This window comes from Panthera tigris, chromosome F2 (assembly GCF_018350195.1).
Source record: "Panthera tigris isolate Pti1 chromosome F2, P.tigris_Pti1_mat1.1, whole genome shotgun sequence".
Lineage (NCBI taxonomy): Eukaryota > Metazoa > Chordata > Mammalia > Carnivora > Felidae > Panthera > Panthera tigris.
Window position 1 is genome coordinate 81,514,904 of NC_056676.1, and position 67,113 is coordinate 81,582,016.

Consider the following 67,113-nt stretch of genomic DNA (forward strand, 5'->3'; position numbering starts at 1 on the left):
TGCAGGAGAAAGCCTCCAGGTAACCAGCGGAAGGGCCAGGGGGCAGCGCCTCACGTGGGAAGGGAAAGAACGTCCGTGTGTCACAGCACCCAGATAGTTAGTCAGACGGTGTCCTGGTGGTTTCTGTGAGGATGTCTGTAGGTGAGGTTAACACGTACGTCAGCAGGGGCGCCTGGGTGGCTCAGTCAGTTGAGCGTCTGACTCAGCTCAGGTCATGATCTCGCTGTTCATGACGCATCAGGCTCACTGCCGTCAGCACAGAGCCCACTTGGGACCCTCTGTCTCCCTCTCTCTGCCCCTCCCCCACTCATGCTCTCTCTGTCTCTCTCTCTCTCTCAAAAATAAATCAACATTAAAAAAAAAAAAACATTTACATCAGAAGACTTTGAATGAAGCACATTGCTCTCCATGGTGTGGGTGGGCCTCATCCAATCAGTTGAAGGCCTGAATAGAACAAAAACTGACTCCCTCTGAGCAAAAGGAACTCGTGCCAGCAGACAGCCTTTGAACCTGAACTGGAACATTGGCTCTTACTGACTCTTCTGCCCGTTGGCGTGCCCTGTGGGTTCTGGGCTTGCCAGACTCCGAAATCGCACGAGCCAATTCCTTACAACGACTCTATGTAACTCTACACGTCCCATTGGTTCTGCTTCTCTGGAGAACCCGGCCCGTTACAGGGACTGACTTACACCTGGTCAGTGAGGGCTGCTGGAGCTCGAAGCCCGCTGCCGTCTCTGTCCCTGTCCCCCACTCTCCCAGACTTCCCGCCAACATCATAGGGAAATGCAGGGGGAAGGGGCCGAGGCGGGCACACACATCGTTAGTCGACGTTTCCGAAGATCCCCGTGGCTGCTGAGTGGAGAATGGCCTGGAAGTTTCCAGAATGGAATGGGGCCGGGGCGGGGGAGGGGGAGGGGGAGTGAGGAGGACAGCGGCTCAGACCAGGGGTGGCAGTAGAAATGGGGCAGGCGGATGGGTTCGCGAGAGTTGGCCACGTGTGCCCAGGATGCCCACCTCCGGGGCTCTGGCTCGGGAAGCGGGTGGACCCAGGGCAGGACGGTGAGCACGTTGGCCATGAGAGGCATTAAAGCCTTTTCGTTGGTTGGGGACGCCTGGACGGCACCAACGGCGGGTCGCAAGTGCCTGCGGGGCTCAGCACAGGGTCTGGGCTGGAGACGCACGTGTGGTCTGGGTCGGCACAGAGGGAACAGGCGGGGTCTCCAGGCGAGAAAGTGCAGAGACAGCAAGGCCAGCTGAGGGTCCAGCCCAAGCAGCGAAGGTGCAAACAGGTCCTGTCGCTGGGAGACGAGTGCCTCGCAGGATGTCACCGTTGCCTGAGTCCAGGAGCTGTCCATCTGTCTGTCCATCTGTCCGTGTGTCATCCACTTGACACCTAGGCCCACTTTGGCTCAAGTCCCAGCAAGGGTTCACACAGAGGCCCTTCCCTTCTCTGGTCCCTCTGAGCCACCCGTCCCCAGGCTACACCCATCCCCAGGCTACACCGCCTCCAATTCCCCGGAACCTCCCGGGCCCCAGCCGTGCCCACGGGACTCCCCGGCAAAGCCCCAGTGCTCTCCCAGCTTGGGGAGACTCCTCTCCCCCACCCCTGCCTAGGTCTGAGCACATGTCCCGGGCAGGGGCAGCTGTCAGCTGTCACCTGGGGCGGCCCACTCCTTCCAGGCCAGCGTCCTGGGGGCGTTTCTGCCACCAGCATTGAGCACCTGTGCTGTTCCCGCCTGCCACCTTCCTCTCCACCTTCCCTGTGCCAATGTCCAGGCATCAAAGGAACATTCCTGCAGAGGAGGTTGCACCAGGTCAAGCCACAGCCTCAGAGGAGCCCGTGCTCCCCGACGCTTTGCTTCTCCAGCCTCTGCTCACGGGCTCCCTCCGCCTGTAACACCCATCCCGACACCTCCCTCCCTCCCAGCCTGCACTTCCTTTTTGCAGTCAGCAGTCTGGACCCTTCCCCCAAGCCGGCCTTCTGGTGGCCCTGGACCCAGAACGAAGGTCAGATCTTAGTTCCTCCCACCTCCTCCCCTGAATGCACTGCGTCTCTGGGAGCCCGCCGTCGCCCCCCACCCAGCACGGGCAGCTACGCGACCCCGGCCACCGCTCCAGGGCTCCGTGGCCATCATGCCTGCATCATCTGCCTTTGCCCGAGACCACCTCTCAGCATGCAGGGTCCCCTTCGAGACACCTGAGCCTTCTCGAAGCTCAAGTCGGCTCCGAAGAACCCCTTCCCAGCGGTGTTAGAAGCCCGGAGAGCAGCTGCAAGGAGCCTGAGCACAGCGCCCGGCCCGGGGTCCAGGCTGGGGGGGCTCCCGCTGCAGGGAGCACTCAGGGCTCCTCACCCCCCAGCCGCCGGCGCTCGTGCACACGCTCCACACACTCACCCCGCGTGCACACTAACGTGCACACACACGTTCACACATAGGCACACTCACACCGTCACAGATCCACGCTCACACTAAATCCACACCCACACGAATGCACTTCCTCTGCCACACCCGCACCTCGCACACACTTACACGCTCACTCACACACTCACTGAGACCTCAGTCCCAGCAGGTCAGCAGCTCCTGAAGCGCACAGGGCTCTGCTCTGTGCTCTCGACGGCATGTCGTGTGTGACCGTAGCCGGCTCGTCCAGGGCCTCTTTCCAGGAAGCAGAAAGAACAGCACAGTGGTGACATCCAGCCTCTGGGGGAAGACAGGAGACGCCATGCTGGGGGGCGGGGGATGGTCTGGGCCTGCTGCGTGACCTCCTGAGCCTCGGTCCCTCGCCTGCAGAATAGGGGGTGCTAGCCACCTGTGAAAGCATTGTGGGGAGCACACACAATGCCACCACTAAAGTGCTCACTGGGCGTCTGGCCCAGCGTCTGGCAGGGCACCACCGCGGCACAGTCATCCATTCCTGCCACCAGCCAAAGAGACAGCCGAGCCCTACCCCGGGGAGGGAGGCAGCAGGGGAGAGCCGGCAAACAGAAAGGCGGCTGTGGGGTGATGTGAGCTGTCACGAGAGGAGCCGGGGGGCGTGGACGGGGCCTTGGAAGGAGACAGCGAGCCAAGGCCTGGAAGACGAGGCTGGCGCAAGCCCCAGGTCCCAGAGACGGGACGGAGCAGGGGTGATTGGGAGAGGAGCCAAGTGATGTAAGAGGGGAGGAGGGAGGAAGAGGGAGGATAGAGAAGAGGAAAGGGGTGGAGGAGGAGGGAGGAAGGGAAGGGGAGGAGGAAGAGGGAGGAGCGGGGGTGGGCAGAGGAGGGGGGAGGAGGAGGAGACGGGAGGGGGAAGGGTCTCTGCCAGGCCTGGGGCAAGGCGGCCAGCCCCCAACATCTGGAACCTGCGGTGTGGTGGGTGGGCTCTCAGAACCCCTGGGACACCCCTGCTACCCTCCCCTGAGCCTGGGCTGGACTTAGCCGTTTGCCTGTGGTGAAGAGAGAGGGCGGAGGGACGGTGTCCCTGAGACAAGGTTATAAAAAGAACGGCTTCTGAGGCAGGCTCAGGCTCTCTCCCGCTCACCCTCGGGGAATCCGGCTTCCCCGCCTGTGGAGGGGGTGAGTCCTGCCTGCCGACAGCCACTCGAGGGGGCTTGAAGTGGGTCCCCCACCCAGGCCTCCCTCAGATGAGACCACAGCCCCGGACGACAGCTTGACCCCAGCTTCCTCAGGGACCCCAACGTAGGGGTGACGCCTGCATTGCGAGCCCACGGGACACCGGGAGAGCACAAACCGTGTTGCCTTAAGCCCCTAAGTTTTGGAGTAATTTATGCAACAAAAGATCACGCAAGTGGGCGGGGCCTGACTTGGGCCTGGTGAGGGGGTGGGGGAACAGATGTCAGATGTCTTGAAGACTAAAGTCCTAGGCGTCCGGCCCCAGCCCCTGGGGAGTGCGGTTCTGGGCCTGCTCCTCAGAGAGCGGAGACTGCGCTCTCCCCATGTTGGGTGGGCTTGGTTGCCAGGGAGATGGTGATTCCTAACCCAGTTTCCAAGCTACTCGGCTTCCTTCCTATGCATGTAGGTCAGTTTCACCCTATCAGGATTTTGCAAACAAAGAGTAACAATCAGTCACGATTAGCAGGAGAAAGGACTTTCTTTCCGGCAGCCAGAGCAGAGCAAGTCCCTGTGTGTCCCTGGCCCTGCGGTCTGCACAGGTCCTGCAAGGAGCCTCATCTCCCTCCTCCGGACCCGCCCTGGCGCAGACACCCAGACCCCGGTGAGGGAGCACGGAGACCTCGCTCTGCCCAGGGGCACAGTGACAAGTCCCTGAGCGCTAAACCGGCAGGAACCCTCATCCCACGCTGTGCTCAGGCCCCGGATGACTGGCCGGTGGGCCAGTCCCAGAGCAGAGCCAGCTCTCAGGTGGTCAGAACCAGGGACAGCGTCAAAAGCCACCGCACTCAGCCCTAACCCCGGCCGGCGGAAGCAGCAGAGAGGACAGGACCCCGGATCAGGCCCTGGCAGCAGGGGGCCGAGGACGGGGTCCCGCCCGAGATGTGCTCCCAGAGCTCCCGGCCTTGTCTTTCGGCCGACACTGTCAGAACCCTCCGAGCCGTCCAAGACTACGGATGCGGCCGTGGGCCAGAGCTACAGAGGAGTTTTCCCAAAGACTGCCCTGCGTGCTCACAGGGCCAGCCTCTCAGCCAAGGGTTGACGGGGACGCTGTGTCAAACCTTTCCTGAAAAGCCGCCGAACTCAGAGAGGGAGAAAGCTCTTGACCCCCAAGAAGCCCCCAGAATAGTGGGAGGCAGGGTGTACGTGGGCTGAATGGTGGCCACAAAGAGACGCTCAAGTTCTAACCACCAGAACCCGTGAATGCGACCTTGTTTGGAAAAAAGGTCTTTGTGGATGAGATGGAGTTAAGGATGTCGAGATGAGGTCATCCTGGATTTGGGGTGGGCCCTAGACCCAACATCTGGAGATCTTAGATGAGAAAAGAAAGACGCGAGGCACAAAGGCACGGGGAAAGGTCACGCGGCAACGGAGGCCGACCCTGGGTGTGGCCACAGGCCACCGACCTCCTGGAGCCACCAGATGCCGGAAGGGGCCGGAAGGACCCTCCCCTAGAGACTTTTTATTGTTTTAAGCCACCAAGTTTGTGATTTGCTGCAGGAAACAAACACAGGGTGTCATAGGCGCTGTGAGAGGGAAGTGCCCCCAGCCCTGGCCAGCTGCCTGCGTGCAAGAAGCCGGAGGGCCTCCTGTGCTCTGAGGACCCAGGGACGCGTCCTGGGCCCGGCAGACTCAGTCACACCCAGACCCACCTGCAGAGCCCAGGGGCCTGGGAAGGAGGGGCAGGCAGCGGGGCCTCCAAGCTACATTTATTTATTTTTTGAGAGACATAGAGAGACAGAGCACAAGTTGGGGAGGGGCAGAGAGACTGGGAGACACAGAATCCGAAGCAGGATCCAAGCTCCGAGCTGTCAGCACAGAGCCCGACGCGGGGCTCGAACTCATGGACCGCGAGATCATGACCTGAGTCGAAGTAGGACGCTCAACCGACTGAGCCACCCAGGCGCCCCTATGGGGCCTCCAAGTTAGACAGGAGCAGGGGTCCACCTTAGGGGCAGAGCAGGAAGGGGACAGTCCGTCATTGGGAAGGGGCTCCCCCCAGGCCCAGCAGGACGTGGACAGGATAGAGGCCCCATGTGTGGCTACAGCCCCCCCCCCCACAGGACACCCCCCCAGGGGCAAGATGCCACCAGATCAGGGGCTAATACCACCCCCTCCACGGAACCAGCACCCACCTTACACGGAAGGGAGAGGGTCCTCTTCCCCCACCTCCGCCCCACTGGGGGGCTCAGGCTACCCTACCCTGTCCCGGCTTTACCTCCCCGACTTCCCCACAGGGCCCACGGGGCCTGGCCTCCTCCTGCCTTTTCCCCTCAAGGGGGGGGGCTGAGAGTCCCCTCCTCCATTCGTGAGTCCCCTCCCCCCACCCCCCACCCCGCACCACAGGGATGCGACCCCTTCCTGCCTGGATTGGGAACCAAGGAGACTCCACTGCCCTGCCCTCCACGCATGAACCCAGCACAGGCTGTAAGGCCGAGGCCCCCCTGAAGCTCCTGGTGGGTGTCCCTGTCGGCGGAGGGGCAACTGATGTTGGGGATTCCTGTTTCCTGAAGGAGGTGGCCCGGGGGGTGTCTCATCGCTGTGAGGGCCCGAGATGCCCTCAGTAGACACCAGACAAACACACGCTCACGCACACACGAATACAAACACACATACACGTAAACACACGTAAAAATGCACACACACAACCACACACATGCAAACACACACATATGCACACACATGCACACACGCAGACACAAACACCTGTATATGCACACACGTCCACACGCGCACATGTGCAGACACAAACACACGCGTGTGCACACACGTACACACACAGCGAAGACCAGAAAAAACAGCATCTGTGGGGAAGAGCCCCAGGTGGGGGAAGGCCCAAGGGGCCCCAGCGGAAAGAGAGACGCAAGAGGGCAGGGGTCAGGCCCTGGAGAGGACACCAAGCCAGTCCATCTGCCAGCAGGGCCAGCAATATTCTGGGAGCTCTCTGACCATCCATTGTCCTCCCCAGGCCCCACCTGGCCCCGGCCGAACCGTCTCTCACCCGGACCCCCGCCAGGGTGTCACCCGGGCTCCTTGCGCCCACTCCCACCCACCCCAACCCATTCTCCAGAGGAGGTCAGAGCGGCTATCACAAACTCAGTGTCCAAATGCTTTAGGGGCTTCTGATTGTTCTCAAGATAAAGTCCAAAGCCCTCCGTGACCCCTGGCCCCTCCCACCTCTTCTGTCACCGCCTCAGCTCCAACCGCCGTCCTTTTTGTCCTTTCAGCTCCCGTACTTGCCAGATTCCTGCCTCAGGACCTTCGCATACGCCGCTCACCGAGGCTGGAGCCATTTAACCCCTTCTCCTGCAACTGGCCAAGTCCTATTCAGCTCTGAGGTCCTGTCTTCAATGTCACCTCCCCAGGGAAGCCCCCCACACCGCTCCTCAAGCTGTGTGCTCTCACAGCATCTCCAGTGACTGTTTTCTGTAGAACCAACCACAAGCCACCATATTCAACAAGTGTCTGGGGCCCTGCTTGGTTGGCAGCAGTCTCCATTGGACCTCCCCGCCCTGAGGATGTCTCCCTTGTTCACACTGTTCTCCCCACACCCAGGTGTCAGTGCTCAGACCCGCTCATCGCTGAGTGGAGGCGTGTGTGCTAACGGCAGTGGCCGGGACACGGCAGCCAGTGTACATGAAGCATGAGTGGGAGGCATCCTGGGGCTCATAACTGTGGGGGGTTGAAACGTGTGACCAGTAGCCCTTAGTTATTTACACGGACTCCTCTCCAGCCTTGGATGGTTCTCCCACACCCGGCCCACCCCTCTCCACCTTTCCCGCACTCCACCTGAGGGTCTCTTCTTGACCAAGCTCAAAAGCCACCTCCACCAGGAAGCTCTCCCTGGTGGATCCCACCAACTACTGCCTCCTCATGAGGGGTCCTTGACGCAGCCTTCCCTCCTTTCTTGTTTCCACGTGCCTGCCATCTCTCTGTCCCCAGCTCCCAGCTCAAGGTCCCACACAGCGGGTTCCACAGAACACATATATGTGTATCTGCCCCCATGCCCCCAACCACACCTAAGCTTCTGGCAGCAAGGCCCCTGGCTCTTCGTCCAGCCCTCTCCCCGGGTAGCCCGTGGTCCAGTGCTCCCTCAGTGCCGTCTTTGCTGGGGCCAGATCTCGGGGTCCAAGGGCATCTATGAGACACCTATGCTTCCTGGACTCGGGTCCCAGGCCCCAGAAAGGGAACGTGTGGATGGTTGCATTGACTCTCAGATCAGGCTCCAGCACAACAGCTTGGCCTGGACCAGGGCCCAGCCCACCCCCCCCCCCCGGGGTCCCCACCCCAGCCCCACCCCGGGATCCAGCTGGTGCCAGGGAAGGTGAGCCCCTCAGCCCATCCTGTGGGCGAACACCCCAAGTCACATGTGTGCACCCCACGCAGACACTCCGGGGAGTCCCGTGCACCCGTCTCGCCGTTAGGCGGTGTCCTCTTACGTGCGCCTTCAGGAGGTGCTGTCTACGGCCGCCCGGGGGACAGTAGCTAATGTGACCGAGCATCAGACTTCACAAACCACGTTGAATCCTGGGATAAAGCACAAATAAAGAGAGCACCCCAAATAGAGGAAGGAAACCCGGCCCACACCCTAACCACAACTCATGCCCTCACAAAAAAATAAGCAAATGAAAACAACCCAAAGTGCTTTGCTTGTGGCTGCTGTGGTCCTGATGTCTTCCGGAAGCGAAGCCCCTTGGCCGTAGGAGGGTCGGCCGAGGAGGCTGTTATTTCCGCACCGGTGACAGAGGCGAGCAGACCACGTGCTGGGAGAGCAGGGTCCTCAGCACACTGAGTCCTGTGCCCTCTGTGCCCAGGGTTCCGGCGGCCTCCCTCGCAAACAACCGCAGGTAAGAATAGAGGCGCCTACGGTACCTCGGGCTGGGCTCCAGACCACACGGCGAAGCAAACGTCACCGTGAAGCGAATCAAGTGAAATTTTGGCTTCCCCGTGGCTATAACAGTCATGTTCACACTACACTGTTGTCTATTAAGCGTGCAACAGCTTTGTGTCTAAAAAGCAATGTACGTACCTTCATTAAAAATACTCCCTTGCTACACTTCAGCTCAGGTCATGATCTCGCGGTTCATGGGATCCAGCCCCGTGTCGGGCTCTGTGCTGACAGCTCGGGGCCTGGAGCCTGTTTCAGATTCTGTGTCTCCCTCTCTCTCTGCCCCTCCCCTGCTCACGCTCTGTCTCTGTCTCTCTCAAAAATAAATAAACATTAAAAAAAATTTTTTTAGGGGCGCCTGGGTGGCTCAGTCGGTTGAGTGTCCGACTTCAGCTCAGGTCACAATCTCGCGATCTCGCAGTCCGTGAGTTCGAGCCCCGCGTCGGGCTCTGGGCTGATGGCTCAGAGCCTGGAGCCTGCTTCCGATTCTGTGTCTCCCTCTCTCTCTGCTCCTCCCCCGTTCATGCTCTGTCTCTCTCTCTATCTCAAAAATAAATAAACGGTAAAAAAAAAAAATTTTTTTTTTAATTTTTTTTAAATACCCTCTTGCTAGGGGCGCCTGGGTGGCTCAGCCAGTTAAGGGTCCAATTCTGGATTTCGGCTCAGATCATGACCTCATGGTTCGTGAGATCCAGCCCTGCATCGGATCCAAGAGCCTGCTTGGGTTTCTCTCTCTCTCCCTCTCTCTCTCTCTCTGTCTCTCTCCCCCTCTCTCTGCCCCTCCCCCACTCAAGCCCCCCCCACAGATAAATAAATTAACATTAAAAAAAAATACTCTCTTGCTAAAAATCGCTAGCCGTCATCTGAGCTTTCAGCCAGTGCATCTCTCTGCTGGCCGAGGGTCTGCCCGAGGCCGACGGCTGCTGGCTGGTCCGCGTGGCGGCCACTGAAGCCAGGGCGGCGGCGGCCAGTTTCAAAACAAGATGACAGCGTGAAGTTTGCTATGGCCGCGGATACTTCGTTTCACGAACGATTTCTCTGGAGCAGATGACGCTGTCTGACAGCATTTTACCCACAGAACTTCCTTCCCAAGTGGGGACCGTCCTCCAAGCCCTGCCACCGCCTTACCAACTAGGGTTCTGGAATATTCTAAATCCTCTGTTGTCCTTCCAACAATCTCCACGGCATCCTCGCCAGGAGGAGCTTCCGTCCCCAGAAAGCACGTTCTGTGCTCCTCCCCGAGCAGCACCTCCTCGCCCGTCAGCTTTATCCTGAGATGACAGCAGTTCGGTCCCGTCTTCAGACTCCGCTCCTGATCCCGGCCCTCTGGTCCCCACCGCCTCCGCGGGGCCGTCCTCCGCGGCCGTCCTGAGCCCCTCAAAGTCCTCCACGAGGGTCGGAGCCACTTCTTCCAAACTGCTGTCGGTGTTAACGTTTCAACCTCTTCCCACGATATCACAGGGGTCCTTCGTGGCATCTAGAACAGTGACTGCTTTCCAGAAGGTTGTCAACTTTGCGCGGATCCGTCCGAGGACTCCCTGTCTATGGGAGCTATATCCTTTTTCTTTTTTAATTAAATGTTTTTTTAAAAAAAAACATACGTATTTATTTTTTGGGACAGCGCAAGCGGGGGAGGGTCAGAGCGAGGGGGACAGAGGATCTGCGGCAGGCTCTGTGCTGGCAGATGTGGGGAGCCGACGTGGGGCTTGAAATCACCAACCGCGAGGTCACGACCCGAGCCAAAGTCGGACACGCAACTGACTGAGGCCCCCAGGTGCCCCGAAGCTGTATCCTTACAAAATGTATTTCCTAAGTAAGAAGACTCGCAAGTCAAAAGTTAACTCCTGATTCGTGGGCCGCAGAACGGATGCTGTGCTAGCAGCACGAACACCACACAAATCCCCGCGTCCATCCCTCGCGGGGCTCTGGGGTGACCAGGCGCCTTGTCAGGAGCAGCAGGACTTTGAAAGAATCTTTGTTTTCTGAGAAGGCCTCGAGGGTGGGCTTCAAATACCCAGTCAAGCGTGTCGTGGACAGACGCCCGCCAGCCGGGCTCTGTGGTCCCACCGCCGGGCACAGGAGGAGGACACCTAGCACCACTCCTCGGGCCCTCATTCCAGCACGGTCACTGGGCACCGGCTCCCTCTTGAAGTCACCAGCCGCGTCGGCCCCTCCCAAGAGAGCCAGCCCGTGCTCCAGGGCTGTCAAGGCAGGCGCTGACTTCTCTTGGCTGCGGAGGTCCGGGCCGGCGTCTCCCTCCAGGACCGGGCCGTCTCATCCACACCGAAAACCTGCTGCTTAGTGCAGCCGCCTTCGCTGACTATCTGAGCTCGATCTTCTGGAAAACTGGCTGCTTCGTCCCGCACTTGTAGGTTGTGGAGACGGCTTCTTTCCCGAACCCTCCGGAACCAGCCTCTGCTGGCTTACAGCTCTCCTCCCGCGGCTCCCTCGCCTCCCCCAGCCGTCGTGGAACGGACGAGAGGGAGGGCCCTGCTCCGGGCCAGGCCTTGGCTTAAGACAACGTCGTGTCTGATCTGATCTCCCATCTGACCACCCGGCTTTCTCCGCATCGGCAACGAGGCTGTTTTCCTTCCTTATCATCCGCGCGTTCACGGGAGAAGCACCTGTACTTTCCCTCAAGAGTGGCTCCTTTGCGCTCACAACTGGGCGAACGCTTTGGTGCAAGAGGCCTCGCTTTCAGCCTGTCTCGGGCTTTGATGCCTTCTCACTGAGCTTAATCACTTCCAGCTTTTGATTTGAAAGTGAGAGAGATGTTGATGAGGTCCCCAATAACTCATTTTTGCTTTTAATTCCCTTGCCTTTGGAGACGTGTCAAGCAAGACATTATTGCTGCCGAGGTCAAAGAGGTTGTTGCCTATTTTCTCCTCTAGGGTTTTGATGGCTTCCTGTCTCACATTTAGGCGTTTCATCCATTTTGAGTTTATTTTTGTGTCCGGTGTAAGGAAGTGGTCCAGGTTCTTTCTTCTGCGCGTCGCTGCCCAGTTTTCAAGCACCACTTGCTGAAGAGACTGTCTTTATTCCCCTGGATATCCTCCCCTGCTTTGTCGAAGATTAGTTGGCCATGCATTTGTGGGTCCATTTCTTGGTTCTCCATCTATTCCATTGGTCTGTGTGTCTCTTTTTGTGCCAGTACCATACTGTCTTGATGCTTACAGCTTTGTAGTAGAGGCCAAAGTGTAGGATTGTGATGCCTCCCACTTTGGTTTTCTTTTTCAACATTACTTTAGCTATTCAGGGACTTTTGTGGTCCCATACAAATTTTAGGATTGTTTGTTCCAGCTTTGAGAAGAATGCCGGTGCATTTTTTATTGGGATTGCATTGAATGTGTAGATTGCTTTGGACAGTGTTGACATTTTAACAATATCCATTCTTCCAAAACATGAGCATGGAATGTTTTTTACACTTCTTTGTGTCTTCTTCAGTTTCCTTCAGAAACAATCAACAAAACTAAAAAGCAACCGATGGAATAGGAAAAGATATTTGCAAGTGACATATCAGATAAGGAGTTCGTATCCAAAATCTATAAAGAACTTACCAAACTCATCGCCCAAAAAACAAATAATCCAGTGAAGAAATGGGCAGAAGACATGAATAGACACTTCTCCGAAGAAGACATCCAGATGGCAAACAGACACATGAAAAGATCCTCAGCATCACTCATCATCAGGGAAATACAAATCAAAACCACATTGAGATACCACCTCACACCTGTCGGAATGGCTAAAATTAACAACTCAGGAAACAACAGACGTTGGCGAGGATGTGGAGAAACGGGAACCCTCTTGCACTGCTGGTGGGACTGCAAACTGCTGCAGCCGCTCTGGAAAACAGTGTGGAGGGTCCTCAAAAAATTAAAAATAGACCTACCCTATGACCCAGCAGTAGCACTGCTAGGAATTTACCCAAGGGATACAGGAGTGCTGATGCATAGGGGCACTTGTACCCCAATGTTTATAGCAGCACTCTTGACAATCGCCAAATTATGGAAAGAGCCTAAATGTCCATCAACTGATGAATGGATAAAGAAATTGTGGTTTATATACACAATGGAATACTACTTGGCAATGAGAAAGAATGAAATCTGGCCATTTGCAGCAATGTGGATGGAATTGGAGGGTATTATGCTGAGTGCAATAAGTCAGGCAGAGAAAGACAGATACCATAGGTTTTCACTCATAGGTGGATCTTGAAAAACTTAACAGAAGACCATGGGGGAAGGGAAGGGGAAAAATAGTCACAGAGAGGGAAGGAGGCAAACCATAAGAGACTCTTAAATACTGAGAACAAACTGAAGGTGGATGGGGGGGTGGGGGAGAGAGAAAATGGGTGATGGGCATTGAGGAGGGCACCTGCTGGGATGAGCACTGGGTGTTACGTGTAAGCGGTCAATCACGGGAATCCACCCCCAAAACCAAGAGCACACTGTATACACTGTATGTTAGACTTCGGCTCAGGTCATGATCTCGCGGTTTGTGAGTTCGAGCCCCGCGTCGGGCTCTGTGCGGACAGCTCGGAGCCTGGAACCTGCTTCAGATTCTGCGTCTCCCTCTCTCTGCCCCTCCCCCACTCACACTCTGCCTCTCTCTCCTTCAAAAATGAATAAACATTTAAAAATTTAAAATAATAGGGGTGCCTGGGTGGCTCAGTCGGTTAAGCGACCGACTTCGGCTCAGGTCATGATCTCACAGTCCGTGAGTTCGAGCCCCACATCGGGCTCTGTGCTGACAGCTCAGAGACTGGAGCCTGTTTCAGATTCTGTGTCTCCCTCTCTCTCTGACCCTCCCTCGTTCATGCTCTGTCTCTCTCTGTCTCAAAAATAAATAAACATTTAAAAAAAGATTTTAAAAATTTAAAATAATAAATAAAAATAAAATAATTAATTTAATTAAATAGAGACATGCGACTTCTCCTCCCCCCCCCCCAACGGGGACACCTAGTGGCCACCGCAGAGATATTAACTGGCCTGATGCCAGCATCGTTGTGTCTCAGAGAACAGGGCTGACCAGGGACAGGGTGGTCCGTGGCGCCCCAAAACAATTACCACCGTAACCTCAAAGATCACTGGTCGCAGGTCACCGCCACAGAAGTCCGAGGTGCTGTGAGAATTAACAAAATGTGACCCAGACACGAAGTGAGCAAACGCTGTTGGAGAACTGGTGTTGACAGACCTGCCTGTGGGGTTTGCCACAGACCTTCCGTTGCAGGAAACGCAGTATTGATAAAGCACAATAAGACAAGGGGTGCCCAGAGCTGCCTGGGGGGCTCCGTCGGCTAAGCCTCGGACTTCGGCTCAGGTCATGATCTCACAGTTTGTGGGTTCAAGCCCCACATCGGGCTCTGTGCTGACAGCTTAGAGCCTGGAGCCTGCTCCGGAGTCTGTGTCTCCCTCTCTGTCTGCTCTTCCCCCGCTCATGCGCTGTCTCTCTCTCTCCTTCAAAAATAAATAAAAACATTAAAAAAATTTTTTTAATAAAAAAATAGATTGAAAAAACCCCAAGGTGTTCCCATAGATATTTCCCTTTTTTATTTTTGAAAAGGGAGAGTGTGTGCACACGTGAGTGAGCGGGGGAGGGGGGGTGGGCACGGAAGGAGGCTTCATGCTCAGAGGCGGTGGGGGGGGGGGGGGACTCAATCTCAAGACCAGGAGATCATGACCTGAGCTGAAATCAAGAATCAAGAGTTGGACGCCTAACCGCCTAACTGACTGAGCCACCCAGCTGCCCCGCTAGGTATTTCTTATCGCAGGTCACAGAATCACAAGGCTCCACTACTGAGACCATTTGGAGATTTTCCTAATGAAATGCTCACATGTGCAGAGGGCTGGGTCCTGTCCCCATGCGTCTCCTTGACTGCATGAGGACGATAAAAAATAGTTACCCAAACTTCTGTGACTAATTGGATCTGTCTCCTTTTAAGTTAGTGCAGAGTCTCAGAGTCCCCGACACCAGTAAGCGGATGCTGAGACCAGCTACTGGGAAGCAGGAATTTGGGGCACAGAGGCCTTGAGCCCAGATCCCAGCTCTGCTGTTTATTTTATTTTGTTGTGCAGTCTTGACCCAGTGCTGTTCCGGCTGAAGAGTACAGTCTCTTTCTTGGGCAGCCACTGATGCACACGCCCCAACCACACCTCTTATCCAGACCCTTGAACACCCTCCCTCCCTGCCCCAGGGCTGGGTGCCAGACAACTAGGGATAGCTCCTCTGCCTAGAGGTGCCAAAGTTGTTCAAATGAGCCGATCTGCAGGGAGCCTGTGGGACCCAGCTCCCTGGCCCTGCTGGCTGTCCACGAGCTGCTCCTACTGGCACTCCACACACAAACACACACACACACACACACACACACACACACACACACACCCCGGCCAGCACAGCCCCCAGATGAGGCCAGCGCTCTGCCCTCCAGCTGCCCCAGTGTCATCCTGCTGTGTCCCACCCTCAGAAGAGCCTTCACATTTTATAAAATTGATGTAGAAGGACCGGTGCTTGGGTCCCATCTGTGTGACTTTGGGCAGCTCCCAGGTCCCCTTTGCTTTTCATACATAAAGATGGGGGTCCCTGGTACACAGGGTCAGCCCATACGCTAAGTGAGTGGTTGCGAAGAGAAGTCTGGTAAAATGCCTGGCTTCATAAATGCCCTGCATGTAACTGCACCCCCAGCCTAGCCCTGGAGGTCATGCCTGGCTGGCACCACTCTGACTGGAGAGTCTCAACGAACACCACTCGCCGCCTTGCTTCCCTAATGGCTGACTTCCATTGCAGGAGAAAGTCGTCTGCTGCGGCCTAAGGCTCCCACTGACGATAAGAAAAGCCAGGTAAATCACAGAAACCATCTTTTTAAAACTCAAGAGAGCTGGAGGAGCACCAAAGGCAGGAGGAACTGAAATCCAGAGGTGGGAGACCTGCAGACCTGCCCTGGAAACCCCCAGCCGTCCCCCAAACACTGGGGCCCTTGTGATTGTGGGAGCCTGAGAATTTGCCTTTGGTCGAGACAGAGGCCACCCCTGGGGGGCAGAGAAACAAGCAAGCAGAAGTAGAGAGTGGAAGGGACTCCAGGGTATGGCTGGTTTCATATGCATTTTGGAATCCACTGATCAGTTTCCACACACGAAAGGCTGACAGCACAGTGAGGCACTACTACAGGCCCCAGAACGCTACAGTTTAAAAGACTGACAACACCAAGTGTCGGTGAGGCCGTGGAGCAACTGGAACTCTCTCACAATACTGGTGGAGACGTGTTGGAAGGTGTTTGGTGGCACCTCCCAAAGCGAGTCACACGTGAGTCTCACCCCCGGTGTCTACCAGACAAGAAGGCTTGTTTACACCAAAACATGTGCAAGAATGTGCAGAGCAGCATTCGTCATCACAGCCAAAACTGGAAACAAGCCCAGTGCTGCCCACAGTAGATTAGGTACCAGCTCCAGAATTCCCACACGATCAACACTACCTGGTAACAAAAATGCATATGGACAGACTGCGGACACACACAGCCCCAGAGTGGTTCTCACAAGCACTACAGCCGCATGCAAATAGCCAAACAGAAAGCAGCTGACACTGTATGATGCCATTTACACAGAAGTTTTAAACAGACAAAAGCAACGTATAGTATTAGAGTCAGAATAGTGGTTACCTTCAGGGGATGGACACTGACTGAGAGGAGCCCAAGGGAGCCTTCTGGGTTTCTGGAATGCTCTGTATCTTGATATGAGTGGTTGTTACTATGTATAGTAAAACCATGGTTTGTGAGCATAATTCGTTCTGGAAACATGCTTGTAATCCAATGCACTTGTATATCAAAGCAAATCTCCCCAAAAGAAATAAAGGAAACTCAGGTGATTCGTTCCACAACCCAAAAATAATCATATAAAAATGATTACAATACTGTAATATAATACAAAATAGTAAAGAAAATACAATACGTTTTTAATCTTTATTTCGTTTCGAGAGGGAGACACAGAATCCAAAGCAAGCTCCAGGCTCTGAACTGTCAGCCTAAGAGCCTGACGTGGGACTCAAACTCATGAGCCATGAGATCATGACCCAAGCCAAAGTCACAGTTTCATTGACAGCTGACGGCTGCTGTTCATGAGCAAGCCCCTCTACGTCATGTCCAAGAACGCAATCGGACCACAGTTTTCTCCAAGCAGAATTGAAGGTTCTCTTGGTGACCCCATCCCAGGCTTTATCGATGATCTTGGGGCAGTTCATGGTGTGGAAATGATTTTTCCAAAACTCGGAGGGTGAGGTTTATCCTTCGGTCACCTCGAAGCATCGCTGAAATCGGGCTTCGGTGTAAAGCCTTTTGAAGTTCTAAATGACCTGCTGCTCCATGGGCTGGAGGACTGGAGTGGTGTTGGGAGGAAGGAACCTGCCCTTAATGAACTCGAATTCCTCCAGTAAGTCGTCCTCAAAGCCTGGAGGCTCAGCAGGGGCATTACCCATAACCAGCAAGGCTTTGAGCGGCAAATTCTTCTCTAAAAGGTATTTCTTCGCTGCAGGACCGGAGGCCTCGTTGATCCACTCAACGAACAAGATACGAGTGACCCAAGCCTTGCTGATGGACCTCCACATAACGTTTAACTGGCTTCTCTACATCTTGCATTTCCTGAAGGCTCGTGGATTCTCAGAATGACACACCAGCAGGGGCTTGACTTTGAAACCCCTGCTCGCGTTAGCGCAAAACGAGAGGGTGCGACGGTCTTTCACGGACTTGTGACGGGCACTGCGTTCTCTTCTTCTATAATGTGCATCCTCTTTGGTATCTCTTTCCAAAAAAGCCCCGTCTCATCACAGTTAAAAACTTGCTCTGGCAGGTAACCCTTGGAAGCCACGAGCTTCTGGAAACTCAGTAGCAAATGCCTCCGCTGCGTTAGCGTCCAAACTCGCAGCCTCTCTGAGCCTCACAACACGACGGATGCCACTTCTCCTAAAGTTATCAAACCATCCCCTGCTTGCCTCGAAGCTTGCTTTGTTTTCTGTTGACCTACGTGGAGGTTTACTTACGAGGTCGGTGTACGAGGCCTTTACCTTCTCACAGATGAAGTTCTCGGTCACAGTATCACCTGCCAGTCACTTCTCGTTTATCCAAGCCAGAAGCAACTTTCCCACATCTTCCAGAACACATGGCCATTGTTTTGGTATTCTCATGACTCCTTTCGCTGTATCTAGCCCCCTTATTTCTTCTTTCTTCTTTAGTATTGTGCAAATGGCCGACATAGACTTCTTATAAAAATCTTACAATTTCGGCCACTCACATGCCTCGCTCATGCTTCTTGATGATTTCCTTCTTAACTTTCACTGTAATCACCTCCTTCTTTTTACCACCCTTCTTTTCAACCTTTTTCTACATGGGGGCTATTGTATACACTCGCACAGATGTTGACCACAGCACAGTGTTAATAATGTTTTGTCATATACTATATTTCTTTTTTTCTTCAACGTTTTTTTTTTTATTTTATTTTTGGGACAGAGAGAGAGACAGAGCATGAACGGGGGAGGGGCAGAGAGAGAGGGAGACACAGAATCGGAAACAGGCTCCAGGCTCCGAGCCATCAGCCCAGAGCCTGACGCGGGGCTCGAACTCACGGACCGCGAGATCATGACCTGGCTGAAGTCGGACGCTTAACCGACTGCGCCACCCAGGCGCCCCTGACATATATTATATTTCATGCAACTGGCAATAAGGCAGCAGAGGAAAGGGTCTATTTCTGCAGGCGACCTGACCTAGAATGAGGCAAAGCATTCCTAAGCTCACTCTTGTCTGGAAAAGCAAAGGACTGTCCACAGGTGCTTTGCAGTGACAAAAAAAAAATGCACTAGCTCCAGTTGTGGGCACCTTCCAGCATTCTGAAAAATCACTAACAAACACCATGGCCTGAGACCGAGCATCCAAGCATGGGCGACAATCACCCACAATCCCAGAGAGAGAGAGAGAGAGAGAGAGAGAGAGAGAAGAACCATTGGCTCAGTTGTGATCATGAGACCTTTGGGATCACATACTACTCGTATTGCAAGACATCGCTCGTTTATCAAGTTAAAGTTTATTAGAAATGTTTGCTCGTCCTGCCGAACACTCGCAGAACAAGTTCCCCATAACCCAGGGTTTTACTGTATATATGTATAACATCATTAATCTATACACTTCAGTTTGCACACTTGGCTGTATGTAAATTCTATCACAGTCCTTTTCATGAAACAAGAATGTTCTTAGCAGCGCTATTTGAAACAGCTCAAAACTGAAAACTGTCCAAAGCTCATCAGCTGTACGGTGGATTTTTAAAAAAAATTATGGCCTATTCCCATGACACGATACTGTGTAGCGCTTAAAAGAAACAGATGCTATGGGACTTCCACCATACAGATGGATCTCGCAGGCCTACCAGGAGTAAAAGAATCCAGACGGGAAAGAGTAAGCACCGCCTGACTCTAATTATATGAACAGGTTTTAGATGAAGGCTAACACTTATGACCTCCGTGCGCTCCCCCTACGAAATCTTTCCATCTTGTACAACTTCTCCTAGCCGTCCTCTACTTGCTAGAAGGGACGGTGCCTGATTCATGACTGCCAGGTAGGTCTTCAACTTTACTCCATTGGATTTTGTTTTCTAACACTTAAAAATAAAACAGCCCCTTACCCTACCAGCAAAAAAATAGATTTATTAAGGAAGAGCAGAGAACAGCAACCCAGGCAAGCAAGCAATAAACAAGTGCGCAGAACAAAGCGGAGAAAGCTCTTTTATGGCGGGGGGGGGGGGGGGGGGGGGGGGGGCGGGGCTGTTGTAAACTGAAAGTCCATTGGGCTAAACTGGAAGTGTAGTGGCTCCTCATTGGCTGAGCTGTGGCTGTCTCTCATTGGCCGGACTGTTGCTGGGGGAGGAGGAAACTTTCCTTCCTCCAGCCCGAGGCCGGGTAGGCATCAGTCTCCTGTCTGGACTTGATTTTGAGGAGTGGTCGGGGATGAGAGCTGCCGGTGCTGGCCTCCCAGCTCCGTTCCAAGTGAGGTTTGCTTTTATTAATCTTCACACCCTGTATCTGAAATTCTGCCATCATACCTGCCAGGAATCCAAGTGGGACCTCCCCAGGACACAGGTCCTCTGCTGTCCATGGATGTGCAGACATACTGCTCCCAGACGGGCCTCAGCAACCAGCCAAGCCTGGGGGCCGGACCCAGCCCGGCACCCATGTGGGGCTCCCGCGCAACCTGGGACCCCGGGCGGTCCTGGAGCTTCCCCGCCATCGCGTTCAACTTAAGTGATCCCCACCCCCTCGCAGACTCCTATCTCCATCTCAGTCATCAGGGTCTTTCTTTCCAGGCCCCCAGGCCTTTTCCCCTGCCCCCACTGTTTCCTCTGCAGGGTCATGGACAGGCCCAGGGGGCGCGTATTTGAATGGAAGACGGTACTCTGGAGACTGGAGAGATCGTGGAGAGATCGTGGAGAGATCGTGCAGCGTGCCAAGTCGTATCTTTCTGACTCAGGACACAGCTTCTGCATTCCTTTATACGGCTGCAGAGAAACCCTGCAAAATAATTTTCAGAGTTTTTCTAAGATGTGAGTGTGAGGGAGATTGATTTCTAATGAGATAAGTGACACGCATGATGTCCCCCCCATGGATTTTCCCAAGGGGAGCCCCAATATAAAACACTGGTGCCCCAGACATCTGGGGGGCCAAGCAAGGAACCCCTCAGCAGGGGCACGGAGTGAGGAGCGGGTCTCTGGGGATGGCAGTGCCTAGTGTCCCTCCAGTGCCCCAGGCCAAGGGAGGGGCGGCCTGGTGGGCAGGCGGCGTGGCGGGGGCGGGTGCCACGCGGCTGGAGCCACCACCTCCGGGTTGTTCTGACCCCTTTCCATGTTTCCGCGTCGAAGCCTGTGCTTAGTGACCAATGGATGAGAGCTCAGCTCCTGGCTGGTGAATGTCACCACTGGCTCAGAGAGCCGCACAAGGAAGGAGGTGGTAAGGAAAGAGGGAGATTTTCAAGGCTTTTTATTATCTTTTTTTTTTTAATGAGACACACATGTGTGTTTACATGCAGGACAGACACCAATACCAATTAAACACAGACTCACATATGCTCCAGCAACCCCAGCCCTGAGCACACACCCAGAGTGAAGGCAGGGACCTGAAGACACTCGCCCATCATGTGCTCACAGCGAGTCACGGCAGCCAGAACTCGCCCGCCATCCCAGCGTCCGTCTGGGGCCGAAGGAATGGGTAAAGAAAATGTAGTGGGGCCACACAACGGAAGACTATTCGGCCTTAAAAAGGAGGGGAAATCTGTCACACGCGACAACAGGGTTGCGCCTGAAGGATTCTGCTCAGTGCAATCAGCCAGTCTCAGCTCTGTGAGCGCCCTGGAGTCATCAGGTTCAGGGCCAGAGGAGGACGGTGGGGCAGGGGCTGCGGTGGGCGAGTTGGTGCTTAATGGGCAGGGTGTCTGCTTGGAAAGATGAAGAAGCTGTGGAGGGGTTGGGTGGGAAAGGTGGCACAACAGTGTGAACGTGCTTAATGCCAACGAGCTGCTCGCCCAATGACAGTTAAGGTGGCATCTTTTATATTTTGTGTATCTTACCACAATAAACCAAAAACAAAGAGTAAACGAGGAAGAAGAACCAGCAGGCAGAAGAGAGGAGGCTGGAAACCCAGGAGACAAGCCGTGGGGGAGCTGGGGTTCCAAGGAGGTCCTGGGGGGTGTGACGGTGGGCACAGGGTGGGCAGGGCACCGGTCTGGAGGTGGCAAGCTTGGGGACCCTCACCCCCAGAGGTCCCCAGAGAAGTGGGGCCAGGTAATCTGCTGAGGGTGCGGGAGCGGGGGGCGCTGATAGGCTGTGGGCAGCTCCACTGTGGTGCCAGATGCCGGGGACCCTCGGTCACCCTCCACCACAGTGCTTGCGGGAAGAGAGGAGGTGAGACTCTGCAAGGTTGAGGGGGATGGGGTCAGGGGTGTCCAAGGACTAGAGAAAACGAGCACTGAGGGTTCCAGGGTGTGGATGTGTGTAGGGGGAGGTGGGGGCCAGGCTGAACAAATGAACGATGGGTGCCTGCACGCCTGAAGGAACGAACGGATGAGCTTCTGAGACGCTGACAGTCACGTCACAGGCTCCTGGGTGTGAGTGGGGGTGCAGGGCGGTGGAGATCCCCATCTGTCCCCACAGCCCACATCTGCCCCCCAAAGCTCCATTCCCCCCGTTCCTGTGTCCTGCAGGTGGGACAGATGCCCTTCCTGTCCCCACAGATGTCAGACCTTTGCCCCTCAGCCAGAAACACTTCACCCTTTCCCAGGTCTGGATCAGATTAACAGAGGCCAACACAGGGAGGATAAGGGTAGGGATAGAATAGGGGCTCTGAGCGCAGGACAGCACAGTTCCCCAAGGAAAGCAGGGCCCGTGGCCCCGCCCCCACTGTCTCCTCCTCTGCCAGGGCAAGAGGAAGTGGGGCCAGCCCATGTGCCTGGGGCCACACCTGGCAGGAAGAGGAGAATGACCTGCTAAATCCACTTGGCCTGAGGGAGGCCAGGTCTGGGGGGTGGGGGAGCCACCCACTGGAGCCAGCCTGGCCAAACTGGGGAGAGCAGGCAGGGCCGGGTCCATGCTGTGCAGGGGTGGGGGGGGGGTCTTTGGGCATGGCCAAGGGAGGAAGCCCCGACCTAGAAGGGCTCTGAGCCCAGGGCACAGGCCGTTTACCACGCAGGCTCTAAACATGGGCCCCAGCCGCCAGCCCTGAGCCCTGTGGGTAGGGGGTGGCTCCCTTAGAGGGAGTCCCCGCGCTGGGGTCTGCAGGAGGCGCCGTGTCCTGGAACCCCGGGCTCAGACAGGTGCCCGCCTGCGGACAGTCAGGGACACCGACCCAGAGAGGCCAAGGGAGGGGCCTGGGCACTGAGGCAGGTACACGGAGGGCAGGCTTGCAGCCCTGGCTCCAGGTCCAAGCCATTCCCCTGCCCCACCCGACTCCTCGGTCCCCCAGGAAGGGGGGAGGGGCTCTCAACACCCCTTCAGGTCTGTGGCCGGTAAAGGAGGAGGGGTGCCCCCGGGGAGAGAGGTGGGGGGCCTGCCAGGCTGGCTTGCATGCCAGACACCACCAGCTGGAGGGCAGGAGAAGGGAAGGCAGGTCCCTGAGGCTACCGGGAAGCTTCCCCCCCCCCTGCCCGGCCAGCTCCCACTCAGCAAGCAGCATGGGGAGAGGCTGGGGGTACCTCCAAGGTCAGGGAGGGATAGGGTGTGCGGTGGGTGGGAGCTGGAAGGCCTCTCCAAGGAGATGCCGTCTCAGCAGGTGAGGGATGAGCCCCTCGGGTACAGGCAGAGCTAGCTGCACCCACCAAAGCCTTGGGGGGGGGGGCGCGTAGCGGGCACAGCCATGGTGTTTGCATTAAAATACTCTCCGAGCAGCTGTGGAACGTTGGCGAGGCTGACTCAGGGTTGAAGGTCAGTGATATGCAGCTTGAGGGTCCGGGACGCCAAGCTCCGGTGTCTGCACAGCCCGGGCTGGTTCCCAGGGGGCGCAGGTGCAGGGCGGGTGGGCAGGACGGCTTCCGGGGCCAGGTTTGCGGGCCAGCGAGCGAGCCAGGCTGGGGAGTAGCGGCACAGGTGGACAGGACGCCCCCAAGGCCGACCACAGTGACTTCCCGTTCCCCCTGGCCCCCGAAGTCAGGGAGGGAAATGGCCGTCCCTGGCCTGATGCCTGGCTCTGGGGCCAGAGTGAGGCCCATTGTTTGAGGCTGGAGCTGGGGGGGGCGGCCGGGGCCCAGGGGCCTCCAGGAAGCCCCCAGAAGTGCCCTCTGTCCCACTTCCCACAGATCCAGCGCCTGAGCAAGGAGACAAGCACACAGCCCCGGCAACCCCGGCAGAATGAAGATGCCCACGGCCGTCCTCCTGGCCCTGCTGCTGTGCCAGCAGCCAGGTACTGGGGCAAGGGGACACCCCTGCAGCAAAAGGGGGGGCCGGCATCGTCCGGGCCCACAGGGCCCCTCGGGACACCCAGCCTGGGGGAGGGACTGGGGAGAAAGGGATCGGGCTGGAATCTGAGGCCAGAGGGAGGTGGACGTCAGCTGTCCTGGGCTCCCACACATCCCCGAACCTGCCCCCCCCAGCCCCAGATTTCACTTCTTCAAAATGCAGGTCCCTGTCTCGGCTTCCTGTTCTGTAAACTAGCCCACCCTGAGGGGTTCCGGGTGGGGGGCAGCTGCTGCAAAGGGCTGGCCCACGGCGGCGGATGGTGTCGGTAGAGACAACGCCAGGCCACACGCCAGCAGGGCCGCCAGCTTGGGGGCCACCAGGGGGGACACGGTGGGGAGGGAGAGAGCACAGAAGTGGTGAAGCACAGGCGGGGGGCGGGGAGGGGACACAGCCTCGAGCGCGTGTCCCCTGTGCGCGGGTAGCAGGGGTTCACAGACGTGCCTGTGTGGCCAGGCAGAGGGCAGGTGCAGGGCGAGGAGGAGGAGGACGACGACGCGGACATTGGGCTGGATGGCTATGACGATGACGATGAGGAAGAGGAGGAGGAGGCCAGTGTGACTGCAGGTGGCAGGGGCAGAGGTGCCCGTCTCCCCCGACCCGAGGGCGCAGGCACTGTGTGCGCCCCACTGAGTGCCGGGCTCGCTGGCGGCTGGCATAGGGGGACCGTGTGTCACCTTGCCTTCCGGGGGAGGGGGGAAGGGGGAGGAAGAGCCTGGGCCCTCAGCACACCCGTCACCTCTCCCCTGGCTGGGACCCTCCACCACCGTCCAGAGTAGGGAGCCTAGAGTCGGAGCTGCTGCGCGGGGCGGGGGGAGGCCGTAGGAGCTGGCGGAGCAGAGAGGGCGTGGTGGAGGCCCAGCACTAGCGCAGAGGCCCGGGCGCAGAGAAGGGGGACGGAAGGGGTGCGGGGAGGCTCCTGCAGGGCAGGCTCTCAGAGGGGTGAGAGCTGGCAGCAGCACGGGCCGCGGGGGAGGCACGGGGGGGGGCAGGCCGCGGCCCCGCCTGAGCCCTCCTCGCCTCTCAGCCGTGCTGCAGTGTTACTCCTGCCAGGCCCTGCACAGGGGGGAGAGTTGTGACCAGATTCAGAACTGCGTCCACAGCCACAGCTTCTGCAAAGCCATCGTCTCCCACGGGAACACCGGTGAGCGGGCCACTGGGGTGGCCGCAGCGGAAGGAGCCCCGTCTCCCCCTGCCGAAAGCGCACAGCCCGGAGCGGGGCCTCCCCCCTGCCCCGGCCCGTCCAGGGTGATCAAGCCATTCCCTCCCAGGGTCGGGCCCTCTGACCACCTACTCGGCGTGGTGCACAGACGCGTGTCAGCCCTTCGCCAAGACAGTGGAGGGGACCCTGATGACCATGACCTGCTGCCAGTCCACACTCTGCAACCTCCCACCCTGGCAGGACCCACTGGGCAGGGGGGCAGGGAGCCCCCAGGGCAGCCCCACTCTGGTGGCCACTGTCCTCCTCAGCCTCCTCCCGGGCCTTCAGGCCGTGGGGTCCTGAATGGGTGGTCCCACCCCGACCCCAGCCGGGCTCACACCCTGGATGGCCAGCACTCACTCCGGTGCCTTACCCACCTGCCCATCCCCCACCCCCCGGCTTTGGAGAATAAACATGGAGCGACTTCAGGGGTACGGCCAGCACTGGCTCCTCCCTCCCCTGCGTGTCCCCGCGTGTCCCCGCGTGTCCGATCTGTCTAGCATCTGCGGCCTCTCTCCCCACTGCCTGTGCCAGGACGTGGGCCTCAGGTCCAGGCCTCAGCTGCTCAGAGGGTGGGTCCACACAGCCTGGAGAGACAAAACACATATCATATGCCGGAGTGGGGGGGGGGGGGCGGCCCCATTCTCTCCTCACCCTCCCGCCACTGAAACGCCTCCATGCACATGACTGTTGCCTGGGTTCCTGAGAAGTGGGCGGTGGGAGGGGCTGGGAAGAGAACCCAAGTGTGCCCCAGTGTCCACTGTGGCCAGGCTGGCACCGTTGGCTGCTGGGTTCTTGGCCTTCCTGACTGGTGCCAAGACAGAGCCCTGAGACAGGAGGGAGGAAGCCCGGGTCTGGGCCTCAGTTTCCCCATGGATAAGTGTGGAACAAGGCCCTTGATCTCCACCAGCTCAACATCCCCAGGGTAGGGAAGCCCAGGGTCCTCCGCTGCCTGTCAAGGATCTCCAGCAGGTAGACAGCTTCCCACTCTCTGTTTCCTTCTTTCCTTATTAATGAAAACCTCCAGGTCTGGTGGGGGGGACAGATCCCTGAGGTGGAGGTGACATGTCTTTCTTCTTCTCCTTCCTCCTTCCTGTTCCCTGAAATGATGGCTGGGGCTCAGCAGCCACTTTGCACCATGAGGCAGCACACTGAGGCTAGTAGGGCAGCATGGAGGAAGGGGCCTGGATCGCTGGTGACCAGGAACCACTGTACTAGCCCCACGCTGCCTACCTTAGGACCCCTTTCCTTGGGAGAGAAATAAATTGTTGTGGGGTTGAAGCCAGTTGTCTGGGTTTCTCTGTCATTGCCTTTTCACATTCTATCATACGTGTGCACTCCCGCACGTGCGTCCCTTCTCACATTACTCCCACTAGTGCACACGCTCATGGGCACACATCCACCCACACGGCCCCCTACTAAAGCACATCAGAGAACAGCAGAGCTCGGGGGCCACACTGAGTTAAAATGTTAGGTAAGCCCGGGTCCCCGGTTCCACGACCCTGGGTGAACGCCACGCCCCACCGGCTGCATGACCAAGATGAACGCCTTCACCCCCAGCTGGGTTTCCCTGTCTACTAGGTGGGAGGGGAGATGGGCCCTCCTGGCCGGGCCAGCCTCAGTGAGGCCCAGCGAACGCGACACGCCCGGCAGGCAGTGCGCACTCAGCAAAAGTGAACTGTTGTCGGTGCAACCCCACGGGCCCCAGCTCCTGCGCGTGCTGATGGGAGTCCCTCGCGACCAAAAGAGACCTGATTAGCCTTGCTCCTCCCCCCTTAGAAGCACTGGGTGCTTCTGCATCACAGAATTCTCCCTCCAGCTTCTGCCTTAGAGCCCTGCTCTAAGTGCTCTAAGTCTGAGTGCACAGGACCCCCCAACATCTCTGGAGCTGACCCTCTTTCACGGTCCTCGGCACCAGGTAGGAGCTGGGGTGCTGGCTACAGAGCCCGCCCTGGCCTCGGGGGTCCTGCAACAGCCTCTTCTCTGGGGTCCTGGGGCCCTGCCAGGACCTGCCCCCTCCCCATTCCTGCCCCTAGGGAAGCAGAAGGGGCAGCCTGACCCCTCCTGGGGCTCTAACCTGCTCCTGAGGGCACAGGAGGAGGCAACCTCAGATGGGGTGAGGACTTGACGCGGTGCAGAGAAGCCTGCCTGCTGGGCACCCTGTCCCGAAACACTGCCCCTTCCAGCCACCCCAACAAGCCCAGTGTCCCCGCCACCCCAACAAGTCTGCCTGAACAAGGAGACACTGAAATGAAGGCGTCGGCAGGCTGTGCTTTTGGGAGCTGTTTTACGTGTCAGCCTGACTGGATGGAGGGTGCTCCATCCCTCCAATGGCAGGACGGTGGCCTGCCATTGTCCACTGACCCAACCCCACCCCAGGATTGAGTCCTAAGGTGGTCTCAGGACTTCCTTTCTCCCAACACAGGAAGCAGGTGGCCACAGTGCACTTCCTGCCCTTGTTCTCCCTGTGAGGATGAGGCATGGACCCAAAAGCAGGACGTTCCTGAGGATGGAGATTGCCGAATCCCGGCCCTCTGGTGACCGCCAGGTTTGCAGAAGCCGACGGACCCGAGGCTCATCTGGAACCTTCCAGAAAGAGGGGGATCGCGGGCTCCCACCTGAGAGCTGCGGAGGGGTCTCATTGTGGTCAGTGTCCCCTGACACTCAGGCCTCCCAGCCTCAGAGGAGGATCCCTGCACAGAGGTGCATCCCGCCTGAGGGAGCGGCAGGCGGGCCGCCTGGGCTCTGTGATGGGCCTGCTGGCAGGGGTGGGGGGGGCACCTGGCCACAGGCTCTTAGAGAATGGGGGGAGGGGGGAGGAATGGAGACACGGGAAAGCCTCACTCATGCCTTCCCCTACTCCGCGTCCTCGGTCCTCCCAAAAGGAGCCTGAGATGAGCAGTGAATGTGGCAGTGTCGGGGCCACGACCCGGCTCTCGTCCCACCGCAGAAGACGCAGCCTGGAGAGACCCGATCCCAGAAACCCTGACTTCGGAATGTTTGCAGAGGAGGAAGCGTCGAATGTGCCAGCCACAGGCGGGGGGCCTTTCCTTCCAGACGGCACGCCGTCACAGAGTCACGGGCTCGCGTGAAGGAAACAGTCACAGAGTGATGCCACAGGCTTGAGTGAAGGAAGCTTACCTCTTGGAAGGAGCCGTGCGAGCAGACCACAGCCTCTCGGCCCAGGGTGGGCCTGACAGTGAATTTACGCTGCGGGGGACGCGGCGGATGTCACCTGGGGGTCGGGCTGCCCTGGCCTGTTGCCACCCACGCAACACCCTAGTAATTTGCCTCCGGGGGAACCTGTCCGCAGATGAACACGGGGAAGATCACATAATTGGAGAATGAGTGTACTTACTGCCCACCTTGTCATAAACTGTAGGCTCCAGGAGTCACATGTGAGTTTTTCTAGGTGTGTGAGCCATAACTGAGGAATAAGCCCACAGGTAAGGAATCAGCGTTTCTTGGAAGCATACTAAACCTGATGGCCTCTTATGTCTCCACCTCGCCCCGCGTCCAAGGCTTCACTGAGCCCCTTGTGCGTCGCCACACCTGTGCTCCCGAACAGCGTGGCTCTGGACCTGGCTGCCCAGTAGAATCGTCCAGGGGCACTTTTAAAATACCAGCGTTGGGAGCGCCTGGGTGGCTCAGTCGGTTACGCGTCCGACTTTAGCTCAGGTCATGATCTCAAGGTTCGTGAGTTCCAGCCCCGCGTCGGGCTCTGTGCGGACAGCTCGGAGCCTGGAGCCTGCTTCAGATTCTGTGTCTGCCTCTCCCCTGCTCACACTCTTTCTCTCTCTCTCTCAAAAAATAAATAAGCATTAAAAAAAATTTTTTTAATGCCAGTGTTGTGTGTCCACTTCCCTGCCCCCGCCCATCAGTTAGAACCCCTGGGAGGGGGGTCCAGGCAATGGTTCCCTAAGCTGTGCAGGTGTTTGAGACGCACGGCTCCGGCTGAGCGGCACTGCACCGAGGGGCCTGCCTTCTGACGCCCCCTAAGCTGACCGACCACGAGGGTCACCGGGGGGCCTCTACGGTCGTGCGTCACGGGGTTCAGCCCCTATGGCATTGCTTCACCAGCTCTTGTGTGACACCTGAAAAAATACTTTTTCAGGGATGCTAAGGTGATTCTAACGGACCGTCTTACCGTGGCCCAGAGTGAAATACTATCAAACAGCATCACCTGCTCCAGAGAAATCGTTCGTGAAAGGAAGCGTCCGCGGCCATAGCAAACTTCACGCTGCCGTCTTATTTTGAAACTGGCCACCGCCGCCCCGGCTTCACAGCCGCCACGCGGACCACCCAGCAGCCGTCAGCCTCGGGGCAGACCCTCGGCCAGCAGAGACGCACTGGCTGAAAGCTCAGCTGGCGGTTTTAGCAAGAGAGTATTTTTGTAATGAAGGTGCGTACGTTGTTTTTTCAAAGACACAATGCTGTTGCACACTTACTAACTCACAGTATTGTGTAAACATAATTTTTACAGCCCCTGGGAAACCAAGAAAAGTCATTTGACTCACTTCATTGCAATATTTGCTTTTACTACTATGGTCTGGAACCCAACCCACCCTCCTAGGTGCGCCTGTGCGTGATAAAACACACTAATAAGGAGATTACATAGTGTGTTAGTGGAACGTGTTATGAGAAAAAGCAGGACCGGGTGGGGGAGTCAGGGGTGGGAGAAGAGACCAACTATGGCGTTATGGACTCTGCTGCCCTCTCCAAGCGCAGGGGGCACCTGGGACTTGCTTCTAAGGTGACGCAGGTCGTCACGCCTGCAGTTAGGTCACGCTGTATGATGGTGACAGGAGGTAATGCCTATGGTTCTGTTGTTATGTGAGGAAGGTCACAAGAGGTGACTCCCGCGGTTAGACTCTGTTCTGTGACAGTCCATCTGAGCAGCCTGGGAAGAGAGGCTCTCCCACTGGCCCTGAAGGAGCAAACAGCCATGCTGGGAACTGGCCTTGGAAGGGGCCACGTGGCAGGGAATGGTGGGTGGCCACCGGGACCTAAGGTCAGCCTCTAGCCAACAGCCAAAGGAAGCAGGCCCTCAGTGGCACAGCCACCGGGAAATGAATCCTGCCAACAACCACGGGAGTGTGGAAGTGGATCCTTCCACGGACGAGCCTCCAGCTGAGAATGCAGCCACTGACACCACGACTGCAGCCTGGCAAGAGCAAGCAGGGAACCAACTAAGCCACGCCAGGACATCTGGACACCTAGTCCAAGGAAGTGAGGGAAGAAACAAGTGTTTTAAGCAGCTAAATTTGTGGGAACCGGGAAACTAATACAGAGAGCAGTCGGGGCTCCCTGGAGACGCGGAGCAGGAGGTGGGAGTGCGCCAAGGAGATAGCTGGGGATGAGCATCCGGGCAGAGGGAACGCTGCCAGGGCAACTGAACAGGCCAAGCGCACCTGCTGTGTGTGAGTAGCACAATCAGGTGGCTGGAGAGGGGTGAGTGAGGGGGCAGGGGTGACGGAGGAGGCTCAGGGGTGAGCATAGGGATGAGGTACAGGGTGGAGGGAGGGAGGATGGAGTGAGGGAGGGGCAGGCGCGAGGGAGGGGGCGCAGAGGTGAGAGCACCGACGGGCGCGGAGGGCGGGCGAGCAGGCCCTCCCAGGAAAGGGCACCAGGAGCTGGGGGCGGGGCCGTCCACGGAGTACCACTGAGAGGCCTGAGGGGGGGGGGGGCTCCTCCTAGAGCGGCGCCGGAAGGGGCGGGCTCTTCCGGTCGGCGCCGAGGCCGGCTGCTGGGCCGGGCGGGCCCCGGTCGCCCGGCGCGGGAAGACTGGCGCGCGGCGGGGCCCGGCGCGGGAGACGTCGTTCCCGGGCCCCTTGCGGCGGGCGCGCTCGCCCCGTCCTCCAGCCGGGGATTGCGGGTTCCCTGGGCTCCCGGGCGCCGCGGGGAGGAGGGCGAGGACCAGCTCCGTGCGGATCGAGGTGAAGGCGGCGGCCCAGGGCCCTGCACACTTGGCTGGCGAGGCCCTGTCGTTGGCGGGAGTGCGTCGTGCTGCCCCCTCGGGGTCCCTTTCCCGCTCCTCGGCACGGCTCGTGGCTGCTGGCCCGCGGGGGGCCCAGCGGACTGTTGGGGTGCACGTTTGCCCTTGGATCCCAGACCCGCTAGTGATGCAGACCCCCCGCCCCCCCCCCCCGAGACCCCGGCTTCTGAAGGCAGGGGGACGGGGCCAGGGTGAGCGGGGCTTCCGGGGGCCCCGGCTGCGGTGGCTCCCCAACGCTTTGTGGCACAAGGGGCCCGGCCCAGAGAGTAAAAGAGCTGCCCCGACGTTGCGCGGCGGGCACCAGCCCTTGGGCCCGGCGCCCCTGCTCCGGCCAGGTGGATTGAGTGGTCTGTGCGGCTGCAGCGGGCACTCGTGTCCACAGGCCTGTGAAGTGAGGGGCCAGAACCTCTGGTCTACCCCGTTTTTAACTATTTAATAACTTGGCGTGCTGTGCACTTAGAGAAGTGGGTAAATACCGTTGCTGCCCTCAAGCACCTGCCAGCTCGACTGAGGCAGACAAGTCGATTATCTAGAATGTTTCCTGGGCACCGGCATGTGCTGGCTCCTGCCCAGTAACCAGGGATTCGGGGGTGAAAAAGCCATGACCCTTGCCCGCAAGTAGCCACATCTCAGGGCAGCTGCTGCCCCGGTGGCAGTCCTGGCAGGAGACCGGAGCACAGAGAAACCCCACGCAGGCCCTCCGCTGGGTGGGTCTTCATTTCATGTTGGTTCTTGGTTTTCTTCAGGTTCCCACTGAAGCTAGACTCCAGCCTCCTTGCCTGGTGCGGCGATCCTCTGCCCTCCGTCCACCTGCCCTCTCCAGCAGGGGTCCCCTCTTACTTCTACATGCTCCCCCCAGCCCAGATGAGCTGCCTTTACCTGCGATTCAGGCTCCCACCTGATGCTCAGAACAGCCTCCCAGAAGCTACCTCCAGTAGAGCCTTTGGGGCCACATAGGCCTGAATCCCAATCAAGTGTAAGTAAACATTGTTTTTTAATGTTAGTTCTTAGGGTGTTTCTTTTTGTTGTTGTTTTTTAAGTTTATCTTTGAGAGGGCATGAGCGGGGGAGGGGCAGAGAGAGAGGGAGACAGAGATTCTGAAGCGGCTTCTGCGCTGACAGCAGCCAGCCGGTCTCAGGGCTCGAACTCATGAACCGCGAGATCGTGACCTGAACCAAAGTCGGACGCTCAACCTACTGAGCCACCCAGGCGCCCCTAAACATTTTTATTTAGAAGAAACTAGATTCTCAAACTCCTTATCAGGATGGGAAGTTTCTACAGTCGTCTTATGTATTGCCTCTGCATGGGGGAGAAGAGGAAAGGCTTAAAGAGAATTCAGAGTATTTATGCCTTAAAACATACATCACTTGGGGGTGCCTGGCTGGCTTAGTAGAGCATCTTGGGGTGTTGAGTTCAAGCCCCACGTTGGGCATGGAGCTTACTTAAAAAACCTGTGTTTTCACGCACAGAGTTGGATAGACACACAGATTAAAAGGATGGTAAGTAGATGATGGAAAGGAAGTTTCAAAGAAAAATACAGCACCTGGAGTATTATCGTGTAGGGCATCCCATTTGGGGGTAGGACAGCTTGTCAGGGTTATGGGCCTCCTAGTAGGTACGGGTAGTCGTCACAGGTCATGAGATACCTTTGTTAAGAAGGTCTTAACAAGGAAGGTCTGCAAGGAATATTGGAAAATTAAAACAGGACCTGCCTTTGGAGCTTTTCCTTTAAAAAAAAAAAAAAAGGCCTTAATCTCGTGGAGTATCTTCCACCAACAGTTAAAGAGCCTGCAGTCTGTCAAGGAATTTTGGAATTTTGCTAGAATTCCATCAGCGCTGAGAGAAGAGGCAGGTCCAGGAAGCTGACGGATGAGACAGACAGAAAAGAGACAGGAGAGGGATGGCAGCAAACGAGATGAGACGTGCAGGTGCTGCTTCTGCGAACACCTGGGCTGTGGGAACCCTGTTTGAATTCGTGGCGAAATTGGGATGCTGTTAGAGGGAGTTAGGGACAGGGTCCGTCAGGTGTTTCAGAAATGACAGCGTGAGCAAGGTCTGGGTGATAGTTGCCTGGGCTTTGGCTCTCGGAGGAGTTCGCTCTGGTGAAGTGCTACAAGGAAGTCTGGGGCCGGGTTAGGGAAGAGGGAATTGGGGGGCACTGGTTGAGGCACTGGTTGAGTCCGGGAGGCCTCTCTGGGCAGGGCCCTTGGAGCAGAGCTCCGAATGAAGTGAGGGGCCGGCCCCGCAAAAACCTGCACTTGGCCTGTTTCTGGAATCAGCCCGACACTTAGGCGGGAAGCGCTGGGTATGGTCGAGGAGTCTGAAGAAAGCTGGACATGAGGACGGGAGTGAGGAGAGGGCCGAGGGATGGGCCCGGTCAGGCGCGTATAGGGCTTGTAAGTATGAGGGACACCGGGGCAGGCGCGGGGTAGGGGGTTCACTGGCTGCTCTGTGGAGACAGACCATGGGGGGGAGGGCAGGGCACCCACTAGGGAGCCAGCCCCAAGTTTGATCCATCTCAGACTCCGGGCTCGAACTGACAGGCACGTGCCACCTCTTAGCCTAGAACCCCCAAAGCACATCGTCTGGTCCCAAATACAGGAAGTGGAGATGGGAGGGAGAAAATGGTGGGGGAAACTCCCGACTTGGGGACCACATGGGATTGCTGGTCGTGGTACGCGTCAGATCCTACCAGACACAGGCCCGGAGGCACCGCCCCAGGGAGAGGGTTAGAGTGAGCATCCCGTTTGGTCACGTCCAGTTTGAGAGGCTCGGGAGACGTCCAAGGGGAACGAACACACAAGCGGGGAAGGGAAAGGGCCAAATTCCCCAGCGCGCCCCGCCCCCATCCGTCCCTTAGTGATTCTGTGCCACGAGAGTCCCCAGCTGTGCTCTTCCCAGACGCTGGTGCGATCTAACAGTCCTGGTGTGGCTTCTCCGCCAACACAGGGGTCGGTGGAGTCTCTCTCTGGTGCAGACGTTGCGTTCCAGAGCCTTCGGTACGAGCTCAGACAGATGAAAAGCTGTGTGTAAAGAACGAGCTTTCTGCAGAAGTGGAGAATCCGGCCCGGCCTTCCCCAGTAGCCCTTCCCGGCTTCCCGTGGCCCCTCCTCCTGGGAACAAAGGACATGGAAAAGCCCGTGGGTGGAAGGAAGGCCCAGACCCCAGAGGAGGAAGTGCATTCACTGAAGGACACACCCAAAGGAGAGAAAGCGTCGTCTGGGGAGGAAAGGCCAAGCAAGAGGTCCACGTTGGCAAAAAAGCACGGCAAGGAACCCGGCCCGAGTCCTGAGGATGAGGAACATTTATTTGATGCCTTCGATGCTTCGTTTAAAGATGACTTCGAGGGGGTTCCCGTGTTCATCCCTTTTCAGAGAAAGAAGCCCTATGGGTGCAGCGAGTGTGGACGCATCTTTAAGCATAAGACAGACCACCTCCGCCACCAGCGGGTTCACACTGGAGAGAAGCCCTTCAAATGTGATCGGTGTGGGAAGCTGTTCAGGCACAGCTCTGACGTCACCAAGCACCAGAGAATCCACACCGGAGAGAAGCCCTTTAAATGCAGTGAATGTGGGAAGGCCTTTAACTGCAGTTCGAATCTCCTAAAACATCAGAAAACGCACACTGGGGAGAAGCCGTACGAATGCAAGGAATGTGGGAAAGCCTTCGCCTACAGCTCATGTCTCATTCGCCATCGGAAACGCCACCCGCGGAAGAAGCACTGAGCGTGGGGAAGCCGTCTGCCGAGAGTCGGCGTTCGCGCCCGTGAGAACCATCCAGGGCGGGCCTGTCCCGCCGTCCCCCATCCCACGTCTGATGGAGGCCGGGCGCCCGCGGGCTGTGCGCTCAGTGCACCTGTGCTTGTGGGTCCCCACCACCAGCGGGACGGTCAGCCCAGCCGGTACACGCGCGCTGGAGCGGGGTACAGGCCATCTCCAGGTCGAGACACCGTGATAACATGGGAGACGCATGCAGCTGCGGCACCAGAGACGGTGAGTGTGATTGTGTCACGGCCGTCTGGGCGGGAGGGACAGCTGGAGCTTGCGAGCGGCCCGGCACCTCCCCCTGCGGCCTCCCTGCGGCACCCGCTCTGGTCTCTGCCTTTTCACCTGCTCCTTCGAAGACTTCAGGCTGCAGACTGCTGACCTGCTGGGTCCCGAGCCCATCCCCGCACAGCCTGGCAGGAGGCCTGCGGTCAGGTCCCCACGGCGCTGCACCAGACACCTGCTGTCCCCGCTCGGCTGGCCGTGGTGACAGTCCTGTGGTTTGTGTCTGGCTTCCCTCCTTGGGCTGGAGCACCAGTCCTGGGACTCAGCTTCCCCTTCCCCCACTGCATCCCCAGGAACTGGACCCCCTGGCCCAGCCCCCAACCCCGGGTGAGCAGCCCGACTCACCCAGATGGACCACTCAGGACCTAGGTGCCGCCACCATGGGAGATTCCTGCCCTGGACGCGTGGTGGGGGCCCCAAGGATGTGAGGGCAGCTTCGAGCCAGCCTGCATCTGCCGTGGGGGTCTTCAGACATGAGGCAGTGTGTGTGCCCTGCCCTCCGGGGATCAGCTCTCCAGGTTAGTTTCACTTCTTAATGCCTGCCCTCCAAGTTCCATCTTCTCCCCCGGCCAAGTCCACATGCTGTGCCCACCCTCCGTTTTCCTCCAGGAATGGTCTGGATGGGGTTCCATGCTCTGCAGAGCGGGGTGCGGTTTGTCCCAGAATTTCTTGACAGCACAGGGGGAGTGAGGTGACTGTCGGCCAGGCGGTAATACAGCTTTTTACTAGGAAAACGTTGATACCTACACTTGCAGCTATTTGGACCCCCAAAATGGGGATTCTGTCCTGGAGGAAGGTCCTGAATTCGGATGCAGACGCGTTTCCCAGACAGGTGGTCCCAGACGCCAGAGCGCAGGTGCTCGCGGAGGGAAGGTTTCTCCAGGTTAGGTGTTTGTGCTATGATGTTGTACACGCCCCTGCCTGAGCTGAGCCCCCCACGCAGCAGGCCCTCCCACACTCGCCCCTGGTGGGACCAGGGTGTAGAGGGGAGACACGGCGTTTGAGCCTGGGCTGGAAGGGCAGCTGCAAAGGACACGCGTGGGACGTCTGTGAGACCTGTGTCCACGCTGTCCACTGGGCGGCAATGCCCTCGGTTTCAAGGCTCCCCGTGTTGGTGTGGCTCGTGGCCCATCTCAGACGTCGTCCTTGTAAAAGGTGTGCGCTAAGGTTTCAGGGGCACGGGGTCATGATGCCTTGAGTACGCTCTCAAGTTCAAAGAAACAGACAGACAAGTAAGACACGTATGTGTGCTGAGAGCAAGGAAGCAAATCGCTTGAGTGTCGGTCTGTCCTGAAGCCAGAGCAAGGCCGGCCGGTGTTTTCTGTTGAGGGCCGGATAGTAACTGTGCTTGGCTGTGGGGCCCCACGGGCTCTGTGTGCACTCAGCTCAGCTGTGACATGCGGCCTCACTCACAGACAACACAGGCGTGAACGTGTGCCAGCGAAGCTTTATTTACAGAGACCGGCGGCAGCCAGTTTGAGCCTGTTCTGGATGGAAAGTGTGTGAGGGCCACCCGTCGGTGCATGTCGCAGCCCTTCAGAACTGGGTGCTGGCAGGGGAAGCTGGGCGCAGAAGGTGGAAAGAAACTCTTGGGGGGGAGCCCATCTTGATGTACTGGAAGGCAGGGTGTGGACACACGGACGTCAGCCATGGCCATGGCAGCGCCCACGCACGTCCAAGGGTGTCTGAGGCCACTTCAGTTTAGTTGGGTTTTTATTTACTACGGTATTATAACACTCCGGGATATGTATGTTAATACGTAACGTGTCGTTACATAACGTGTACGTTACAACACATGACGTACGAGGGAGCGAAACCACCGCTTTCTCTGTTATCCTGAAGGCCGCAGCCACTAGCACACCTGACTTGTACCGCTGCCTAATGGTGCGTTGACGAGAAGGGTTAACGGTTTCCTAAGAAGGGCACGTAGGCTGTTTCTGATTTAGGGCATTATAAATCACGCTGAGATAAATATCTCGTCTGCATTTAGGGTCAGCAGGACAGATCCCCAGAAGGGGAATCGACAGGTGGAGACCATTCTGGCAAATCCCCTCCTCCTGGCCGTGCCGGATAGGCGCCCCCACAGCCCAAGGACGGCAGGCTTGCCCCGGCCTCTCCAGCAGCAGGCAGGTGGGTGTCCGTAAAGAAACATACTCTGATTCTCTGGCTTTGATTTCTTTTTTTTAATTTTTTTTTAATGTTTTTATTTATTTTGAAGGAGAGAGACAGAGCATGAGCAGGGCCGGCGCCCCCTAACTGTTGTGAGAACGTTAGCCCTTAGCGCGCCTGGCTGGCTCAGGCGGTAGATGGTAGATTGTGCCGCTCTCCATCTCAGGGTCCTGGGTTCAGCCCACGTTGGGCGTAGAGCTTCCCGTCACGTGTTGTGTTCTTAGCGAGGTGGATGTTAGCTCCCGCGCGTGAGCGGTGCCCGTGCCGCTGGCCCTTGGGGCCCCTCCCGGTAGGACCGCGGCTGATTTCAACAGCATCAGCCTGGAGAACAACAACAGAAAAACACTTAAAAAAATAGACTTGGAAACGTTTTTTAAATTTTTTTTTTTAACGTTTATTTATTTTTGAGACAGAGAGACAGAGCATGAACAGGGGAGGGGCAGAGAGAGAGGGAGACACAGAATCTGAAACAGGCTCCAGGCTCTGAGCTGTCAGCACAGAGCCCGCATAGAAACTCATATCCTAGGGAAAAAACCCTCTCAATAACCTGACTCAAAAAAAGTACATAATGAAAGTTATAAAGTCCTCCAGCCTCTAGGACGCTGAAACAGGACCTGCCAGAACCTCTGGGAGCCACTGCAGCCAGCAATGGGGACGCCAGCGGGCGAGCTAGGAGTCGGCTGGCTGGGCCTCCGGCTTCATAAGAACAGCAGCAGAAGGGGGCAAGTAACACGCCCGAAAGTATCAAAACCAGTGGGAGTGGAGGCTGTCGAGAGAATTACACAGGCAGAAGTTGGGTGTTTGAAAGGACTGTTGTGGCTTCTGGGCTCAGCTTGGTCAGCTGAGTGCCCGACTCTTGATTTCAGCTCAGGTCCTGGTCCCAGGGGCGTGGGATCGAGCCCCGCATCGGACTCTGTGCTGAGCGTGGAACCTGCTTGAAATTCCCTCCCCATCTCTCTCTCTCTCGCTCTCTCTTTCTCCCCCTCTCTCAGCCCCTCCATCCCCCTTGCACTCTCTCTATAATAAAATTTTAAAAAGGAAAAACGGATTGTTAAAGCTGGCATCGTGTGACAATAGCGTCCAGGAAAAGGGAAGGAGCCGGTAAACTGTTATGGATGCAGAGGGAAGGTGACAGCAGGTCGTCAGAGGAAAAGACAGCGCAGCAAGCCAGTGGCTGTGAGCGCGTACGAGGCGGGTTTTAGGAGAAAGGGCAGGTGGTGAAGCCAGCACGAGAGGGCGCCGCCCAAAGACCCTGTCACTGCTGCACAGAGTGTGTCCCCAAAGAATTCAAGTCAGGTAGTGTGAGTTCAAGAAACAGAAAATTCTAGTCTTGTGTGGACTCAGACACTGGAAAGAAGAACCAGCTCACCTTCTATGAGCTAGTAGAGCCGTGATGTCAGCGCCACAGCCAGCGCCCCCTGCTGCCGGACGGAATAGTGACAGGCCACGTCCAGCGCGGCGGGGAAACGTCGTGGAGCATGACCAGACCGGGTTGTTTCAGGAAGGCCAATGTGGCTTAAAACGGCTATCATTTCTCACAATAACAGATATTATTATCTTAACAGCTGCAGAAATATTTGCCAAAATCCAACATCCGCAAGTAAGGAATACAATAGAATTTTCTAAAGCCGATGCAGAATATCTCCCCAAACTGTAGCAGCGCTGTGCCCTAGGGCTCCGTGTGGCCAGTGCCCCCCCCCCCCCCCCCCCCGCCCTCGGGGTTTCCCCTCGGTGCCATCTGGAGCGAGGCCGGGAGTAACGTGAGCGCACGGCCTGGAATGGGAAACCCCTCCTGGGCGTATAGCAGGCGATGCTGCTGTCTCCGTGGCATCTGACAACAGTCCCAGGTAAGGCGTCAGCGAGGGTGTAGCCCGTTGTCACGTTGAAGGTCGGCGGAGTTCACTGAGCTGTGTATGCGGAATCAAGCAGGTGCGTGGAGGCGCGGGGCAGCGTCGTTCGCGGTGGCTGTCGGCGGACATGCCCCGGGAGTCCCACCAGATGAACAGATCCACGAGATGTGGTGTAGCCACACGACGAAATGCTACTCGGCCGAAAGAGGAACGAGCCCCCACGCCCGCCGCCACACTGCGGAAACGGTGCCGAGTGAGAGAAGCCAGAGAAGCAGTGGCCCTGCCGGCTGCTGTGCGGCGCGCAGACAGAACAGCAGAGTGGAGGTTACCAGGGGCGGGGACGGGAGACCTTCACGGGTGCAGCGTTTCTGACGGGCAGGGTAACCAGGTTAGGGGTGTAGATCGCGGTGGTGGGTACACAGCGTCGTGGGTACTTAATGCCGCTGAATCGTGCGCTTCCAACGGCTGAAGTAATCAACACCATGTCGATTTTACCACAGGGACAGAAGCCCATTGGGTTTGATGTGCTGGTAACAATATGCAATTTTAAAAAGCTATCTATCCGTTCGGCAGCAAAAATAGCCCGTCCTAGCAAGTTAAAGATGTGCCCTGTCGTGCTCATGTAGAAATTTCACTTATTAAAATATCTTACAGAACTTATGTGTGGGTGCCCAGAAAGCCACGTGCAGCGACGTTTAGCACGCGGACTGTCAGAAAAGTTGGAAATAACTCAAATGTGCATCGACAGTGGACAGACCCTCACCACCACCTGCGCATCTCAGAACGCTGAGCGAAGTCAGTCGGTCACAGGAGGTCATTATTATAAAGCGCAGAACTGAACAGCAAGTTGTTTGGAAATATCAATGCAGTAAAACGAGACAGAGACGAAAGAACGGCTCCTCGGGCAGGCGAGGCCACGTGGGCTCGGGTTTTTGGGTGGCAGCTAGTTCCTGAGCCGTGTGGATGGTAAGCGGGTGTCTGAGCTCTGTCCCGCACCACATCACATACACTGCAAGTTTACGTGTGTTTGACACAGTTAAACCTTGGTTTGCAAGCATAACTTGTTCCAAAAACATGCATGTAATCCAAAGCGAGTGTCCCCATAAGAAATGATGGAAACTCAGATGATTGATTCCACAGCCCAAAAACATTGGTATAAAAATGATTACAATACTGTAACATAATACAAAATAGAAAAATAACCTGCACTTGCCTTTGAAAACCTTTGTGCCTGGTGTGAGGGAGACAAGACAGAGGAGGGTTACTGTGTAGGACGACTGCCACCTATTGGCTCAATGGGATCTTTCTTTTTGTGCCACTTTATTTTTTTTAATTTTTGTTTTTTAATGTTTGTTTATTTTTGAGAGAGAGTATGAGCGCGGGAGGGGCAGAGAGTGGGAGACACAGAATCCGAAGCAGGCTCCAGGCTCCGAGCTGTCAGCACAGAGCCCGAAGCGGGGCTTGAACCCCCAAACCATGAGATCGTGACCTGAGCCGAAGGTGGATGCTTAACCGACTGAGCCACCCAGGCGCCCCTTTTGGTGCAGCTTTAACAAGGAACCTATCCAATGACACTCGCTTTCGCCTCCTTTTGAGGATTTCGCGGAAATGGGACATTGCATTCGTAACAGTCCCTCAGAGAGAGAGAGGGGGAAGAACCATTGGCTCTGTTGTGATCATCAGGACTGGCCTCCTGGGCCAGTCCTGGGCCTGGGCCTCCTGGGCCAGTGATGTTCGGTGCCACTTGTGACCCTATTGCGAGACATCGCTCATTTATCAAGTTAAAATTTATTAGAAATGTTGGCTCATCTTGCAGAACAAGTTCCTCACAACCCAAGGTTTTACTGTATTTTATCTTCTAACTTTCTTAGCTTTTTGAGAAACAGGGAGCACTTTTCCCCTGGTTCTGTCGCCTTCCAGGTCTGGGGCCCATCCCCCTGACGGCGTTGGCGAACACCAGCTTCCACGTGACGGAAGCCAGCTCCTTACTTGGGTAGTTGTGGCTTCCCGACAACGAACCAGGTAATAATTGCATTTCTTTGTTCAGAAGGTTTTCCTTGTCCGTTTCCAGTTGTGAGAGCAGATCACCCCCAGTCAAGAAGGTCCTCATGCAATACGCCTAAACGTGAACCTCAGGCCTGACAGAATTCCGGTCATTCCCGAGCTCCGAGGACGGATGGAGATCTGTACCGAAGAGGAGAGGAAACCCCCGGGGTGAGCAGAAAGAAAACGTCTAAGGGACAGGTGGGGACACGGGGCACAGGCAGGACGGGCAGCTTGGCGGCAGAAAACCCACACTGGGAGATGCCTGCCAATGAGTGGAGAGAAGGGGTTCACGGGCGAACTCCCTGAGGCGGGGGGTGCCTTCACCTGGTTCCGAACCTGGACCCGGAAGGCCACAAAGTTCACCCCTCCGGCCCCACCCCCCCAGGAGGCCAGTCCTGACACCACCGGCCTTCTAGGATTGCGCTGCAGGCAAGTCCAGGACTCCCAGCGCTCTGCTCCTGGAAAGTCCCAGAGAAAGGCCTTTTCCAAGTGTGAAAGCGCTGGGGTAGGGGGAGGGGCGCTGAGCATGGTTCCCGTTGCAGGAGGAGCAGTTAGAGGGCCCTGCCCTGCATGGAGGGCTCTGCGACAGCAGGGGCGCCATGGAGGCCTTCGAATGGAACAGACACGGGGATGGCTGCGGATGTCCCGGGGACGCAACACCGATCGTCCTTACCACTGGCATCCCATGAGTTGGGCCAGCAACTGTCCCTCCCAGCCTCGTCTGGCCTCAATCTGAGGGAAGGTGGGAGCCAGCACCGTGGGAGAGTGAGCAGTGAGGGCCATGTGTGTGTGGGGGGGGGGTCTGCTCCCTCTCCCCACAGATCGGGGGGCTGACCCGTGGCTCCGGACTCTGGTCTCTGCCAGGTCCCCTGCCTTCCTGGGGAGCCTGTAGGCACCGGGATGTCACCTGGGCTTGATTTCTAGTGACCTCTTGTGTCCATCCCTAGTCTGGACACCAAAGTGTCATTCCTTCCCCTGCAAGTGAGCTACGCCCCCAGACACGCCACAGAGCGAGGCAGGACTGGAGGTGGTCCTGTGCTCGTGGCAGAAGCCTGTGGCACAGGGACACTTGGGACGTGCTCTGGACCGGGGGTAGGGTTCTCAGCAGGGTGGAGGGGTCGTCCAGGGAAGGGAAGGGAAACAGTATTGGGACCAGAAAGGGCCAGTTCAGGGCGGAGTGGCCAGGACAGTGGTGGCCAGGCTCCGGGTCTGTGGCCTGAGGACATGGCTTTGCTCTGGGGCGGCCCAGGCCTTCGGGGACCTCTGTGCAGGGAGCTTAGAGTTCGTGGTCTCCCGGTGTCGTCCTCACAGACTCCAGTCGCCTGTTCCACAGACCACGAGCTGGTGGTCCCCCCCCCCACCCCCACCCCCAGGCCCCGGGACCAGAGTCCTGCCAGGGTGCAGAGCTCGGGGGCAGCCTGGCGCTGCTGCCCGGGGACTCTGCGGGTGTCCGAGGCCTGCAGGGAGAGTACCTGGGGGGCTTCAGCCCCAGTGCACACGTGGATCCGGCGCTGGGGGCCCCACACGCCCCCTGTCCCAGCCCATGTGCACAGGTCACTGCAGCCTTCCCCGCATGGCCTTCCGGTATGAACATGTGTTTGTTTCCTGGTGAGCTTGAGCGCTGGGTGTACCGGGGTTCTCCTTACACCGCTGCTGAGGTGCGTGGCCCTGTCCACACGTGGCCAGGCGAGGTGGCCGCTGGACTGTCCGCACACAGGCTCGCACAGCTGGTGCTGGTGGGCCCGTGAAATGTAAATTTCCAACTAGTCATGTCTGTTGAACTTTCCTTCAGTCCTCAGTGAGTGTGTTCGACGTCTGGAGACCTGTTCTGTCTTGTTTTTATCCTGGTTCCTATGGTCTACACTTCACGCGCTCTCTTAATCCAGAAGGGCGTTGCCTGGGTTCTGCACTCCTTGCCGGCTGCTTCCCATTCATCCCAGAACGCTTCTGTGTCCTATTTCCTGTGGATACTCTGTTTCCCTGTAATAAACCTCAGTTCTGACCCATTCACTGGGTCCCGTTCATCTCCCTGCAGTTTGGGGGTGCAGTCGAGACTCCCCAGGGAGGCGCTGCCCCATATTCACCAGACTTGTAAGAGACTGACGCGTCAATCAGAGGAGGATTTGCGGACTTAGCAGGAGAGTGGCCCCTCGTGTGACAACATACTGTGTCCCTCAATAGACACGGTCTTCTCGGCCCCAGATTCTGGGAAACTACCCGTTCCTTGGTGGCCTGATGCCTGCGGTCGTAGCCCTGGAGGGGGTCTGGGAGGTGCCCCGCCTGGGATCACCCCCTTCAGGCCCTAAGTCCTGAAGAGCTCAGGCTGGCCCTCCCCCCACGCCCTCATTCACGTTGCCTTGCATGGAACAGCCATCCTCCCGAGGGCAGTCCTGCCCCCAGAAGGGGATATGGTAGTATCTGGAGACATTTTTGGTTGTCCCAGCTGAGGGGAGGTGCTATACATGTGGGTGGGGGCAGGGAAGCTGCCCAGCGCCCCGCAGAGCACAGGATGCCTGGTGGCAAAGGACCCAGCCAAGGGCAAGACTGGAGTTAGACCCGAAGTCAGGCGATGGGCCGGGGTACAGACAGGGCTGTTGACGAGGCTTATGGGCTGGAAAGCAAGGTGAGGCAGCTTTGAGCAGAAACCTGAACACCGACAGGATGCTGTTCGGGCTGAGGAGGCTGGTGGGACCGCAGGACCGGGGCCGAGTCCCCGGAAAGTGGGGCAGAGGCAGGTGGGAAGCGTGATTGGCCCAAAGGCTCAGTAGCAGTACCCCCCCCCTCCCCCCCGCAGCTCTCCATCCTCCTAGGGAACAGGAGTGTGCCCTGCCCCACTTTGAAGCTAAACCAGCAGGGCCACACATGGCTGGCCAGGAGAGGAGGAGGGGCAGACTGAGAGGGGAGCAGGGAGAGGTGAGCCCCCAGCCACCACTGTGTCGTGGGCCACACGTCCAAAACAGAACTTGGCTTGTGGCCAGCGACCCATCTCAGCAGACCTGTGGCCATACTCTGGACTGAACCCCGAGTCGCCATGCCCCACACCCCACCCAACTGCAGGTGCTGTCAGAATTTGATCCCCAACACGGGTCCTACCCAGCCTGGTCTCCATCTAAACCACCGGTCTCCTCCCACCTCCCTGCTGCCCCAAACCAATCTTAAAATGCACCTAAGATCTCATTTCCCTGCCCAGGACCTTCGGTACCTCCTGGTTCCTAATCGTGGCTTCCAGACTACTCATCCACCTTGATCCAGCTCCCAGCCTGCCTGGGCTCTTCCAAACCTTTGGCGACACTCGTGTCTCAGGACCTTTCACGTGCTCTTCTGCTTTGAATACTCTTCCCTCCAGCCTTTGTGTGACCAGCTTGCCCTACTCTCTCCCTCCCTCCGTCCCCCCCCCCCCCGTGATGTCACTTCCTTGGTGAGCTCTCCTTGGACCACAGAGCCCTTGTGTGCTTCCTTAAAGCTTTTACACCTGTGGTGTGGGTGTGTTTGCCAATTTGTTGTTTCTCTCCCACACGCACTAGAATGTGAGTTCCACTGACGCCAGGAGCTGGCCTGTCCCAGGTATACCCTACGGCCTGGCATTAGATCAGGCGGAGGGGAGCCGCCGCAGGGGATTTTTACAGGGCCTAGCGGCTGGAACCCTGCATGTGCGGGGAGTGAGGCTGGCGGAGCTGGGAGCAGGCAGCAGCTGTCCGCACTTTCTACGTTTTGGCAGGAGTACGTTTTGCTGCGGGCTGGTACCGGCCTGTCTCCCCCCTCCCCCCCCCCCCCCCCGCCCCCATATACACACACACACACACACACAGCGAGTCCTTCACAAGCCCCTGGTCTTCCAGCTTCTCTCCTGCCTGGGGCCAGTGTCCAGATGCTTGGGCTTGGTCTCCCCTCCTTCCGCCCCGAGCATCCCTGCAGCTGGGGGCTCCCTGGCTGTGGGTCTTCCCTTCCTGTCTTCATGCTGTCCACCCGCCGGGACTCAGGGCCAGCGCGGCAAGCAAATGCCTGGACGTCCATCCCTGCTGGGTTGGTTCACAGAAGCTGTTTCCAGCTATTTGCTTTTCCTAACAAGAAGGAGACTGACGCCTAAATTTCTTTGGGGGGATGTATCAGAACGGGGCTGAAAAAGACTTCGGAGGAACAGCAGGAAGAATTCCATGTTAAGTTTGGGGAAATTTTGTAACAGCCGCTCCTCAGGCCCTAGGGTTTGGGAACATTTTGGTGGTAGGCAGTTTAGAGGGGCCCTTGAGACAGTCCAAAAAAGGAGAGTCTGTTTTCAGCCAGCTCCCCAGCAACCGGTGGCCGTCCAGAAGGAACACCGCGAGGGAAGAGGTGCCACTGAGGATGCTTTGGGTGCAGCTCTTCGGTGGACTAGGGGCTGTTGCCGCCGGGAGGGCTCGGGGACGGCGAGATCGCTGCGGGGCTGGGGGCGCCCGTCCCGCCCGGGTCAGCCGGGCCACCCCCCCGCGCCACGGAGGCGCCGGTCCTCCGGAGCCCAGAGCGTCCCGGAAGTGCACGCGCGAGGCCGGGGCGGGGCGAGGGCGCACTTCCGGCCGGCGCGCGGGCGGCCGCCTCCCGCTCGGAAGGTGAGTGGGCGCCGGGTGGCGGCGGCGGCGACGGGGATGCTCGGCCCGGCCGCCCGCTCGCGCTCGCGTGGCGTCCCCGCGGGCCCCGCCCCGGGCGTCCCCGCGCTGCCGTGACCGTGGCCCGGGCTCGGCCCGTGGGGCGCGGGTGACCGCCCAGCCGGAGCGGAGGCCTCCGCGGGGTAGCGGGCCGCAGCGGGCTCACTGGCCCCTGGCGATCGCGAGGGTCCGCTTGCTGGGCGCCTCCCCGCGCCCCCGGAACCCCGGCGACGGGATCGTCGCGGTGCCCACTTTGCAGGTGGGGAACGGAGGCTCCGAGAAGTCCGCAGTCGCGAGTGTGAGCGCCGGACCTCAGCCGGGGCGGGCAGCGCTCCGCCGCCTAGCGCCCCGAGAGCGGGCCCTTCTCCGCGGGGCGCGGGCTCCAGGCCGGGAGGAGAGCGGGGGCGGGGGGGCGGGGGGTGGCGGGGAAGGTCAGCCGCTGGCCGGGGCATCTCTGTCTCCTCCGCCTCCAGTCGGTTGCAGCAGTGTGGCCCCAGAGTTTGTGCTCGCGTCCCGGTGGGCGTCCCTGTGTGAGCGCCACCTCCGCGCAGGCGGCCCGGGGCGGAGGGGGGGGCGGTGCGTGCCCTGTCCCGACGAGTCCCAGCAGGTTAGCCGAGTAACAAGATGAGAGTTAGGAGCGTGGGGACCTGCACCCAGATGTCATGCCTGCAGCCCCACCCTGTGTCCGCTTATGTCCACTTCCCTGAGTGTCTGTGACCCTTCCCATCACCAGGGACCGAGGGCTGCCCGGGAGGCGGGGGCTGACCGGGATGGCCCAGGCGCCGCTGAGGAGCCCTGTTGGGGCTGCCTCCCCACTTCCTCGAAGCAGATACTGTTTGCAACCATTGCTTAATGTACTTTAACTTTTGTTCTTCCCATGCCCTCTTCACATCCCAGTAAGCAGTCCTGCTCCACCACAGTGTGAAAGAAAAGTTCTTCTCACGTGGGACCGAACCACTCTTGCAAACCACATCAAAGCAGAGTACCTTCCACCGCCGAGGAGGCTCGGGCAGCCAGATGTGGTTGGCAGCCTGCAGCCTCTGAGGGCCCTTCAGGGTCTGAGGAGGACGGTTTTCCTCCCAGGAATTGTGTTGTTAAGATTTAATCTAGAATGTTTGTGCTCCAGCAGGCAGAGTTCAGTTTCCCACCCTCTTCCTCCTCCTGCGCAGCCCGCTGCTGTAGCGTGGGAGGTTTTCAGGGAGGTGCAGCGTGCCTTAGGGTGTGGGCTGGGAGGACATCGAGGCCATCGCCGGGATGAGGGCTCAGGTCCCCACACAGGTGCTGGTGCCGCCCCGCGGTGGGGTAGACGAACCGGGGGCCCGGCTGCCTCTCACCCCAGGTCCCACGTGGCACCTCTTGACATCCTTGCCCCTCTCCGCCAGCGAAGGAGCCCCCCGTTCCCCATGGCTCATCGGCAGTTGGCATCGCCCCCACCCTCCACACACTCCTCCGGCCCCCGTCATCCTGCCATGGTTTTCATTTCCCCAGGTCCCAGGTGTGCATACCTTCAGCAGGCCTTGGGGAAGATGGCGACCCTGGGGGACGGTCAGGAGCCCCCTCGTGTCCCGTCCCCTGTCAATCTTGCGTCACCAGGGACACCTGGAACCCACCGCCTCGAGGCCCGGCTTCACCTCCACGGTCATCAACACGGTACTCACCCTGCGCTGTGCTCCCTCCACCTCCCTGCACCACCCGCCCACCACGCACCACTGGCAGCGCGGCCAGAAACAAGGCAGCTCACGGCTGCTGGGGCTCCTGCACCCTTGCACTTGGGTCGGGACATGGGCAGCCGAGGTTGAGGCCGGAGACTGAGCCTTGTGAGCAACAGCTCCCTAGGGGACAGTCCCCCAGGACCATGTTGGGCAGGCAGGGCCCTGTGTCCGCTTGTCTCCCTTTATGAGCCTTTGCTCCCACACCAAGAAAATAGAGCACCCTGAGTTCTGGGCCGGCTGGTCTGGGTTGGGGCCCCCAGGGACCTGCAGGGATGCAGCTGCCAGCCTTGTGCTACCCTCCTGGCGGGGTCTCGGGATATCAAAGTCACGGAAGTAGCCAATGACTAGTGAGGCGGCCGGTGCTGAGAGGGGGTGTCCATGCCCCGTGGCATGCGGTGCCCCCTGGGTCTTGCTCCTGCTCAGTCCTGGGGTTCTGTCCATGCCCATGTTCCACAGGAGGCCTGGCCTTACAGCTCAGGACACACATGAGCTGATGACAGCCAGGTCAGGGGTCAGCATGCGTTTCATCCCACCTCTGTCCTAGTGTGCGGGCACTGAGCCCAGGGGCATGGCTTGGGGCATGGCTTGCCGCGTGCCCGGAGCCCTCCTTATCGGGTCTCAGCGTCACAGTGAGCAATGGGATGACGGTTGAGACATGCCAGGCTCTGTGCCAAGGGCTGTGGGTCATCTCGAGGTCCAGTGACCACACTCTCTGGTGGCCATTAACAGATGAGGACAGTGAGGTCCACAGAGGTCACGGGGTGGCATGAGGTCACACACAGCTAGGGAACGTGTCATTCACCCCCCAGGTTGGTCCAAGGCCAAAAGGGCAGCAGCGCCTAGCTGGCCCCACGCTGTTCCCGGTTCCAGGAGCCATCCTGGCCCCTGCCCATCCCTGGGGTGGGCCGGACTGGGGGTGTGGGGTGGGTACGGAGCTACGTGCTGCGCAGAAGGAGCCGGGACGGCACCCAGCACATGCGCCGCAGGCCTTCGCTGGGGTGGCCGCCTCCCCCCGCACGATGGTTCAGGGCCTTGGCCGGGGCTCCCCCGTGGCTGTGCTCCTGCCCCGTGCGGTCAGGACTCTGAGGCCCACCCTTAACCTCCACGTTTTCCCGCCACCCTCACCACCGCCTGCAAGGCAGGACCTATCCCCATGTTCCGGACAGGGACATGGGGGCCCAGACGGGAGCCAATACAGGCCAGTGGGACTGAGAACACATCAGGCTGACTCAAGCCCATGCCCTCAACTCCCTCCCCGGACCGGGCCCAGCAAGCCGTGGCTCATGGCTCACGGCTCACAGCTCCTAAGTGGCATGGACGCGGGACCGGGGCGGGGCTGTCCTGGAAGCCATGCTGACCACATTGGTTCTGCGGGATGAGAAGGCTGGTGCCCAGGATGCAGGCCCTCGAGCCCACGCGGCTTGGGGCTGCCCCTGGTCCAGTCTCCAGGTAGCAAGAGCCCAGAGGGGCCCGGCTTGGCCCCCTGAATCACATACAAGTGCCTTGTGTGCCTGGGACTTTGCCCAGTGAGAGGCAGTGTTGGCCGCAAACAGCAGCCTCAGCGCTCCATGGACTGTCCAGGAGCAAGTGGGCAGGGCCTGCCGGCCAGAGAACGAACCAGGGTTGACTCTAAAGAAGAGAGAGGCGGGGCCTCCAGCAGACCCTCCTTGCAGGCGCTGAGGGGTGTGGTCATTGGAGGGGGCGTGGCTGGAGGCGGAGGGCGCGGAGGGAGGAGAGGCGATGCTTTCATCCCTCCTCCTGGAAACTGACCCAGCGTCGTCGAGAACTGGGCCCCGCCACCAATCGGTTACCCGGGGCAGGATCTACCCCTCGCGGTCTCGAGCTCATTTTTTCTGTTGGGGCGGTTCCTCGGTGTTCCAGTGTCTTCCCTGGAGAGACCCCAGCATTTCAGGAACCTGCCCAGGGCCCTCCAGCCAGGGGGGCTGGGACTTACGGAGCCCCAGCTTCCCAACTCCCAGGCCGGAGTTGGTGAGGTGGGCCAGAAAGCACATTGGGGGTGGGGTCCACCCTGTGAAGCCTGGGGCCCCTCACGCCCCCCCCACACCCCCCCCCCCGGGACTGGATCCCATTAGTCTCCCACGTCCTCCTTACACAAGAGCCAGTTTCTAACTAGCTGAGCACAGTGCTGGTGGGCTGTGAGGATGTCCGGCAAGCCGTTGGTCCGCCAGAGCAGGTGAAGGGAGCCACATGCGCACAGGGCACTTGGCCGGCCCCTGGGGGTGGTGTGGGCATAAAGTCGCTGAGGCTGCCCCTCCCTGTGCCTCCAGAGCAGGGAGCTGGGCAGGAGGGGTGCAGAACGGGACAGACACATTAGGAGCCAGGTCTGTGCTGAACCAGCCAAGGGGCCTGCCACAAGGCTGTGCTTCCAGAATGCGTTCTGGAAGGTATGGCCTGGAGCCCTGCAGCTGGAGGGGCAGTCTGTGGGCAGGAGCAAGTGACAGAGAAAGACGCGTGGCCCCAGGGTGGGCGGGATGACCTGTGTAGCAGAGGCAGCACCACCCCCCACCCCCAGCCAGGGGCTGGCCTTCCAGACCAGGCCCCTGGCTTGGACACCTGAGACCTGAACTCTGGTTACCCCCCACCCCACTCACTCCTCCCCTCGTCCACACCCGAGCATGGACTTCCTGTACCATTTTATGAACAAGGAGCACCCCTTCCTTCTAGAAAAGTTCCTGTTGCTCCGTGGCCCCAGAACCCCACCCACAGCCTTCCCCCCACCCCCAGAAGGCCGGCCCCAGGCCTGGCCGCCTCCGCTGAGGTAGAGCAAGCCTCTCCCTGGTGCAGGTGCCGTGTCACAGCCTCCCCAGAGGCGGCCGGTGACGGGGGACACAGCACTGAGCAGCGTGGGAGGTTGGTTCAGTATGGGGCCCCATGAGCAGGAACCAGCATGTCCACCTGGTGGGACGCAGCCCGGCCAGGGCCCGGGCCCTTCACGGAGGGTGGGGGGCAGTTGGGGGCCCAGGGAGGGGAACGCGTGCCGGTTGCACCCCAGGAAGGCCCAGGCGGCTTTGGTTAGGGCACACACCCTTGCCCCTACTCCAGAGCAACCAAGCAGTGCCTCGGGACCCTCACGCTCAGGAGAGGGGTGTCACGTGGCTGCAGCATCTACCCACATGGCTCTTGGAGAGCACCAGCTCCACGGGGGCACCACCCGGGAGCAAGTGGCACCTGCAGGCAGCTGATCGAGGCCTGGGCTAGATTGGAGAGGAGGGGGAGATGAGCCCCGTCCCCTGTGCCCCCAGACTCCCCCGGCTGCAGCCCTGAGGTGCTCTCCCAGCCACCGCAGGAGAAGGAGGAGCGGTCCCACCTGGATCTCCGAGATGTGGAGGAGGTCCGGATCGGCCGAGGTACCTGCTGGCCGGGTGGGTGAGCAGAACCCCGATCCGGGCCCTGCCCACGGGTGCGTCTCCCCACGGCTGCCCGGTGCCAGGCTCTTTGCCGCGCCCGCCGCCGCCAGGACACTGGGTCCCACCTGTCCCTGGCTCGGCGTTCACTTCTGTCCCCAGTGGCCTCTACCCCGTTCCGTCCAGGCGTGTCGCTGACGTTTCCCCAGGTTGTGAGTGCGGTCCAGAGCCCATAGTCGGTCGGCGTCTTCCGCTCAGCTGCGCTCCCGTCCCCCTGCCAGCAGCCAGGGTGTCGCCCTGGGCCCCCTCTTTCCCGTGTGTAGTGCCCTCAGCCTCCACTTGTCCGCTGCTCTGGTCCCTCAGCCCCTTGCCACCCCCCACCCCGTGTGAAGCCGGCAAAATGCCTCCTCGGGGGCTCTGTCCCGTACACTGAGCTCCCCGGAGACGCCGGAGGCTTCAGAGCTTGGATCCCTGGGAAGCCGACCCTCCCTGCCACAGTGTCAAGAGGGGAGTGGAGGAGCCGGGCCAGGAGACGGCTGCCCCCGGAAGTGCTCCGGAGGGGCACGGGCCTGCGGAGCCTCGGGAGGGGGCGAACCCCGCATTTCTGCCGGGAGCCTGGGCAGCACTTTGGGGAGGGGGGGCGGGGCTTGGCTGCCTCACTCTGGGTCTGCCCTCGCCCTGGTCCCCAGCACTGTGGCGCCCCCTGCTGGTGCCATCCCGCTCTCCGTTTCTGATTCCAGATTCCGAGGCGGAGCCGGAGCCGGAGCCGGCTCCCTCCTCTCCTCACCCCCGCGACCCTGAAGAGGAGGTGCACCAGGACAGGGGGCCCCTGAGGAGCCTTCCCCGTAGACCCAAGTGTGGGGACAGCTTTGGGCAGGAGTCCAGCTCGGAGCGGCCCACGGGCCAGCCGCCGGGGACCGCGCCCTGCCCCCAGAAGAGGGGCACCTGGCGCGTGACGCCGCCGCCGCCGCCGCAGGGAGCCTCCGGGACCGAGGGGGACCCCGAGCGGGCCGCCGAGCCGGAGGGCGGCTTCGGCAGGGGCCCGGGCCCCGGGGTCCGGCAGGGCGGCCCGCGGGCCGGGAAGCCGCACAGGTGCGAGGCCTGCGGCAAGAGCTTCAAGTACAAGTCGCTGCTGCTCAAGCACCAACGCATCCACACGGGCGAGAAGCCGTACGCCTGCCACGAGTGCGGCAAGCGCTTCCGCGGCTGGTCGGGCTTCATCCAGCACCACCGCATCCACACGGGCGAGAAGCCGTACGAGTGCGGCCAGTGCGGCCGCGCCTTCAGCCACAGCTCGCACTTCACGCAGCACCTGCGCGTCCACAACGGTGAGAAGCCCTACGAGTGCGGCGAGTGCGGCCAGGCCTTCAGCCAGAGCTCCAACCTGGTGCGGCACCAGCGGCTGCACACGGGCGAGAAGCCGTACGCCTGCAGCCAGTGCGGCAAGGCCTTCATCTGGAGCTCCGTGCTCATCGAGCACCAGCGCATCCACACGGGCGAGAAGCCGTACGAGTGCCCCGACTGCGGCAAGGCCTTCCGCGGCCGCTCGCACTTCTTTCGGCACCTGCGGACCCACACGGGCGAGAAGCCCTTCGCCTGCGGCGCCTGCGGCAAGGCCTTCGGCCAGAGCTCGCAGCTCATCCAGCACCAGCGGGTGCACTACCGGGAGTAGCGCGCGGCGGGCGGCCTGCGGCCCCGGGTGGGGGGCGGCGGGGCGGCCCCCGATGGAGGGGGAGGCTCCGGAGAGAGGGCCCCCGCCTCCTGCCCCCGTCCTGCTCGGCGCCGGCAGCCCCGCGGGCCGAGTGGCCCGAATAAATTCTTTTTGATTGACGGAAGTAGGAGTCGCCCCTGCCTGTCCCTGGAGAGGAGTGTCCCGCGTCTGGACTCCTGGGACCTCCCGGCGGTCCTAACTGACCTGGGCCCGGAGGCCTCATGACCGACCTGGAGCCACAGCCGGGTGTTTCCAGACGCAGAGAGAGCCAAGGCGGGGCGGGCGAGGTCGGGGCTCACCCTGCCTCTGCCCCAGGCGGGGTGCCTCCTGTCGGTTCCCGCAGCCGCAGCCACGCGCCAAATGCTCCAGACACCAGAAGGTGGGGCCCGGACCGTGCGCCTCCAGACGGGCCTAGGCCTCTGCAGCGGCAGCCGGGCCTTGGTTTCGGACTTCCAGTAGGGACAGAGCTCGGCCGGGTGGGGAAGCAGGCACCTGCCCCCTCCTGACCACTCGCGACCCCGCTCCGTCCCCACGCCCAGGGGCTGCCTGGCCCTTCCCCCAGCTCAACTCCGAGCCTCACCTCCCCAGCTCCAAGCCTTTCGGCCGGGACCCTGTCCTGAGGGCCCTGCGGTTGGGCTGCCTCGCCTCTCTCGGCCCCACTCCCAGGGCCCCGTGGCCACCAAGCACTTTGGACTCTCGCCATGCGCCCCCGCTCCAGGTGAGAGCAGCTCTAGGGGAGAGGAGTAGATGTCAGTCTCAGGACATCAGCTGAGGCGTCTCTGCTGGTGGCGCTGTGGCCTGAGAGAGGAGGGACGGCGACCTTCTTCGCACCTTGCCTTCCCTAATACCGCAAGGGTTTGCGGGGCCTCTGCCCTCCAGCAACCAGGCCGCAGAGCCTGCACGCATAGACCCCAGGGCGTCCCGGGGAGCAGTGGCATCAGGCCGAGCGCTGGAAGGGTCATCCTGCAGCCTCTACGTGGAGAGTGCACTTGGACACCGGCACCGGGACCCGACCCGGCAGGCAGCCCCCAAGAGCAGAGCCTGGCGGTCCTCCACACCACCCTAGACTATCCCACAGACGCCTGTGCCCTGCACACCTGTCTAGAAGGACTGGATGGGGCAGCGCCTGCATGAGTCAAACCGGACCTTTTTGTTCTAGTCAGTCTTTCAACTGATTAAATGAGGCCCACCCACACTGAGAGGCAGCCTGTTTTACTCAGTCTACTAAATGAAATGTTGATCTCATCCAGAAACAGCTTCACAGACATACCCAGAATAACGTTTGACCAAATTTCTAAGCACCCCATGGCTTAGTCAAGTTGACACACAGAATTCACCGCCACAAGCAAGGATGAGAATTGCACCTGATGCCATAGCGTTGGCCCAATGCCTCCTGCTACAGGTGTGCCCTCTCACCAGGACACAGAGCAGAGCTTAAAGCAGGCCCAGATCCAACTCCTTCCCTTGTAGCCACCAGAGGGGCAAGGGCTATTCCCAGCCCCAGGCACCTTGGAACCATCCTGAGGAGGGGGCTCTGCTGGGGGCCCTGCCATTCACCATCCATCCCCAGGCCAGCGGCTGTGACCAGGGAGATGGGCCTTAGACACTGCCTTCAGCCTGACTCCTCAGTCACGCCACCTGCCTGGGCGGAGCTGCCGGGACGGGCAGACGGAACCAGAAGCGTCCCCTGCGCGTTTCCGATGCCAGTGTCATCCAGACACTTGCCTTTTTCGGTTGATCTGCAACATCCCGTATCGGGCTGCCTCAGATCGCCCGGGTTTCAGTCTGAGAGACCCTCGGTTCATGGTGGAGAGCCCAGAGGCAAAACCAACACGTGGTCTGTGGAGCCATCTGCTGTGGGCCACGTGCCCCTCAGCAGGCGGGGAGGGATCTCCCAGCATCCAGCTTCTAAGGACATTCGATCTACTTTGTAGCCCAGCTCTGCCACTCGCCCTGGGCCATCTTGGGCAAGGTACATATGGGTTGCACGGGTCTATTGAGGGTGACTCCACGTCACAAGGTTTCTGTGAGCACTAGACGAGATTGTGTGAAGAACCGGCAGACACAGGCCAGAGTCAGAAGTTAACAAGTATGGGTTCCTAACCCTCATGGCCTACCATCTGCAAAATAATTATCTTCTCTCCCGTGATGGTTTGTTGCATTGTGTTCCTGATTCATTCATTCAAGAAACCTTTCTTGGGCCCCTGCACTGTGCTGGGCGTGTCCCCACCTAGGAGACTGAGTAGGACACGGCAAGTTTCATCCAACTCGGTCCTCAGGGTGCAGCAGCACAGTGGCGGCTCTGTGCCTCTGCTGCACGACTGAACAGTCACTAGGAGTCACCCAAGTGTGTCAGCGGTCGGATCCCCCGGCTCTATCTCTTAAACCCAAGGCTCTCCACTAAAGCACATCTGGCAGGATCCCGACGTTAGTGAAACCCAGGCAAACTGTTCTTCCGGAGACCCCTGTAGAGGAGTACTTCTGGCCGGGATCTGGGGGCTGGAGGAGGGCCGAGCTGGGTACAGACCCCGCCGAGAGGGTGTCTCCGGCCGGGGTCTCGGGAGCTGGGGAAGGGCCGGGCTGGGCCCAGACCCCTTCGCGGGGTCTCCATTATACTAGTTGCGACGCTGGAAAAACTGCAAGCCAGACAGGCAGTTGCGGAGAGGAGCGCCTCCGCCAAGCCAAAAAGCGGCGCCCGGACCCCACCGAACCGGAAGCCGCGAAGAGCAACCCGGAAGCGCACCGGAAGGAGCGCGTCCCTACCTCCTCCCCGCGCCGCCCGCCGCGTCCGGCGCCCCTAGCGGCGGAGCCTCGCAGGGCGGCACCGGCGAGAGGAACCGGGGCGTGCGGGACTGGGGCGGGTGGAGGGGGCTCGTTTGGGAGCTCGGGTGGAGCTGAGGGACCAGCTCTAACGTCTGGTGCCACAGGGCACAGAGGCCTCCTGCATTTGAGTGTTATTCACAAGATAGATTCTAAAGGCCACAATCCACTCAGTGCTCAGATGGCCTCAGCCAAGATCTTGCGGGAAATCCTCACCCACACGCAGCCAGCGTTTCACAAGTCCCGCCGGTGTTCCTAAGACCCAGGGCCGTGGATGCAGACAACCCGTCGCTCAGAGCTGGAAACTGTGGGGCGCTCGACAAGGGGATGTGGTGACCGTGGAGGGCACGGGCGGAGCTCTGGTGTCATGAAGCACTATGTAAGCACGTGTAACCAAGGTGGACGGAACCTTCGATGTAACAAAACGTTAGAGCTGGGGGGCGAAGACCTCTGGAACGTCGTGACTGTGGGAGGGGTTCGGGCACAGTCGGGCCAGGTTCAGCATCGGAGAATCTACACTGCAGAGAAGCCAATGAGTGGACGAGACCTGGCGCAGCCTTGGGTAGAGGGTCAAGTTGTCGGGGTCAGAGTTCACATGGAGAGAGACCCTGTGAATGTAGCGAGTGTGGAAAAGCCCGCTGGGCGCGCACCAGAGTCAGGAGGGGATTGTGGAGGCAGGTCAGGTGGACACATCATATAATCCGGGCTGGAGAGGTACCTTGTCACGGTCACCATGCAGGATACCACTGTCACTGAGCACGTTCAGCATCCGAGAAATACCACCGACAGGACCCCACCCCACCGCAGTGCAGCGGCACAGCAAAGCCCTGAGGCAGAGATCTTCCTCGGAAACAGCACCTTCACCAGGCGGGCAGCAGGAGGGGAAACTCTCCTTCTCTCTGTTCACACCAAAGCCACAGCCAGGGCGTTCACTCCACAGTGAGCCGGTGGGAGACGACTCTGCGGGCCAGAGGGTTTCCTTGGGGTCATGGTCTAGAAAGGGGGCACATTCCTTGGACACTTGGGTCTGCAGGGTGTTTTTGGAGCAGCTTCTGAGACATCGTGTGCACACAGTGCGTTGACAAGGTCACAGAGATCTCCACACGCACGCAGCCTGCAAGTGTGCCCATTGCGGGGAAAACCCATTTCGGGGACTCAAGATCGAGAATGGAGCCCTTTCCATCCTCACACCCTGAAAGTGCCATGTGCCGGACCCATGTGCTGAGTCCAGTAAACCTTGTTTGGAGGGGCTGAGAACTGTCTCCTGTAGCTGCCACACGCCCCGCCAAGAAGTCCAAGAGAAGGAGGCTTCTTTGCAGTCTTTTGAGACAATGGATACACTTCCAACCATCTTTCACCGCCTCGCCCTCCTTTTTGCTCAAGCTGTACCTCTTCCTTGGAGCGGCTTCATACACCGCCTGTCTTGGCTTTGGGGCTCTCGTGCTGCGCTGAGCAAATTCTTACGAGGCACTGGCCTCACATGAGACCCCCTGCCTTGCATTTTCATGGATGTGCGAACCCACTAAGGTACCAGTTACATCACCTGGAGAACCTGCGGAAAAGCACAGGCTCCCAGGCCCCGTCCCAGGGGAGAGAGACTAGGGCCTGGGGTAAAGCTGGGAATCCGGGCTCAGTCCCATCACCCGCAGTGCCAGTGACGGCGCCCCAGGGTTGGGAACCTCTGCTCTCATCAGCCCTCAAAGGAGGAGCACCGACACAGGCAGCTGCCCAGGGGAGACCCCGGCGGCCAGGCCCCTGGAGCGGAGCCTGCCCTCACGCCCGCGGCGGCTCCGGCCCCGCCCTCTGCCCAGCCTCGCCGCGCCCCTCTTCTGCTCCTGCGGTAAGACCTCGTGGTCGCCCGGGTGTCAGTCCGGGCCGCAGCGCGGCACCGGCCTCCGCAGGCCCTTCCTGCTGCCCTCGCCACCCCGCCGCAGGCCACTCCCACCACCCAGGACATGCTCCGCGTCCCAACCCACCCCGCCCCGCCACCCCCCCCCCCACACCCGAGAGGTCCTCTGAAGTCCCACGCCGGATGGGCTCCCTCACTCGCTTCACAGAGCTCTTCCGACGGCCTTCAGGCCCCTCCACGCCAGGTCCCCTCGCCCATCCCCTTCCGGCGCCGGCCTCCCCGACCACTTCCAGAGGCTCCCTCGCCCCGCGCACCCTGCCCCTCGGACCGCTGCAGGGACGCGAGCCCGCCTCGCGCCGGTCCCCGGGCGAGTCCGCCGAGCTTCCTAGAGCGCCCGGAAGTGCCGGCGGCGTGGGGCGGAGCTTCCGGGGAACGCCGCGCGTGCGCGCCCGCGGTTCGGCCGCGTCGGGGTCAGGGGCGCTATGGGGGCGTGGTTCCGAGGCGGCGCGCGCAGCCTCCTCGGACCGGACGCCCCAGCGCCAGTAGCGCCCGGTGCAGCCGCTGGGCCGCAGGAGCCCGCCGGGCTGGAGCCGCGGAGGGGCGTCCGCGCAGCCGCAGCCCGGGGCGGGCCGATTCCCAAGGCCCTGTGCTCCGCACCCTGCGCACTCTAAGGCGTTCTCCCGCTGGAGGACTTGACACTCGCGGCCAGGCCGGGTCCCTCCGGGAGCGCGCGCCCGGGAGCGCTGGCACAGAGCTGCCTGAGTCCCGTCCGCGCGCCCCGGGGGCACCGAGCTGCCTGACCCCCACCCAGGAGCGCTGGCAGCGAGCTGCCAGAGTCCCGGCTGGTGCGACCCAGGGAGAGCCCGAGGGCTCTGGGCGCCGTCCCCGTCCCGCCGGGACCTCGGGACAGGCGGGCCCGCTTTGTCCGCGATGGCTTCTCTGGCAGCCTCCGGGACCTCGGCTCCTGCGTCCCCTGCCCAGGAGACACGGCCAGGCCCTCCTCTCCCAGAACCTGGGATCCGGGGTGGGGTGGGGTGGGGGGCGATGCTTCCCTCTCAAGTACCAGTCCTTGTCGCTGGGGCCACGGGTGCTCACCGTGAGGCCCCCAGCCACCCTGTCCCCTGGCTGTCCGCCTCACCCCAGAAGTCAGCCAGGCCCCACATCTAAGGGAAATTTCAGTCTAGTCTTCAAGGAGCACAGATTTTAATATTCTTTTTCTTAAATAGCCTTTGGAAGTTTGTTTTCATGGTGAGAGTCATTTCTGCTCTTTAAAGACAATTTGGAGTGGCGCGGGTGGGGGGGGGCACAGTCGTTTAGGCAGCTGACTCTTGTTTTGGGCTCAGGTCATGTTCTCACAGTTCCTGGGTTCGAGCCCTGCGTCAGGCTCTGTGCTGTCAGCGCCCTACTTGTGATTCTCTATCTTTGCTTTTCCCCCCGCTCTCACGTCTCTCTCTCTTTCTCAAAGTAAACATTTTTTAAATAAATAAAGACAATTTGAAAAGCGTAGGAAGAATAGAACACGCTCTGCCCCCAAAGAAATCAGTCATCAGCAACTCTAGGGAGGGTTTGCACGGATTGTCAGCCACTCATTTAGGCTGTGGGTGGTGACTTACTGTTACAGCTCTTTAAACAATTGAGCCAAATGCTTAACCTCATCCTAGAGTAACATTCACATCTTGAAGCGCTCTGGTTGGCCGGGAGCGGTGCTAGAAGTCCTATGCACCCTATCGCCACCCCCCTCGCTTCGTCTCGGGCACCGGTGGCCCTCATTTACAGGCAGGAAGCCAAGGCTCAGAGAAGAGTTACCACAGGCTCAGTTTGAACCCAGATCTGGGACTCTGGGGCCCCTGCTCTCCCACCGTGCTTCCAGCTGCCCGCCCTGCTTCTCCCTCACACAGTTTGCTGTAACAGTAAGCCACCGCCCAGCGCCTAAATGAGCGCTGACAATCTGGGCAAACGCTCCCTAGAGTTGCTGATGACTGATTTCTTTGGGGGCAGAGCGTGTTCTATTCTTCCTACGCTTTTCAAATTGCCTTTATTTTTTTTAATGTCTATTTATTTTGAGAGAGAAGCAGAGAGAGAGAATCACAGGTAGGCTCTCCTCCCAGGCAGAGAGCACAGCTTTCCATCCTGGGGCCCGGCACACAGTGCTGATGGCTCGTCGGCTGCCCACGGCACGGGGCAGTGAGAGAGGACAGGTGTCCGTACGTGCCCGTGGCACAGTAATTGAGGGCTTCAGCCCCGTCTTAGGTCTCGGGCAGGTGAAGTCATTCGCCCAGATTATGCAGCTAGTACCTGCCGGTGCCGGCATCTGACCCAGGTGTTCCTGACCCCGGGTTCGGGCCTTCCTACCCTGCCACCCTGCATTCCGTGTGCAGCGCCACTGCACGGCTGTCCCTCTCTGTTACACCTGACCCCCAGGGTGCCCCACGGGTTTACAGGGCAGCAACCGGCCAGAGAATGGTGGGTGGTGAACAGCGCCCGAGAACGAGATGGAGCGACATGTTGGCACAAAGGCCAGACTGCTTCCCTGGACTCTGGTCCACTTGTCCCCCCAGCAGGACCCCTCTGGCAGCTCCTGCCTGCAGCAGAGGGCTTCACGGCTCCCTTTCTGTATTGGAAGGACTGTCTCACGGTCCCTTTGCTGGTCTTCTTCAGAAAAGCCATCTGGAAATATCCCGCTTGCCCGTCTCTGCCTCCCTCACCTTCCCGTCTTCTCCAACTGTCGTTCTGTTCTTTCCCACCTCACTTTGTGAGGCTCCTTAGATCCGTCTTCCACGCCCCTGACCTGGCCTTCTGTTGTGTTCATTCAACTTCCCCTTTTCGCGTGGCTTTTACTTCCGATACTGCCTTTTCATTTCATAGGAATAGACATTAAGCAATCAAATACATTTTCCTTTTTCACAAAGCGGTCTAAAGGAAGAATGGCCAAGAAATTAACAAGGAACAATGAAAGCCCCGGAAGCTATTCTGGCTCCTGCTTCAAAGAGGACTTTACATCCTAAACAGCTTCTCAACACACACCTGTTTGCTTTGGCCCCTTTTTACTTCTCCAGGTGGTTTCTCCGCTGGAACCCGCTGGCCGCCCCCGGGGGATCGGGCCCGGCCCCTTCCCCATGTTCTCTTCTGCAGCGGAGCCCCCCCCTCCTGCGGGCGCTTCAGGACCCGCTCTGGCGGTGCCCGCAGGCGGCTCTCCCGGCGGAGTCGGCGGCTCCGTTGCCTCCGCGGCTGGGGAAGCGCTCTGCGCACCGCTGCTGGGCACCGGCTCCACGCACCGCTGTGCCTCCGACGGTCTCCCTTCTTCGTGAGCCCCCAGGGGTGGGCGTTGAGCTGCCCTATGTGTGCATCCCCAGCAGTCCTCGGGGCAGGTTCCCCCGGATCCCACAGGCATCATGCGGGTGTAGATGAGCCTGGGCAGCTGCTGGGTCTCAATGTGCTGCAAATCCTCCCCCTGCTCCCCCCCCCCCCCCCCCCCCCCCCCCGCTGAACTGGAATTTTCTGCTGTAAAGCCTCCAGGGTGTCTCCCCACCCCACGCCCCGCCCCAGCTCTCTCCCAGCCCCTTTGTTATCGCTCAGACTCCTGGTGGGAAGTCCGAGTGGGGGCTGCCTGGGGCCTCCCGCTGGCCTCATGTCCTCACCTGCAGCCCTGCTCTAACCTCTTCGGGTGCTTGAAGGATTCAGGTCCTTGGGGCTGTGGGGCTGATCCCTCGGCCCCTGGAGGCAGCTCGCTGGGGTTCCTCTCTTCTGCTTCTTCCTGCAGGACACCGGTGATGCCTCTCCTTCCATTTCTTTCTGCGTTCTGCTGACTCAGCCCCTTCTGTGCCACCAGGTTCCTTCGCGTGGGCTCTTCATTTTTGTTAGTGATGCCACTTGTGATTTCTTCATTCTCGTTTGAGGAGCGACGTCAGGGCATCCCAAGTCCCTTAGGTCTGCCCTGGGGGAAGGCAGGGGTGAGGGGCAGCAGGCAGCTGGGTCAAACCCACCCTGACTTCAGCTCATCGCCCTGTCGCCTGCTCCGCCGTGTCCCTGCTGGAGGCATCTGTCCTCCAAGGGGGCGTGGCCTCAGATCTGAAATACTGTGCCCCCCTCACCTGGGGAAGTCTCCCGCAGCCCGCAGGCACATGCTGGCGCACGCACGCGCACTGGGCCCCTCAGGGCGGGGGGGGGGGCGGGGAGGGAGGGGGCGCTCAGCCAGACCTGCCAGAGGCGGGGCCTCTCGGGCCGTGGTTCTGGGCTTCCTCTCACTGCTCCCCATTCTTTACTATCCCTTTAGGTTTGAGGGGAAAAAGGAAGTAAAAGGTCTCTACACAGTTATCTTTGAACAGAAGTCCTGGTTTATTTTAGGAAAAGTAAGCCGATTCCAGATATTCTTAGTGATGTTGCTCTGTCACATCAGCACAGAGAGGGCCAGAGACAGACACCGAAACACGAAGCCGCACGGGCATCTCTTCATTCTGCACGCGGGACACAGGCCGTTCTGCCCGGCGCCCTGGGCCGTGCCCAGAGCCGGGCTCCACGCAGCGCAGGGAGCAGGCGCTCGTTCCGGCCGCGCAGAGCTGTTTCTGCGGCTTCCTTGTCTTGCCTCCAGGGGGTGCTGCACCTTCTCGCTGGCAACCTGACAGCGCCGGTCAGCCCTGGGGGGTCGGCTCTCTTACCACAGCCCTGCAGGAACCCATGCGTCCGGCTCATGGAGCTCCCACGCGAGGCGCATCTGGGAGGGAGGCCAAACTCCGGGATGCTAAAGCTGCACTGACTTCCGTGCGGGAGTCAGGATGTCCAGATGCACACCGCCAGCCCTTTCCGGTGCCCTGCCACCTGGCCCTGTGCCCTTCCCCGCCTGCCTCTGGCCTGGCCTCCCCGCCCTCACCTCAATCCCTGCGTCACCCACCACACACCCCTTCCCACCCTGGGAATCTGTCCATGCTTCCTTCCTCCCTCCCCACTGTCTCTAATGAGATGATGTTGCTGTCCCCAAAGTCTCTCTGTGCTGTGGCTTAGAGTCTGGTGACATCTGCCTTCTCCCTTTCTGGTTTCAGACCGTGAGCACAGAACCCAGAATGAGGAGTAGATTCTCCTTCGAGAAACCCTGGAGGGGACTGAGCCGCAGGGTGTCTGGGGGCAGAGCTCCCAAGGCCTGGGCCACCGGGTCCTGCAGAGGCCATCCGGGTGCACAGAGGCGGGCAGGGCTGCCACACAAGACCTGCGGGCCTCAGACAACCGCCAGGGAGGAAAGGAACCACCGACAGGAGCCTAGAAGCAAAGCCAGGCTCACCGTGAACCTGGTGACCCACGCGGAAGATTAGACAGGCGCGAGCCCCCCGAGCTGTGACCCCAGCTGGAGGCGCCCCTCGGAAGCCGGCAGGTGATCCAGCTGAGCGATGAAGCGATCGGCCAGGCCGAGCGCCCCCAGGGCCTCCCGGCGCCCCCACCCCCCACCCGGCCCCCAGCACCGGAAGCTTCCCGGTGGGGAGAAGCCTCCCGAGTGCGCTGAGCGCGGGAGGGCTTTGGGCCGGAGGCCGGCCGCGGTGGAGCATCCGCAAGGGCGCGGGAAAGCCTTCGTGCCGGCTCGCACTTCCCGCCGCCGGCGGCCGGGAGCCCGCTGCCCCGAGTGCGGCCGCGCGGGGCGCGGGGTCCTCCGGACAGGCGCCCCCTCCTCCCCACCGCTGGCCGAGCCCTCGACCGAGGCTCAGCCGGCCCGCCCGGCGCCCACGGGCGCTTTTTGTACGGCCACCGGGCCACCGATGTCTTTACAGGATTATTACAAGAGGTTTAAAGGATTATTACAAATCGCTGGTACTGTCTGGCCCCTTACGCCAAGTGTGCAGGATTGAGCTCCGGGGCCTGTCCCCCACACAGTCCCGTCCCTCCATCGGCGTGGCTGCGGGGACTGCCACTAGGCAGCTCGGTAGCCCTTGGCCGCGGGGAGGGAGGGAGTGAGGGCCGGGCGGCCTCTAGGTCGGGTGGCTCAGCCCCCTACCATCCGGTCCCAGTCCCTGCCGGGACGCGGGATGGAACTGGAAAGTCTGGGGACAGCGAGGGGCGTGTGCAGGGCGGGCCCGAGCTGGACTGTCCGGCGGGCGGTGGGAGTCAAGGCTTGCGGGCAGGAGGCAGGACTTGCCGTTTGCATAGTCGCCTGTGGGAGGAGCAGCTCTCCAGAACACCCGAGGTATTTCCTTGGAAGGCAGAGGGAAACCTATTTCTCCATTGAGATCATCCTTTTAAATGTTTTAATTTTTACGTGTTTTTTTAAATAATTAGTTACAAATAAATAATACAACATATATACGCAACATATAGTGGGTGTTTACCGATGCCACCTGCCCTGAAAAAGCTTCTGCACAGAGGACGTGGGGGGTGGGCTGGCCGGCTGCTGCACTTGGGGCTTGTAGGAGAGGCGCCAGAGGGAGCCTGGGTCTGGGGGAGGCCAGAGGCCGGAAGGTGGGGGGCTGCAGGGTACTGAGGGAGCTTCTGGGTCTCCCCGCCTGGGATCTCCATTCTGCCCTCTTCTCTTGCATTCTGAAGCTCCTCTGGGGCCAAAAGAGGCAACTGTCCTGGCAGGGAGTGTGGGTTCAGACCACCGGGGCTCATTCCCTCCTGGCACCACTGTTGGCCACCAGCCAGTCCTGTCCTCTGTGGTCTTGACTGTCATTTTTTCTTCAGGCCATGGTAGGATCGCACAGCCCAGTTCACCTGGACCTGGCTGTGCCTAAGGCCTGTACTAAAAGGGAACCACGAAGAGCCCGCAGGCCTCCTCCAAATTCTTTCTGCCCTCCGTCTAGCGACCAGCCGTGTTCCAGCAGCGCCCGTGCTGGGGGCCCAGCCCCAGAATGACAACGACCGACAGAGGAGAGCCCACCTACTAGCAACGCACGTGGGCCGCCGTGGTTTCCAGCCACAGAGACTGGGTGCCTGTCTGCTGGTAGAAAGTAGCCGGGATTATCCCGGCCAAGTGAGGCGGGTCACTTCCTTTTTCTGTGTGCCAGCTCGTTCTTCTGGAAATCCAGATTTCCTCGTCTGCAAAGTGGCCTCTCTCTCAGGGTTCTTAATACTCGAAGAGGTGGTTGGCACAGTTGGGGCTACAGACGGGCCGCATCAGTGGAGGGACAGGTCACATGCACTGGCTGGGGCCACAGGCCGGTCAGCGTGAGTTTGGGCCTGTTCCCTCAGCACGTGCCCGGCCCTACTGAAGAAGCCCCTTGGCTCCTCAGGGCACTTGCCAGCTCTTGGGGGCCCAGGGCCCGGACCCCTGAAGTCAAGTGGACAACCGCCAAAGCAACAGCGTCGGCAACAGGAGCTCCTTGGCACCACTGGGGGCACGCACGGGCTTCGAAGGGCCTGGGGCAGCCCACGCGGTCAGGAGCTGCTTCACCAACCCAGGGAATCCAGGCTTCCTGGCCGGGACCAGACCCTTGATGTGACCAGGTCTGTCACTTTCCTCTTCTTTTTAAAAAATGTTTCTTTATTTTTGAGGGGAGGGGGAGGTGGCAGAGAGAAAAGGAGAGAGAATCCCAAGCAGGCTCCATGCCTCAGGGTTCCATCCCACGAGCCATGAGATCATGGCCCCAGCAGATCAGGAGCCCGACGCTTAATCGACTGAGCCACGCAGGCGCCCGACCCCCGTCGCCTTTCCACTTCTCATCCTACAGGGCTCGGGGTGGCCTCAGCTCCAGAATGATCTAGGGGGGGTCGGAGGGGAGAGGAGCACTCCCCAGAAGGAAAGGTGCGCTCTCATCAGAACGCATGAGGGAAGGGATCCTGAGCAGAAACAAACAACAGCCACCCTCAGATGCACCCCTGAACCTGCTGGAAAAGAAAAATAACCCGCAGCCCAGGATGAAGTCACCGTTCTAGCCGGCAAAGAAAAAGCCCTCCTCTGGCACCTGGTTGTGGGAGCAGCACCCGCAGGACAGGAAGCGACCCGGAAACGCCTGAAGAAGAAAACCGTTCGCCATCCGTTTTGATGATTTATAGAGTAACACCCGTTGTCCACCTGGCTTTTGGTCGGACCCTAGCCTAGATTCCCGAAGCAACAGTGCCCTGGGCCCCTTTCCAGTGTGAGCCCCTCACCCCACGCGACGGGGAGAACCCCTCTCCTTCCCGGGTCCCCCGGACGCTTCGCGGCTACCGTCTACCTCTGCTCGATACGCCGTTTGCACTTTTCTCCGGCTCGCGTTTGATTTCGGTCCTGCGTGAAGCCTAGAGCCCCCTCGGCCGGTCCTGCGGACCCTCCCCTGGGTCCTCGGGCAGCGCCCGCCGCCGTCAATGTGAAGCCCCCACTGCAAGCCGCTGGCGAGGGACACCGGGAGCAAGAGGGGGTCTCCGCAGCCGGGAGGAGGGCCGCGATCGCGAAGCCGCCCCGCCGCGGGCGCTCCCGGCCCCTCTCCGGGGAGCGGGCCCCCCGGGCCTCCCTCGGACGGCCCTCTGCCCCCGCGGCGCCGCCACCGCTCCCCACTCGCACGCGCCTCGTCGGCTCGTTCGTTCGCCCCGCGGCCGCCTCGGCCACCGTCTGGCCTCACCCGGGCCCGGCTGCAGGCGAGGGAGGCAGGGCTCGCAGGGGGTCGCGGCTCCGGGAGGCGGGCGGGGCGGGCGAGGTCCCCCGGACACCGCCGCGAGCGGAGCCCACGCGGGGAGCAGCCGGGGCGCGCAGTCCCCCCCGCGGCCTAGAGCGTCACCGAGAGCCGCCCGCGCCGCGGCCTCCCGGGCAGCCGAGCGCACAGTCCTCCCGCGGCCTAGAGCGTCACCGGAAGTGCCCGCGCCGCGGCGCTGGGGACGGCGGCGCTTCCGGCGGGCGGCGGGGCTGCAGGTGAGTGGCGGTGGGCGGCTACGGGCTGTGCCGGGGCGGGAACCTGGCGTCCGGGCGGGTGCGTGCGTGTCTGCCGGGCTCTCGTTTGGAAGGAGCTGCACGTGCGCCGTGGGGAGTGACAGCCCCAGGGGCGTCTCCCCCGGACCGGCGTGACGGCCTCGGGAGCCCCCTGACCAGTGAGATGGCCTCAGGGGTCGCTTCATTACCAGCTGCTCACGCACTTGAACCTTCCCTTGTTTTTAGTCGAAATGGCGTCATGTCCAAGGTTTCTTCCCGAGCAAGTTGGAGACGAAATGTCCGTACAGGCAGGTCTCTGCCAGCACCCGTGATCTCACTGTTGGGGTGACTCCCCAGAAGCGAAGTCACAGTAGGACTGTAAGGCCTTTGTAAGTTGTCCAGCGGCACCCCCAGCGGGGCACTTACTCTCCAGCGTTGGTGGAGGACCGTGCCTGTCTCCCCCAACCTTCTCCTCGCCCCCAAGGTGCTGCCACATTAGAGTCAAAAGTGGTATTTTAAATTATATTTCTTCAAAAAAATTTTTTAACGTTTATTCATTTTTAAGAGACAGAATTGGAGCAGGGGAGGGGCAGAGAGAGAGGGAGACACAGAATCCGAAGCAGGTTCCAAGCTCTGAGCTGTCAGCACAGAGCCCGACGCAGGGCCTCGAACTCACAAACCGCAGGATCACGACTTGAGCCGAAGTCGGACGCCGAACCGACTGAGCCACCCAGGCGCCCCTAAATTACATTTCTCAATTGCAAATGAGGTGGGACAAATGAGGGACTTATGTTAAAAAATATAGTGGCCACTTGTCTGCTTTCTTTTTGTGGTTACTTGTTTGTGACTTTTACCAATTTTCACGTTTTCTCATTAATACGTAGTGGTCTTTATATATTAAGGATATGCATCTTTATGTTACAAACATACCCCCACCCAGTTGTTTTTTTTCATTTCTTTGTTTATCCTAAATTTCTTTGTGTAGTTAAATCTGTCAGACTTTAGTATCAAGCATAGCAAAGTCACTTCTCAATCCAAAAGTGCACCAGTCAAATAACGTTTGTAAGTTTATTTAGTTAGTAGAGCATGTGAGAGTGGGAAGGGCACAAAGAGAGAGAGAGAGAGAGAGAGAGAGAGAGAGAGAGAGAGAGAGAGAGAGAGAATCCCAAGCAGGCTCTGAGCGTTCAGCACAGAGCCTGATGTGGGGCTCGATTCCACGAACCATGAAATCATGGCCGGAGTTGAACTCCAGAGTCGGATGCCTAACCGCCTGAGTCACCCAGGCACCCCTCAAATGACTTTTTATTTTGGGGGTTTCATATTTTTATATTCAAATCTTTACGATCATCAAGAAAAAAGTAATGCCCTAGACACGTCTCCAGACGTTTGATCGCTGACCGGAGGCCTTGTGGGCTTGTTCCTCGTGGAGCGAAGCCACCGCAGGCAGCGAGCGAGCAGGGGCTGCCAC

General features: G+C 59.4%; 5 protein-coding genes across 18 annotated transcripts in view; 4 read left to right on the forward strand and 1 right to left on the reverse strand.

The window, feature by feature from the left end:
• LY6H (lymphocyte antigen 6 family member H) overlaps positions 1–8,481 on the reverse strand; it is a 14,851-nt gene extending 6,370 nt beyond the window's left edge. The window contains exon 1 of the mRNA XM_042973512.1: positions 8,048–8,481. Coding sequence (XP_042829446.1) covers positions 8,048–8,110 — 63 coding nt within the window. The 5' untranslated portion in view covers positions 8,111–8,481. The remainder of the gene's footprint in view (positions 1–8,047) is intronic.
• Positions 8,482–22,899: 14,418 nt separating this feature from the next.
• On the forward strand, positions 22,900–25,233 carry GPIHBP1 (glycosylphosphatidylinositol anchored high density lipoprotein binding protein 1). Of its 3 annotated transcripts, XM_042973316.1 has the most exons (5): positions 22,900–22,931; positions 23,303–23,406; positions 23,916–24,041; positions 24,487–24,603; positions 24,731–25,233. In XM_042973316.1, the coding sequence occupies exons 2-5, from the start codon at positions 23,355–23,357 to the stop codon at positions 24,961–24,963; spliced, it is 528 nt and encodes a 175-aa protein (XP_042829250.1). In that variant the 5' UTR covers positions 22,900–22,931; positions 23,303–23,354; the 3' UTR covers positions 24,964–25,233. The 3 variants fall into 3 exon arrangements, with proteins under 3 accessions (XP_042829250.1, XP_007091601.2, XP_015397284.2); XM_007091539.2 differs by lacking the exon at positions 22,900–22,931 and having other exon boundaries at positions 23,159–23,406; XM_015541798.2 differs by lacking the exon at positions 22,900–22,931 and having other exon boundaries at positions 23,190–23,406; positions 23,916–24,026; positions 24,731–25,232.
• A 5,227-nt stretch (positions 25,234–30,460) lies between these two features.
• On the forward strand, positions 30,461–42,779 carry ZFP41 (ZFP41 zinc finger protein). 8 transcript variants are annotated; one of them, XM_042973641.1, is made up of 8 exons: positions 30,461–30,596; positions 31,402–31,631; positions 32,935–33,051; positions 33,605–35,222; positions 36,695–36,834; positions 39,378–39,689; positions 40,795–40,937; positions 41,312–42,779. In XM_042973641.1, exon 4 carries the CDS (start codon positions 33,784–33,786, stop codon positions 34,378–34,380), a length of 597 nt encoding a protein of 198 aa, XP_042829575.1. In that variant the 5' UTR covers positions 30,461–30,596; positions 31,402–31,631; positions 32,935–33,051; positions 33,605–33,783; the 3' UTR covers positions 34,381–35,222; positions 36,695–36,834; positions 39,378–39,689; positions 40,795–40,937; positions 41,312–42,779. The 8 variants fall into 8 exon arrangements, with proteins under 8 accessions (XP_042829575.1, XP_042829577.1, XP_042829576.1 ...); XM_042973643.1 differs by lacking the exon at positions 32,935–33,051 and having other exon boundaries at positions 33,605–34,647; positions 34,998–35,222; XM_042973642.1 differs by lacking the exon at positions 32,935–33,051 and having other exon boundaries at positions 30,461–30,656.
• A 2,683-nt stretch (positions 42,780–45,462) lies between these two features.
• GLI4 (GLI family zinc finger 4) lies at positions 45,463–53,503 on the forward strand. 5 transcript variants are annotated; one of them, XM_042973637.1, is made up of 5 exons: positions 45,463–45,647; positions 46,877–47,038; positions 49,906–49,971; positions 50,364–50,483; positions 51,206–53,503. In XM_042973637.1, exons 2-5 carry the CDS (start codon positions 46,915–46,917, stop codon positions 52,135–52,137), a joined length of 1,242 nt encoding a protein of 413 aa, XP_042829571.1. In that variant the 5' UTR covers positions 45,463–45,647; positions 46,877–46,914; the 3' UTR covers positions 52,138–53,503. The 5 variants fall into 5 exon arrangements, with proteins under 5 accessions (XP_042829571.1, XP_042829567.1, XP_042829568.1 ...); XM_042973633.1 differs by lacking the exon at positions 45,463–45,647 and having other exon boundaries at positions 45,836–47,038; XM_042973634.1 differs by lacking the exon at positions 45,463–45,647 and having other exon boundaries at positions 45,836–47,038; positions 50,364–50,468.
• A 12,026-nt stretch (positions 53,504–65,529) lies between these two features.
• ZNF696 (zinc finger protein 696) overlaps positions 65,530–67,113 on the forward strand; it is a 5,581-nt gene continuing 3,997 nt past the window's right edge. The window contains exons 1-2 of the mRNA XM_042973639.1: positions 65,530–65,648; positions 65,892–66,034. The gene's annotated coding sequence lies outside the window, so the exon portion shown is untranslated. The remainder of the gene's footprint in view (positions 65,649–65,891; positions 66,035–67,113) is intronic.

Excerpts from the sequence above, each read along its gene's own strand:
- GPIHBP1 (XM_042973316.1), top strand. The coding sequence starts at position 23,355 with ATGAAGATGCCCACGGCCGTCCTCCTGGCCCTGCTGCTGTGCCAGCAG. Across the intron at positions 24,042-24,486 it reads TGCAGGTGGCAGGGGCAGAG|CCGTGCTGCAGTGTTACTCC; the intron begins GTGCCCGTCTCC and ends CTCGCCTCTCAG. Across the intron at positions 24,604-24,730 it reads CGTCTCCCACGGGAACACCG|GGTCGGGCCCTCTGACCACC; the intron begins GTGAGCGGGCCA and ends ATTCCCTCCCAG.
- ZFP41 (XM_042973642.1), top strand. The coding sequence starts at position 33,784 with ATGGAAAAGCCCGTGGGTGGAAGGAAGGCCCAGACCCCAGAGGAGGAA.
- GLI4 (XM_042973633.1), top strand. The coding sequence starts at position 46,792 with ATGGCTCATCGGCAGTTGGCATCGCCCCCACCCTCCACACACTCCTCC. Across the intron at positions 49,972-50,363 it reads AGCACTGAGCAGCGTGGGAG|ACTCCCCCGGCTGCAGCCCT; the intron begins GTTGGTTCAGTA and ends CTGTGCCCCCAG. Across the intron at positions 50,484-51,205 it reads CCGAGGTACCTGCTGGCCGG|ATTCCGAGGCGGAGCCGGAG; the intron begins GTGGGTGAGCAG and ends TTCTGATTCCAG.